We start from the raw sequence: 55918 nt of genomic DNA, 5'->3' as shown, positions 1-55918 counted from the left end.
TACTTGTAAATTATGCTTTTCCTCTTCATCTGGATATACAAATCTGAGTATTTCTTCCTTTATATAGTCAGGGAAACAGTGAAGTGTTGTGCCTCCCTAACCACACTCCTGCAAGATTACTGAAGGTCAAAGCTGGGATAACCAGCATTTACTTCATGCAGGTTTGCTATTATCTGAGCAGTTCAATTAAGATGAGGCTGAAAGAAAAGCAGCTGGGGCTTTAAAAGCTCTCTGCTCTCAACAAGCCCATCTTTGTGCCCCATATGTTTTATCTGCTTCCCCCCTGCTCTCAGAGAGTCCTGGGATTGCCCAAAAATGTATTCAATATATTGAGACTTTCAGTTACTGCACAGACACACACACACTCACAAACACACTGCCTTTCCTCACATGAATCTTTGCAATGTTCCAAATATTTAGCAGGCTGGAATAACCAGGAACAGCAAAAATTACAATAATTTCATTTGGTAATAAATAAGCATAATTTTTAGGATAGGATAGGGAAATCTATCCTTCTCTCCCTTTTTAACCTGGTCATCCAAGCCATTCTATGATACGATATGACATGACATGATGTGATATGATACAATTAATTCGTTACAAGGACATCCACTACTCTCGCATTCTCTGCTCTTTCATCTGCATTTGGCTACCCCCAAGACCTGATGCAAAGCAATCCTGCCACATTTCTGCAAGATTCCTGGCTGAATGCCCCTGACATGCACAGGCAGCGCTGGGCTCCGTGGGAATGGCAGTGGAACAGCCACACGCCAGCTGGTGAGGGCACTGCAGCATTGGTGACCAGCTTGGAATAAAAGCACAGGAGTTAAAGTACTTATTCAGTAAGTACTGAATAACTTCCAACTGAGGGAAGAGGGCTCATTAGAAATGTACCTAGAAAGAAATACGAGTTTGGGTAGTGGGCATGGAAAAATTACTCCCGCCTATGCTGAAGCCATCTCCAATGGCACAAAAAATGCAAAACTCACATGCCCTAAAAACAGAAAGAGAGAAACACCAGGAGGATGAGTGGAAGGGTGCTGGGTGAGTCAGAGGTCAATAAAGCAGGGAAACAGGAGCATGCCCTGCTGGTGTGGAGTGGGAGTGAGGGCTGAGGGACACAAGTATTCTGCAAGCATCCTTCATTACTAGCTGGAAGCACAGGTGAGAAACATGAGAGGTTTCCTATTATGTGCTTATTTCTATTGCTACCTCTTTGCATCCAGGACTGGCAGGGTTAAAAGCTACAAATCACATTCTGTCTCACTCTAACTGGGCTAAACTCTAAGGAGTCTAACTCTTCACTTAAAAAGACAAAACCAATTGCCAACAACCTTCTTCAAGAACAAAAAGACCAGCTTGGTAATGAGGATCTAAGAGGTGGCCATTCTATCGTAAGAGACATACCATCCCACTGTCCATTTAAATGTCTCCTTTAATAGCCATATTTTTGTCTATGAAGAACACAATATTTATTCTTACTGTCCAAAGTGTTGCCCCAAGGATTTTAATGGTTATACTAATTTTATTCCATGTAATGGAGATGTCCTTTAAATGGGAAATGAGGAATTATACAATCTGGATAATATGCTCTACTGTGGTCTTCCCATTTGGCTTGGAAGCAAATATAGAACCAATTCCAGAACTTAGGTTTTGGAAGAGAGGGAAACTTTTATCTATTTGCCACTCTAGTTAGGTTCCCTTTACTAATTTGGCTTCCTTGCCCAGAAACAGGACCAAAATTCATCCATGGGAGAAAATTCCTCAATGCAAACTAACAAAACAACCATAAAAAGGGGTCTTGTTTTATGACACGCTCCATTGGAATTGCAGCATTCTGCCTATGTGGGCATATTTTCTAACACATTATGCAGAAACAAGTCAGGGAAGATGCTGAGGATTGTAATTTTCTAATTTAATTCTGCCATTTCCAGTAATGGAAAGCCATACTATGGCTATTTATCTTCATAAGTGACAGATGCATTTCATTAAAACTTCCTTAAATAATTTCTCATGGCACTTGAAGGAGGAAAATAAGGAGTGAAAAGATATCTGTTTTGTAAGCACACACACATCGAGGTTTTGAGAGATGTTAAACACGCAAATGATCTATGACTGCATTAAAGAGGTCAAGTAAAAAGACATTTATCTGGTGCTTTTTTGCAGTGTTGATGCCTGTTGAACTCATCGTGAAGCAATCTGACATAGACTGTTGCTGGATGAAAATATGCTAATAATATCCCCGTACACGGATATAATGAGTGCCACTTGGGAGAATCCCAAAGCTCGGCGTAATGCTGTGACAGGCAGATGCTTCCCTTCCAAATACTGCTGAAATGCTGCCATGTAGGAGCAGGAGGATGCAGCAGCTGCAGAGCAAGTGACTCTGCAGAATAATTTGGCCAAGAAGTGAAGAACTTTCTATTCAGTTGAAACTGTGTTTAAATAAGCAGTGTTCCAGGGCAGGTGAATATTCACCTAATTTTCTTTCTGTGCCAGGCAACTGATAGTGGTGCAGTAAAATCTCTTTCCAAGAAATCTGCATCATGTACTGATGCATCTCTAAAGGATGTTCCATGTAAAGTTCTAGCCCGGGTCTCTGCATATAGGTTTTGGGTGGAAGTAATGAAGCCATTGCAGAGGGAGAGCTGTGGGTGAGATCATGTACCATTTTTCTGTTGTCCTCATACTCCAAATAGCTCAGGGAAGCCTGAAGGCTTGCAGTAGTTCCTAGAGGGTCATAAGGTCAAGGAAGATCACCAGTGCATCTGCATTTTCCTCATCCATTCAGTAAACCCATGCAGAAGGGAATGGGGATGGGGAGGTTTAGAGGTAGCACTGTCATTGTCTGCTCCTCAGTTTCCCACTTTGAGAAACTTTTTAACTTAGGGGGTTAGCAAAGGGGACAGAGTGGCAAAGAGAGCTTGCCCAAACTCCTGCTTCACAAACCTAGCATCCAGTCTAGCAACTGCTGCCCAACAGTGCTAGCAAAAAGGTCAGTGGCTAGGTGAGCTGTTAAGAAAGAATTCACCTCCAGATCAAGGAGGAGAGAATTTCCATACGCTGGTAGTATGGATGAATAAGTTTTCATGGTCTGTAACAATGCTGCTTTTACTCCAGGGTCCCCTTGTTGAGGCCCCAGAGCTGTCAAGCAAGCTGGAAGAGTGCCTGCAGCACCTGTTGCCATTCCCCTGGCACTCAATAGACCCCTGTGTATTTGGTTTCATCACCTTTCCCTCACTGTACATTTGCTCTCAGCAAAGAAACCCAAGGGAATCAGCTATTCAGGAAACACTGCCCTCTCTTTGGTCCGTGAATCTTGCAGTCCTTTCTCACTCTTAATCCAAACCACTGACTGAATGAACATACTCCATTTGCTATTCTTTCCCAGTGGAGTTCATTGACAAAGATGTCTTGATGAGTAGTAGAGCAGTGTAAAAAAGTATAGACTAGATAGGTGGTATTCTTTCTACACTGACTGAAGAAATGCTAAGTCTATGATGAAGAACAGTCACCTTCTTGCCAGGAACATTAGCCAGTGAGCCAAAAGTTGCTTCTGCCAGCATGCTTAGAAAATGTGGCTTCCATAAGTAGAGTGGTCTGGGTGCCATCCAAATGGCAGATCCACCTGGTGTACAGCAGTACCCAGGACTTGGTAGGAAAGCCACACTTTGGGCCACCGTCTGCCTCCTCCCTCCAGCCAAACTGCAGCCTGCTATGACTGTAAGGGCACCCACTGCCCAATATCCTGTGTACTTCATCAGGAATCCACCTCCTTTCAAAACATTCTAAAGGGATTTTATTTCATGGTCATTCTCAAGTTACCTGAACCAGTCTACCAGTCAGCATCAGGCCTCTCAGATAAAGGCCCTCAACCAGCGGTACGAGCTCAGCATGAAAACTGGGGCAAGCACACATAAAACCTTCCTTTCCTCTTCCTCCACTGCTCCTGAAGTCAGTCTTTATTTCCATATTATGGCAATGCTGTATGAGAAGGTGAGGCAGAGCTCCTGCATGCCCCTTTCCTCGCTCTGTTGAGTCACTGTGGCTCTGGCTGGCCCTGGCTGTAGGTGGGTGAGAATACCTATTTTGGCAGACAGGACCAGTGTAGAGGAAGTCACAGAGACACAGCTCAGGGGAGCTTGGCTCGCAGCAGGAGCTGATGTCAGCTCATCAATAATACCAAGCTTCAGAGGGGGCTGAGCTTTCTTACTCATGCTCTGGTGTTCAGAGCGTGACTCAACTCATTCCCAATGCACGGCACTGGAGGGCCACATGGAAAGTCTTTCATCTGCAGTGTTTTGGCTGGGCTGTCACCACCTCTTCCTTTCCCCTTATGTTTCCATCCAGGTGATTAGTCAGGACTGACACTCAGTGCTGCTGTGGAATGGCTCAATGGTTACCAAAAAAGCAGAAGTTCAAGGGGAAAAGTAAAAATTTCTCTTGCAGTTAATCACTGGCCCCACTGTGGAACTCATCAGACTTTGAGGAAGTAATTGGAGCTATTTGCACTTGTGGAAAATGAGAAAGACAAAAGTACAGGAAATTGCTTGTTGTTTTGCTCTCAGTGTCACAGCTATGATTACTCTCTTTTGGATGAGATTCCCTCAGAAGAAGTGGCTTCCAGCTAAAGGATAAAGAGACTAGTCAGAATTTGTTTCATTTGTTTGCCTTGAAAAATCCTTTTCATGCTTTCTCTGATCCTTAAAGACAATCTTGGTGCATGCAAGAAATACCCCCCTAGAAAATGAGGTGCTGTAAGTGTAAATCCTCTGCTCTGCCAGCTTCACCTTTCAGATATTCAAAAGTGAGGACAGTGAACTGGAGCTCTTAGTGGATCCAAGCCACACAAGAAAGAACATTTTTGGTCTGAAATTATTCTTACACATAAAAAGGAAACTTTGTAACAGAATTGACACTGTGCACTCTGGCTGAGTGTTTGGAACTGAGACTTCAGTGAGGTTGACCATCAGATGAGGCACATGCAGAAAACACAATAAATAGTCTGTCCTGAGCATCAGGTCTCTGACTCTGAGGGGACAGACTGGTCCATCCTCCCAGGTGATGGATCCCCAAGGTATGATCCCTCTGAACACATCCACAGCCCATATTTCCTGGAACTCTCCTTAGAAATCAGTGTAGCAACAGTCTCTTCCAAGACCAAATTCCCTAACTGGAAACCACAACAATGGAACTGTGAAGAGAACAGGGCTTTCTGTGAACAACTTCCATTTGACCAAGGCTTGCCAAGGGTTTAGCTTGACATCTCTACCTTGATTTCCATATAATTGCTGTGAATTGCCTCCTTCCTGAGATACAGGTTTATGCAGCAGCACTTAACACTGTGACCTGAGGAAACTGAGTACTTCAGGAAACTCCATGTCCATGAAAACACCTCCTGCCAGCCCTTCCAAGGCCTGGCAGGGTCTGGCAACCATGAAATGCCTGGTAATACACTAGACCAGATCTTCATCTGACATAAACCAGTGTGGTAGCATCGTTTTCAGGCCATTTGTAACTGGAAATTGACGTGACTAGGAGTGTCATCCACGAGGACAGTGTCAAAGCTGTATTTCTCTTTTTCTTACTTATTCCTTGGTTATGGTATTATCACTGTCATGGACCCATGGCATTCCTTTGTCTCATTGCAAGGATACAGAACTTGAGTCAATTTGGAGTACACAACACACAGACTTGTGACTGTGTATTATAATAGCTGTCATTGTATCAGGTTAATAATGTTGGATAGATTTTTTCTTTTCCAAAACTGAGTTTTTACATCTGCAGAAAAGCAAGGGAACAACCAACAAAGAAAATAAATGGTCCTTTTTTGGTTTTTTGGTTGCATAATTTTAACGAGATTTAAATTCTTAATTCCACTGGAGTTGGCCCTAAACAAGTGATGTACTCATCCAAATGCTATGGGGATAAGAGCTGTGTAGCAACTGAAATATTTAATCAGAAGCTGAAATAAACCTTATCAGCACGTCCAAGCCATTTTACATTAAAGTGAATGACAGCACCTCAAACTAGTAATAGAAGCACAAAAGTGATCACAAGGACTCACACAGAGTCATAGAATGGCCTGGGTTGCAGGGATAAGCAGGGATGCAAACCACTAGACCAGGTTGCTAAAAGCCCTATTCAACCTGGCCTTGAACACTTCTAGAGATGGGGCATCCACAGCTTCTCTGAGAAACCTGAACCAGTATCTCACTGTGCTCACAGTAAACAATTTCTTCCTAACATTTCATCTAAATCTCTCCTCTTTTAGTTTAAAACTGTTCCCCCTTGTCCTATCATTATCTACCCATATAAAAAGTTTCTCACTCACTTTTTAAAAAACCCTCTTTAAGCAGGGAAAGGCCACAGTGAGGCTTCCCTGGAGCCTGGTCTTTTCCACTAAACACCATCAACTCTCTTAGCACTTCTCATAGGAGAAGCGATCCAGCCCTCCAACCATCTTCCTGGCCCTTCTCTGGACCCATTCCTGCAGGTTCACATCTTGTGTGGAGGACCTCAGGCCTTGATGCAGCACTCCCGATGACATGAGCAGAATCACCTTCCAGGATGAGTCTGGCTTTCTGGATTGGAAGTACACACTGCTGACTCATGTACAGCTTTTCATCTACAAGAGCCCCCAAATCCTTCTCTGCAGGCTGCTCTCAAAGAGTTCTTCCTGTCTGTCCTCATGTCTGGGATTGCCCCTAACCATAAAGTGCAGCATCTTGCACTTGGACTTGTTGAATCTCATTAGTTTCTCATGGGCCCATGTGATTAGTCTGATTTTTTTGTTTTGTTTTGTTTTGTTTATGATACTATTTTTAATATGTGGGAAATAAATAAATCCATCCCTGTAATAATGTTGCACTGGGTTCTGACATTTTCTGATTATCAGGAGAATTAATATTCACATGGATTTGTCAGATGGCACATGAGAAAATGCAAAGTAAGGTGGCAAACATGACACAAATGTAGCAATTAAGTCTTGCTTTCATTTGTGCCATGCCAGACTCTTGGTAGAAACCACTACATTCACTAGGGTATATAAGATAAGAATATTATACTATGACTTGCCTTTTAAGGCCTACCATTACCAGTGATGTTTTAAGGGTATCCATGAGGATATACACATAATGTCTACAAAGATGATGATAATTATGTATGTGGAAACAGCTCCTCTGAAATCTTCATGCGCGTGATTTAAATGGCCAGCTCTGTTCCTGGGTTTTGTGTCTTCCTTCCTTCATCTATAATCTTTTCTTTTAAGACATTCATTGGATATAATTGATGGAGTTAATGCTTTTGTTTTCACCTTTGCAGGGCCCATTTTTAGAAGTCATCTTATCACTCTCTCATTCACTGTCCTTGCCCTCCCTCTTCCTTCTTTCTCTGTTAAATCAGACTCCATTCTTCCTCCAATTGCTCTGCACAACCTTGCATTCTGCACATTGACCTTTCATATGCTGCCATTTGGATCACCAGCTCTAGCCATTACATTAGCAACACACAATTACACCCTCAAGGTAGACTCAAGTGCAGATCCTACCTCTACATAAATACCTTAATGAATGGAAAGGTGCTGATGTATGTTTGAAGTATGTTTTCAGCTCACGTACGACAGAAGGATTCTGCAGAGATGTGAAACCATGGGTAGTGATGGGAGCATTTCCCAAATGTTTCTGTTCTGCCACAGTGCCCTCTGTATGGTGCTGCTCTCTGAAGTGCCCAAGCATTGTATTTTTTTTCTAGAAGTTATTGCCAAATCCACACACAGATGTCACAGCAGGGCTGTCACGAATAGTGAGCTCAGATGGGCAGCTCTTGCTTGGTCTGAACACCTTCAAAAAAATGTTCTTGGTGGCTTAATTGGTCATTTTTGCTTTTGATAAGAATATCCATCCTGATATGCTGTAGTTTTGTGATATCTGTTGCTGTTTGGGAATGTGATGCAGACATTAAAATACCCACACTTTTTCCCTATTCTTTTATTTTGCATTCAGAATTCAACATACATTTTTCTGCGAACATACAACATCAGAACTAAAGCAATTCTGGCCTCCCTTCCAACAAAAGAGCAATCTGACAATGAAAGATGCCAAATCTGGCAGATGAAAGAATCTGCCCCACGGCTATGTGGGTAATGAACATAGAGCTACATGGGTCATGATCTAATGTCTTTGTTATAGTCTTACAGTTGTGATAAATGGAGCAATATGTGAAGTGGTGGTTTTCAATCCATTCAAGGTATTGTTTGTACAGAATATCACAACTAAAATTTGCTCTCACTCCACAGACCACTAAGAATGAATTTTCTTCCTTCAAGGAAGAATTTTGCTGTGAGAAGAGATGGGAACTGGACAAAAGGAACAGTGTGAGGCTATCCCATACCATCTCTGTGGACAGAGTTATCAGTCTGCTCAGTATCTCTCAAAGGCCCTGCTGGGCATGTGATATTGGCTGTACATTTGGTCTAGAGGAGAATCTCAGCACAGATTCCAGTATCAATTCAAATATCCATAGTTCACCAAAATAACCATCAGGTATTTTTTTACATAAAAGCATTTAATATTGCTCTTATATTCTTCACTAATTTGACTTTGCAAGTGGGACCTCCTCCAGTTTACAGAAATCTTGTTTTAGCTTTGTTTACAAAAAATTTCCTTCTAAGGTATGTGTAAGTGTACAAAAAATCTGTGGCATGAGTGGTCAGTGTGTTTAATTAGCCAGTTCAAAAGGAGTGAAGAAAAGAGACCACTTCTGCAAGATCCCAGATGGAAACCAACTTGTTTCCAGTGCAGCTGCTTCCTTCCAGCATATTCTAGGCTATGCCTGAATTTGATATGATAAATTCAGTGAAATCCAAAGTGAAGTGATGGAATAAATAAGTGTGTGGTGAAAGAAAGGGAATTTAGCCTCCTTATGCACTCCTTATAGCAATGCTTATTCAAACTTTGTCCCTCACAGAAAAGTTTCATCACTGAGAGTATCCTGAGGAGGGGAGCTGCTGGTTTGATCAGTGGCTGCCTCGGTGGATCTTTGATCAGCTGGAAAGCACATGCAGCCTCTGGCTGAGGCAGCTTTCAGAGAGATGGACTTCAAGTATACAAAGCCTTTTTGCTGGGCTTGAAAGGATTAATGGCAGCAAAACCTAAGCATGCTGACAATATGGGCTCTGTTGGGATAAACACAACTGGAACTCTGCAAGGATTATGGAATTGGGAGAATATGGCATTTATTTGTATATATGTGCAGAAGGAGAGAGAGAGAGAGAGAGCCGTTGCACAAACATTTAGAAGTTTAGATCAATTTCATCATCCAAGAATTTAAGTCAAATTAATTCACCTCTTTTTTCCTAATTAATTAGACAAGTCTGCTTGCTGGACCAGCAGGACAATAAGACAGTCCATAGCTGAGGAAATGGTTTCCAAGCCATTTTATCCCACTGCTACCAGGGTTTGACCTTTTTCCCCTTTGCCTGCAGGGTCACAGTGTCACACAGGCAGGGACACCGCTGCTGGTACAGGATCTCCATGAATCCCCTCCCTCCAGCCAATGCTGCACTGCTCTAGCACCATCCTCAACAGCCAAGCCACAAACCTGGGATTAGCCACTGATTTACAGAAGAATGCAATGCCATGGCATAACCCAGGCCATCAGGGAAGTCTGAATGCATTTGGGACAACCATTTATGACTGGCAAAAAGCGGAAAAAAAGAGAAAAGAGTGAGGAGGAAATTGCTGGTTTTGATTTTGACATTTTCCAATATAAATCCTTTTATTTTTCATCCCAGTGGGATGTTTCAAGGCTAAATTCAGTCACACTTACTTTTCAAAAGCTAAAACAAACGAGTCTCCCTGCAAGACAGAACTGAATTCTGTTCAAAGCTAAAGCCTCTTGGTTAGGTTTCCCTCTGGGTCAACTCAGACAGACACAAATTTTCTTGCTTTGCCCATGCTGCTGCAGAACAGAGAATAAACTGTCTGCACAGTTCAGCCATTACAATATGTTTCCACATTTAGCCTGCTCAAGGAGCAGGTGCTGGTTGGAAGCACAGTGCTCACAACCAGCATATGTCCCCAGTGACACACTTTTAATGCAGAACATAAAAATATACAATAAAAATATTTATGCAAAAATTGAAGAATGGGCTGTGAGCTTTCAGCAGACAATTCTGTTTTCAGTGGGATAAGCAATTTTTCATATGCTTTGTCAAATTTTAGCCTAATTAAAAGAACAAGTAGGTAACTACTGATAGTATACATGGATAAATTAGAGCAATAATCTAGTCACCTATCCCAAATCTATCCAGAAATTTATGAGGACTTTGACGAGGTGCAGATGGGCCCCTTACAACAGAGACCATAATGAGGCCAGAAGACTCTGGATTATAATTTTTTACACATCCTATGAAATTTTTTAACTCAGGACCAGTGTTGTTCAATTGCAGTAAGAGGTATGCTGAGTGGTAGAAAAACCCATCACCTCGTGCATGTCGCTCTTACATACTCTTAATGACTTGTTTAATCCTCTGTGCTCTGCTGTCACATTTTTTTTCTTTTACCTTCTGCAAACTGACCTCTCTTTGTCTGGCTTCACTTGTCATACTTCAGTATTTCAGTCACAACAACCCTGTTCAGCATGACAGGCTGAACTTTTCCAGTGGTTGGGAAAGTGACTTGAAAACTGCCCAGCAGAAAAGGACCTGGAGGTGCTGGTTGACAGCACTGAACATGAGCCAGTGTGTGTGCCCAGCTGGCCAAGAAGGCCAATGGCATCCTGGCCTGTATGAGCAGGAGTGTGGCCAGCAGGAGCAGTGCAGTGACTGTCCCCCTGTACTCAGCACCGATGAAGCCACACCTCAAGTCATGTCGAGTTCTGGGCCCCTTGCTGCAAGAAGGACATTGAGGCTCTGGAGAGACTCCAGAGAAGGGCAGTGGAGCTGGGGAAGCATTTGGGGCACAAATCTACTGAGGAGCAGTTGAGGAAGATGGGGGTGTTTAGCCTGGAAAAAAAAGAGGCTCAGGGATGACATTATCACTCTCCATAACCACCTGAAAAGAGGTTGTAGCCAGGTGGGTGTCAGCCTCTTCTCCCAGGCAACCAGTGGAATTGGCCTCAAGTTGTACCAGGAGAGGTTCCCTTTGGATATCAGGAAGAATTCTTCTACTGAAAGGGGGGTTAGACATTGGAAATGCTGCCTATGGAGGTTGTGGAGTCAACCACCACACTGTCTTGTGAAACCTGCTTACATCACTTCCACAGATGTTCACTTTCTGACATCCTTGATGGTCAAGGCCTGGTTGGTTCCCTATGATTACATAAAAAAGGATGATGGAGAGCGGTTAAATTAAACAACAAAACTAACTGAAAAGGCCATCCTTTTCTAAGTACAATGTTGTACCTTTCTGACTCATATTCTGGCTTCCTCCCATTGCCGTCCCCTCAAGATGAAAAATCCATGCTGGATCCTAAGACCTGGGCATTGTCTGACATCTTTGCATCAGGAAACTCTAGCAGTGTTTGCTCCCTCATGCTCTAGCTCATCTGCTCCCTGATGTTTGATCCAGGCCTCCCACACTCATCAAGATATAGGAGGCTCAGTACCTTGGAGGCCAGAATGGTAAGAAACACAAATCCCTGCTGAGAACGCAGGAGATGTGAGTCAGCATGAGCAAGACCCAGATTACTGTGAACAACACCCCAGCTGAGCAATAGCAACTTAATCATAGTCAGAGAGTCAGTATTGTGCTCTTACCAAAACAGTCAACATCTCCATTTTCCAGGATCCATAGGAATACTGTGCTGTTTAATAGTTTGCACTCTGGCTGCCAAAAAATCACCATTCCTTTTGCTGTTTGTAGACTCAAAAATTGGCATATTTTCTCCAAAAAAAAAATTACAATATTTTAACTTGTGATTTCAGTCAGTAAATATGCTATCACCTGCTTAACATGTCACTTTCACTTTGGAATGTCATAGTTATCAATCACAGGCTGTCTCTTGCTGTATGAACAGGAGAATTGAAGCAGCACCAGTTCTTTTCACATCCTGAATTTTATTGAAACAGAGGAGGAGATCCACGTATAACCTCTGCTTCAACCATTGCTTGCTTGCCTGTGCACATTAGAGATGCAGAGGTCTTTCCACAGATCAAATTTAGATGTTTAGAATAGCTGTTCACTTCTCTAGCAAGAGTCATAGGTGCCTTTACATGTGACAGGAAGATGCAGAGTTCCTTGTTTATAATAAAAAAGTGGCCTTCACTCTTCCTGTAACTCCATTTGAGACATTATTAGACTTCATCTTATGTCAAAAAGAAAGTCTGAAATGAAATGAAATCACCATAGAGCCATACACCACACTGCTGAGGCACAGCAAAAGTAAGCTAAATTCACTATTGCAGCTGCCAGAGTGAATTTGTCTGTTTTTATTGGTATATGACTCAGCTTTAATAATTTTCTAAGACAGTTCTTGATTGTCTTATAGACAAATAAGAAACATTAATAACACAGAAGAGTTGGTCACTTCCTTCCAAGCACCCTAGTAAACATATTCTGGGTATAAAGGAAGACAAAAGAAACCAGAGAATCCAAATGTTCTTCTTTGGGATGGAATACTCCTAACCTTTTTGCCCTGGACAGATTTTCTCATTAATAAGAAAGCATTACTCAGGAAGAAGAGTACAAAAGGTAGAAGTACTGAGTTCCTGTACTAGGTTGGACTATTGCCTATGGGGATCTTCAGTAGCTCTTCCCACAGCATCAGTTTCTTTTTGGAGCACAAAATACAATTTTTTTTCCTACAGCACATGCACAGTAAGGCCTTATCAAACTTTCAGTGAAGTACGTGGTGATTCTGGGATGAGAATATAAATGATAGCTCCCACTCCCAAAACAGTTTGGCACCAGAGGAAGAAGTCTCCTGAAGCTCCTGGAATGGAATAGGAAAGAAAAAGAAGAAAGGAGAAGAATTGATCTGCCCTTAGATAACAGTTTCACAGATGTTCTCACATCTCCTAACTTTACATTTATGTAATGTTGCACATTGGCAATATGAGGTTTTTCTTGGTGAGCAGCACCTTTATTTATTGCTGCTGAATTAATTTTCCTTTAAGAAATAAAGTTCTTTAACTGCTGCTATTATTGGTCTGCTCTCTCCATTTTCTTACAGCTTTGAAGTAAATCTTGTCACCGCTTCTTTCTCCTGAAGTGATTCAGGGCATGTGCTTTGGATCACAGGGCTGCAAAGTGTCATTTGGTCTCTTTTAACTGTAACCACAGACAACAAAGGCGGCAGCTGTCTTTGCCACGACTGCTGGATTTTGTAGATGTCTGAAAACAAGCCATAAGTGAAATATCTGTGACATTCTGCATTTGTGATACCATTGCAGACGGGAGCCTTTCCATTTCTTTAGGCTAAACCCTACTCCCTCCTTCAAGAGTTTGACATCAGTCTCCGTTTGCTATCGCTCCCATCCTGAGGGGCTGTGTGCAAGCCAGGGATGTTTATTAGGCAGAGTTAATTCCTTTCAGGCTCCTTCTATGCGTGTCTGTGACTGACAGAGGTGGGTGCTGTTTGCAAGTGTCAGTGGAGCATGACCCCGAGTTAATACACTGAATGATGAGAGAAAAGAAGATTCATTCAGTATCTGAACTCTGTGCTGAGATTAGCCAGAAGTACAGAGCACACACAAATTGCTGTTTTGTCAGCACAGCGTTTGGTGGAGTTTTTAAATATTTCAGCTATTCTAAGCCTTCATCCTCGAGGCCAGGACAACTAAAAAAAGAGGACGATCAAAATAGCATTTCTGATCCAAATATCATTGTTTTAGATACGAAGTTTGGACCTGGATGCTTAAAGCGATGCACGGCAGCCACAGCCCCAGGTTCGATGTGAAAGGACTTGCAATAACACGCACAGAGCTGTTTACAAGACTCAGAGAAGAAACCACAGAATATGTAGCTTTTCAGTGGTAGATGCCTGTTCAACTCCAGCCTGGTGAGAAGAAATTGGAAGTTACAAGGATCTCCACATTTTGTCTGTCTGCTTGCGCTAATTGCTCTCATTTCAGTTGCCTGTGGCCATAAGTTGGTCTTCCAGATGCCATCTCTGCATCTGGTATTAGCAGAGCACTCAGGGGCCACATAGGCCATGGTAGGTGACCTTTCCTCTTATCCAAGCAGCTCTGTCCAGATCTGAGTCTGCATTAGTGTTCAGGGCATAGATCTTATCTGTGCTTTGCTAAAACGTTAGAAGGTTGGGGAAAGCCCCTGGAGAATAGCAGTTCTGGGGGGTTTTGTGTGATTTCTTCATAGCTATATAGTTGGTCCTTTCTCAGAATTAAAAAAACAACAGAGCTGTTAGTAGAGGTATTGGAAGAAATATGGTTTCCCTCCCTCCTCTGAAGGAGTTCTGAGTTCCAGCAGTAACTAATATCAGAGGCAGGATTGTAGAGAAGACATCAAATCTCTTTCTATCTGTGCTTCCTATTGTTGATTCTGACAACTACATCCATTTAGGGTCAGATTCTATCACACATTGCTGCTTTGAAGCCAGCAGACAATAAATGCAGAATTTAGAACATAATAACTCCTGTACTTTCAGAGCAAAGAATCCTCTGTTCACTTCTCCTAACTGACTGTCTCCCTCACGCATGGTTCTCCTGACTTTGTATCTGACCCTGTGCACAAAAACCTCTGCGTCATCTATTTCTCTTGCAGTCCCAACTGAAGTGGCTTCTTCTATTTCCATTGCCATCTATCAGGTTTTTGAGTAGCTTAAAACAGCAAGATCAAAACTGGTCCTGTGTTTTCTTAAAGGTGATCATATACTAAGAAAATGATTACTACCTTCTCCTCTTGCCCTTCTATCTCCCCTCTTACAGCTGCCACAGGGAAACAGACACACACAAAATCTTTTGTGAAGGCACCAATACCTATCCAGGGGCTGCTGCAGTCCATTAAACCTAACACACAGAAATTTTGGGGTTGCTTTCTGTTAACAAACTTTGGGGGTTTGTTACAAACCAGCACCAGTAGTTCTTAAGGAAAAGGTTTTGCTGAAGCCTATTGCTTTTTTAATAGAGCAATATACAAGCAGATACAGTTTAGATTACCAAATTATTGGCAGCACTTTGGTGCAAGGTCTGGCTTTTTCCCTCAGTAACCCGCACCATCTGCTGACCCAACCCAAAGCTGACTGCAGCTGAAATTGATAGAAAAAGTACCCCAGCTGATATTGGCCAGTTTGTCACTCTCAGTTTTCTTTTTCTTCCATTCATCTGCTCTGCCCTCTCGAATGGTTTTTCTCTGCTAATCACATGGCTCACTTGTGAAGAAGTAACAAGAAGAGGAAGGAGAGGCAGCTGTACTAACAGTTATGCAGAATTATGTATTATATATTTCTGTGTCACAATTTGGCAGGCCCTTGCTTGAACAATGTGCTTTTGTCACTACATGCTGCTTTTTCAATTTTCTTGAGAGGTGGGTCAGTGTCATTTGCTTGCGAGGATGTGCGCACAAGGAAGACTCATTCTTGCCTCTGAAAGGATGTGCTGGCCAAACTGCCGGTGAACAGCAGAGTTGAGTCAGCAGAGCAAAATTATAATTAAAAAAAAAAAAAAGAAAAGGAAGGGGGGAAAAAAAAAAGAAAAGGAAAAATAACAGCAGCCATCATTTCCTAGAGAGCTCTGCAAGTTTGCTGGAAGACTCTTTATAGCCTTGCAAATGCTGTGAGTGGTGCGCAGGCAGCTGCCACTAAACGGTGCAAATGGGAGAACTGCAGGAACTCACCATCTTTCCACAGCGTCAGGACTGGAAAACACCCAGAGCCTGCCGCTCGGACGTGGTAAATCAGACTCGCTCTGCCACCTCCTGGCCGTACCAGACACCGACTAGAATTTAATGTGCTAATCAGGCTACTTTACATCTTTTCTGGTCAGGGGCCTGACCTAAGGTTCGCTGAGGTGACCAGGCTGTAACCTCAGCCTGGAAAGCATATGCAGACTGAATGGATAAAGCCTTTGGGACCATAAATATGAAACAAAAGCTTTGCTGTGACCTTCACACACATATATTTTAAAACACAATGAAAACATTAGAATTCTTTCATGCCTGCTTCCCATACAAATGTGTTGTAGAGTCTCTCACCTTACAGTAGTGGGGAGATCACTGCCTCTCAGGGTATTCCTGATGTTGCAATTGTCACACCTTATTGTCCCAAACATTCAGGAATTTCTGCCTCTTTATTGCTCTTTGGAGAGGAAGTTCTGTATGTGTGCAAACAAGGACTGCATACTTGGGATGTTTTTAATATGGGACTATAATATGGAAAAAAGGTTCTAGTTAATATTCTTTTTATTTCTCCTAGCTTGCAATGTCTGGTAATATTTCCTATTAATGTTGGTAGAAGGATGGAGATAGATATTGACTTTCATCTCTGAATTCTAGAATTCTAGCTTTACTGCTCCATAAACTGCTCCAAGAGAATAATAATAACATGATGTCATGATTTATAAGCCAAATATAATCTTTTACATTTTTATACAGTTTCAAATAGCATTTGTTTTCAGTTTCATTTTATCTGAACTTCCATTCAATGCAAAGTTATAGAATATCTCAAGAAGCTGTAGCCTAAGGACATATAACCTTTGGCAATATAAGCCTGCTAGGAAAGAGGGAATGTGGGTTTCAAGCTCTTCTTGCTCCAAGTCTGCCCTTCAGTCATCACTTTGCAGCCCCCCATTATTCCACATTAATTAAGGACTCTGCCCACTGAATAAAATAGAAAACGTAAACCCAGACAAAAGCATGAGTGACTACATTTTGAAACCCACATCACCTTCACTCTGCAGCAGAGTAACATCAATTTCATCTGGTAGGAGCACACTCTTTCCTTGATTTACTTGTGTGTGAACAAGTGATGTATTTTTAATGAGATTTATTTTCATGACAGGAACCTCATTGACAATTTGCATTAAAGACAAGCTAAATGAGCTGTTCAAGAGTAGAACAAGCTTTCTCACATTTGTTTCCTTTAATTAACCCATATAGGATGTTAATTTTGGATTAAGTCCTGCCTTACACCATCTATGAGATCAAAGTTGTCCTTCCATAAAATCTTTCATCACCCTATTTTCTTCATGTTAACCCTTTGAGGACATAACTCACAGAGAAAAATTAGAAGGGCATTTGTTTTAATGCAGTAAAAAATACAGTAATTTTTTTTTTTTCTGTTTTGTCTCAAATAAAACATCAATTGTTAAAATTTCCAGCTGGACAGAAATTTGTATTTCCAGACAGGTTTACTTTAAGTACATAGTCATTTACTGGAATTACCAAGTTACTTCCCATGTTAATTGAAAAGAAATTATATTATATGAAACCCTGGTGACCTCCAAATGGAACTGAAACCTATTAGGTCTGAAGTACAGATCTCTACCACATGTGCTAATAAGTAATTGGTAGCAGTAGACATCCATTATCATCCATAGGGATCAGTTGCATGAGGTAGAAACTCAATCAACAAATTTGAGGGATGTAGGGAGGTGATGAAGGAGGGACATCCTCCATCATCACCAGATAACACAGCTACTTGCCAACAAATAAACATGGACATTCAAGAAAGCCTTGGACTGTTCCAGTGTTGGATGAGACAGAACAGACATAAGAAGCTGTATGGATGCTGGTTCTTCTTTGCTTACTCTCCTTCCTCACAGCTGCTTCCTCCCTATAATATTAAGTCCAAGTTCCCAACTTTCACTCCTGTTGCCCCTGCTCCCCACTCCACACCCTGCAGTGCTCCGTGGTCCAGAGGAGAAGGTGCCAGCCCCAGATTGCAGCATGGAGATGCACACAGGCAGATGAGTTGGCAGGGAGAAGCTGGAGGGTGCTCACTGCAGATGTCACAGCCAGGAATTCAGCTGCCAAGAGAACAAGCTTCTACTGAGGGTGTTCAAACTAAAATTAGTCAGAGTTTATCATTTAGCTAAGATATGTTTTCCTGGAGACAGTGAAAGGGGCTTACTTGATACCAAAAATGCTTTTCTATGATGCCTGGAAAAGTATTCCAAGCCACAGTATTGTAAGATTTTTCACCAGGAAAACATAATTGCCATAGTCTAATTTTTATGTGTGATTGAACAACTTCAGATAAAATTTTACAAAGTGTGGCTGACATAAGCTGCAGGAAAGGGTGCCTAGAAAGACAGCATTAGTAAACTTTTTAAATACCATTGGAGTGTCAGCCTTCTATCACAGTACCAAAAAGCCCAGTCACATCTCATGACAGTAATGGAAACATCCCTTACCATCATTCCCAGAGCAGGAAGCATGAGAGAGGCATCTTGAATCTCTTTCTTGACTCCAGGAGTTACACCAGAGAAAAATTAAGGAACAAAGCATAATATACACCTTACCCAAAGGATGCAAAGTTTAGGCCTGGACACAGATTTGGAACAGGGAATCTCTGTGCTGTGAAACTGCCAGCACAGCCCTGGCTCTGGTTAGCTGCCATTCTTCCAAACAATGCCTGTGCATGGTTTGGGGGCTGACAAAGGCTACAGATTATTCCCAATAGGCAGTTTGGATGTAGATACCTTGCTCTGGAGGCTGCATGAGTTTAGTTGTGTCTTGCCAGGAGTTTACCAGGTGTTCACTAACTTGTTTACTAGCTGTTTGTTTACTACCTTACCAGTTTGTTTACAAGCAGAGAGAGGTTCAAACAGGCTCATAACTCCAAAGAATGACTGTGGTCACCCAGGAAGATGGTGCACCTGTAGCTTACTCCCCCCCACTTAATTCCCCTTCCATTTATCATCAAAGAAATAGGCCAGTGGTGCTCAGATTATTAAACTTGTCAAGCCAGGCAGCCAAACTTCCTGTTGGGAACAACAGCATTTAAAATTACATCAAAATAATTAGGAGGAAGGTAATTTTTATACCCATAGCAGGAGACCAAAAAGACACCATATCAAACACATTTTGTCAGGAGACAGAGGCAAAGATCATTACTTGGAGGATTCAATGAATGTTGTTAGAAACTGCACTTTTCCCCACCTCATTCTTACCATTACATCTTGGCTAAGTGCTAAGAACTATTTCTGAGGAAGAGGTTATGGATGCTGGCAGACAGGAGACAGATATGATCACAAGTTTGAACCTGAAGAACATTATATGCCAGATAGAAAAAAGAAAAAAAAAAAAAAAGAAAAAAAAAGAAAGAACTTTTGGAGAAAGTGAGAAAAGTTCAGAAATAACTAGCATGGCAAAGTAACAACTGAAAAGGCAAAAATTACAGAAGATGTTTTTGAATTGCGTGCAAGAATCCAAGCATCACAAGGGGAACAACAGTTAGAAATGGAATCATTTTAAAATGACCCAGAGAAAAGCAAAGACATATTAAGGAACCTTTACAAATTGGTAGAGAATAATTTCTCTTAGGAGAGTAGTGAAAAAATTACTTAAATCAGTGCCATCCAGAAATGAATTAAAATCAGTGAGTTCCAGTCCAGAGGGAAACTTTAAAGCTAGATTTTGGAAAGCAAATACAGTTCAGTCTGTCATCATTCCCTTTGAATCCAGTGATATAACTGGTGCTGAAACTCTGTAAACCTGTAAGGAGGAACATAAACCCATCACTGATGATAATTTAAGGCATATGATTAAAGAAGGAAGGAAGGAAAAAGATTACCTCTCTGATGCCATCAGTCACAAATCAGCCAGGCCTAACTCAAGGCTGCAAAACTTGAGAACCTGACAAGCTTGCAAAAATGCACCAAAAGATTCTTCTGACAGATACTGCAGCCCCCTTTCATTAGGAAAGTTTTAAGGCCTATTGCAGAAGCAATGGAATTGGGAATAGGTAAAAAAAAAAAAAAAATGAAGTGGCCAAGAATGAACAATGCTGTTCTGAGAATAGAAACAAAAAGCAAAGTATATTCCTGTGTTTAGATCATTCAATTGAGAGCCGTGTGGACTAACCTAGTGGGAGTAACATAAGCCTGCAGCCAGCTCCAAGAGCTAATACAGTATTGAAATTTTGAAATGCAAATCTCGAGGAGCAATTATGCAAAAACTCTTACTAGGCAAGTTTTTGGGGAAACCTTAAAAATAAATTGTAAAAAATCACATGAAGCAGCACTGTGTAAGATAGCGATTGCTATGCCAGGGGAAAGAAATGAAAGGAATGTGCTAAGAATGTAATCTCTGACTGTTGTGAAACACTGAAGTTCCCCAGAGCATGAAGTGAGAGCTAACAGAGCACTGTAACCACCAGTACAGGCACCCATCCCTTCCTACAGAAGAGCTGGGCATTACAGGCACAAGCTGGGAGAACACCCTGACCTACAGGAGAGAGCAGGGTCAGCCCCAGAGTGTCTGGAGGTTCGAACTCTCACAGCTACACAACACACCACCAAAAACAAACAGGGCACACCACATACCTGATTTTGCTTAGGAATATCATTCAGTCCCTCTCTTCAGACATCTTCAGCAAGTTAAGTGAAATGAATTCCCAGTAAAGACCTGCAAGTAGTAACCAACCAGGATCCTGACATTTGTTTGCTCAGAAGAAGCATTCTGCTTTTTAAATTCCTGTAGCAATGTGGCTTCTTGTAATGAACAAGCACACTCAAGTTCTTCTCTGCACCTTGATCCACTCAGAGGAGAATTTATAATTTATCTTTACAGTTAAAATTAATATTTGTCTTTGTAACTGGAGTAGATTACTGTGCTCAACAGGCTGCTAAAATGTCTGCCATTTGGCCATTACCAAAAAAAAAAAAAACAAACCCAGGAATGGAGTCTAGTGAGCCCCTTCTTTATGCCTACACCCAATATTCTCTATGGGCTGCCTGTTCCAAGCTTGCAGAAGTGTAGCCTGTATTGCTCTCAGCAACAGTATGAAGAGCAGCCAGGACAATAACATCAGCCCAGGTGCCTTCTGGACAGGAGAATCACAGAAACAGAAGAGCAAGAACCTTGTCTTTGATCAATTGCTGCTGTGTGGTTTTGAAGATGGTCCCCTCAGACAAGGTGATTTGTCAATTCTGGCAGGCTGCCTGTGATCCCAACCTGTGCTCTGTCTGTATTAGAGAGGCATTATGCAAGCTTGTCTCCAGAATCTCAGCCACACAGCCCCCCTGCAGCGGGGCACAAGTAAGGAACAGTGGGAACACATACTGCACACAAAAGCAGGGAGCAGGAAACTTGGTTCCTTTGTACTGCACGTGCCATTGATCTCAGAGACAAAAGGACCTGCCATTTCTCCAGCACCTTGGGTTCATGTGTGGGAAGCAGGGGAAACAGTGCTCACCTTCCTTTGAAGAACACTTTGACTGTGATGGGAACCAAGAGGACAATGCTGTGGCTAAATAGATGCAAACCTCCTTCCCAACACTAGATTGATGCAGCATAAAACACACAGTTGTAAACTCCGTAACCTCCTGAACTAGCACAGTATAAGGTTAGAGGCACCACCTTAACTGAGCTCCCTCACAGTGTGTGTGTGCATCACAGCACATCTCTGATGACATGATTATCTATGGCTTCTAAAATAATACAATATTAGGCAGTTTTGTTCCACAGCCTTATTTATTACTTCTGAGTCTGTTGTCTCTACTTAATCTTTTCTTGCCTGGAAGAACATCTCTCCATCAGTGAATCAGCATCTCCAGAGAGGAAACGAAATGGAGACACGTTCATAATATACAGCAAATCGCTGTCTTAACACTCAGTTAATGTTCCACAGTGGATTAAGAATTATTGTCCTAGTATTTCAGCTTAGTCCAGATTTAGTGCCCCAGTGGAAGAATTAAGGACTAGATGAAACAGTGCATGTAAAGCTACTTTCTAGAGCAATACAGGAGCATGTTGCTATCACAGTCACCGAGGCAGGTATATGAAAATCAAGGAGCTGCTACAAAGTGGTTCCCTGTTCACAAAAATTCAAGTAAGGGGAGAAAAATCTATTTGGATACCAAATGAAATTACAGTGGTATTGGTGGAAAGCAAACAAAGATAAGCTGGTTGAACAAAATTATTTTACTGTGTGCAGTCATAGACAGAAATATGACTCGTGCCTTCATGGTCTGTGTGTTGTTACAGATCATCTGGTTTGGTACTGCCTGGAATGGTCACAAGAGAAACTTTACAGCAGTTGACGCACAAGTCCTAAACCTTTACTCACAAAAGACTCCCCTGAGGCTGAGGTCTTCAGTGAGGATCTAAATTTGAGAGTGATTTTCTCTAAAATTCCTACCTCTATCCAAGGAATATTCCTGCAGCTCCATATCTGCCCACTGTCTCCCTTTACTTTCTTTGATGTGCTCTTGCAGGTTTGTGGTGACTAAGAGTTGTTGAACTGTGTGTGTTTTGATGGGATCTGAACTGTAAAACCCAGGAAGAAAAGTCCCTGTGAAGGTTCCTATGATCCTCACTCTTCCTGCAATTTCAAATATCAGCTGTACCACCATGAGCTCACACATCTGACTCACTGCTTCTAATCTATTTTCCTCAACTCAGTTTTGCTTTGGCAATATTGCCACCCCCACGTCTCTTGGTGACTGAACACTGAGCAAATTAAATCTTGATCTTTCTCTTTGACTGCTTCCTCTTGTTCTCTCAGTTTTTGTAACTGAGATGCTGCCATATCCCTTTTCCTTTAGGTGAAGTAGCCAGACAACTTTGATTGCTCACAATACTCTTTTGTACATTAGGCTATACCTAAACACAAATGATTTTTCTTCTGCAGTGTTTCTAAGACCCAGGACAGATCATATCCTTGACTACTTTATCTTCAGCAGGATGTTATCTCCTCTGTTTTTGGCCTCCCTGAGACTGCAGCCAACCCAAACCACAGCTTCCAGATTGACCTCATGCCCTGCATAATGATGGTGGCAGCATCATTACTATTATTATTATTAATAATAATAATAATAATAATAATACTTCCCCTCCTCACCCTCCATTTCCCCCAACAGCATTATTTTCTGCAAATTTCTGCTTCCTGCAGTGCCTTTCTCAACCTGTTTGTCTGTTTCTGACATTTCTTTTGCTATTCTTCCCTCCATTCTGACAGCAATTCTTACTTTGAGCACCAAGTATGACTTGTTTGTCACTCTGTCCTCTTTCTTTCTCTCATGCTGCCATAATATGAGTGACTTTTTTTTTTTTTTTTTTTTTACCTGGCAGATCAATGACTCTCTGTGTGCCAGTAGAGCCATCCCAGTCCCAGGAGCCAAAGCACAATGTCACATATTACGCCATCTTTTTTCAAATCCCTCTTCAAAACCTATATCCCTTTAAGACAGAGTGACATCACGAGAACAGAATAACCAAAAACCACTGTGCCATTGGGCTTGATGAGAGAACTATAGCCAGGCATTTCTTCCTTGTGCTGCTCAATAAAATCCATTCCATAACACAAAGGGAGATGATAAATGGTATTACTGAGTATGGCATGAAATGCCAAGAGTGAGAAGGAAACCTCAAGGTTTTAAGATCATTCTAAACTCATTTCTTCACTGAATGATACAATGTCTACATTGAACTGTACTGTTGAATTCACCACTTCCAGCTTCATTCATCAGCCATTTTATGCACCCATTCCTAGGAAAAATACATGGGGCTGCTGGAATACATGACACATTTCCTACTGACCCTGTGCAAGTCAAGCATTGTCACCAGCTTACATGCTGCAGTGTCTCAATCTCCAACCTATTTCTAGAGATTAGCTCTTTACTAATGTAGTAATTCCATTTGTTGTCAGCTCCTCCATTTCTCTACATTTGTTACAGTAAACAGATATAAGATATTAACTTGAAACATTCAGGAGCTATCCCATTATTAGACTGTCTCCTTCTAGTTGGGCTAAGAGGAAAATTAAGGGAATGCAGTTTACTTACAACACTTAGGTGAGGTTTCTTTCCAGAGTTACAGGAATACTCAAGGCTCAAAATGTCTTCTGTGACCACATCAGAAGTTTTCTGGTGAGTTCATTCCTGATATTAGCAAGAGTGCCCTCCCTTCAAAGGTCCCTCATGTTGCTGCTCAGTGCAAGTCATGCTATTTGGTCATGGGGCTGCCCTTGACCAGAGCACAGGCTCATGAGTGCCTTTATTGAAGGTATACATGGCTGGGCCTGGGGATAAAAATAGGAATAGGATGTTTGTGCTACAATACGAGCAAAACTCAATCATCCATGCTTTCTGCTCTTCACTTTCCATATTTGCCCATGGCTCATGGCAGTCCAGGAAAATGGAGGGACATTCTTCCCTGTTGGGGAGGTAGATAATGCTGCCAGTGTGAAAGAATGAAGTGGACTCTTATGAGCTGTCTGGCCTGTGTTTTCCACTCTCAGTTCTGTGATTCATCTAATTAAGGTACACAGCCTGCAAAACAAGAGGAAATTTGGAACTTCTGCTCATTAGCTGGGCATGAATGGGATTTTTTTTCCCCCCTCTTGACTGTCTTCATTTTATCTGCCGCAGTTCTTCATGACTCAGACTCCAGAAGGGCTTATGATTGTGTGGGTTGCCTCTGGCAAAGGCAAGGAGCTTGAAAGCAAGTGTCTGTCTGTCTGACTTTTACTTGTCTCTGAAAACAAACACTGAAAAGCCTATTCCCTGAGCGACTGACCCAGCTGCTGTGTCTTCCCTGCTTGTTGGGGTACAAAATGATTAATCTCCTTCTACACAGTTCAGTACTTAAAGCATATGCGAAGGGGACACAAGGGCTTTCATATTAAGCAGGGATAAAAAAAGACTTATTTTACTCTTAATGAAGAAATAATTTCCTTAAGAACAAAAAGCTCCTCACAGCCAGTGCTTATAAATTGCTTAATTGGAAATACACATAACAGTCCTATGAGGATTATCAGAGTGCTTCTAGCTGGAATTAGAGTCAGGAAAGAAAAGTTATTTTAGAGATACTAATAAAACAGGAGGTTGTAAAGGCTTCTGGGATATATACAGATGTTTTATTTTAGGCTTTGCATATAAAGCTGAATTTTAACCAATTTGTTATTGGTTTGCAAGCTCTGCTGATTAGCCTTGAAGCAGAGGAGTGAAAATAACAGAAGAGACCCCCAGATCAGAGAATGATAGCCCCAAAAAGACAGATTTGAGTTTCTTTAGCTGAGACTTCAGGCTATTGGGCCAGCTACCACTGTCTAGGTATTTGATGTTCCATAAATGTCCCAGAAACAGAGCTAAAGACGTATTTGTCAGTACCTTTCCTGATAGGTATCAAGCTCCTCAGCAATTCTTTGCTTTTTGCCAGAGATGCTCAGTGCACAGACAGGCTCCTTGCCCGGCTGCAGTGGATGTGCTTCCAGCCCCAGCTACCCTTCTCCTAGGAAAGTGGGAAATGGTGGCTCTCACAGCTCCACCACCGCTTACTCCTCTGTCCAATGAGCTTTTCTGCGCAGGAGCAGTGATCCAATGGGGCTGCATCACATCCCTGGATTTTATGTACTTTGATAAGCACAGATATGGAGCCTCTCAGCTGCCCATGGCCAACTAAGTCACCACAGCTTCTCCTTTCCCTTGGAGGCAGCAGAGAGGATGAAAAATGTCTGCCTGTTCATCTCTGCCCAGAGAGCCCACATGCCCTATGTGAAAAAATTTGTTTCTCCTTGTAGATCTTTGTCTAGAGCCCAGCTCCAGGGTCAACTTCCATGGCACCTGAAGCCTTTGCTGAATAAACACCAAACCTTTCTTTGGTGGCTGACGATAAAGACACCTGCACCATCTTCCTGCAGTTGGGTTTGCATATTTGGGTTTGGTTTGGACACCACATCCAAAAGATCCGCTGTAGGATCACCAGACATGATCCTACAGGCAAGGGGAAGCCAACAGCACTGGGGTCATCTCACAATCCTGGGGTCCCCTCACAGGAGCAGGGTCATCTTACAGCCCTGGAGCCACCTGGTCATCCACAAAAACAGGATTTGTGGGCAACAAGCCTATAATTACACACTTGAGAGAGATGCCAATTATCTCAGTGTTGCACAAGCCTGGATGCTCAGTGGTATTCCACAAATCAAGCACACAAGATATCAAAACCTTTTGCTGTTTATATATTTTAGCAGATAAATGAATTTGTGTTCATTGGCTACAAGTTACATAGTTCTCATGTTAATCAGTATTCTAGCTTCTACTTTTAATGATTCTCTTGCTTCTGCTGCTAATTAGTCCCATACTCAGTCTTTCTCTTCTTTTGGGTCAGTGGGTTTCTTGGGTCCATGGCTGTGAGTTGGTTGCTACCATCTCCCTCTGCCAGAATTACATTTTACCCAATTGGAGCTGGTTCAGCACAGTTGCTGAGCTGTCTTTATTAGTTTCTTCCTTATCTTTGGGCTCCTGCCAAATATCATTGCCATCCATAAATTCTGCATTCTTTGTGTCCACTCTCAGCTGCACATCCTTCTCCCCAGGCTCTGTCAATCCCCCACCCCGAGGTCGGATCACTGAAACACCTGGAGCCCTAAACCTCAACAAGGCAGCTCCCCCAACACGTAACTTGTCTTTCCAACACCTGGACATCACTCAGGGATTGCTCGTTAGCTGCTGTCCCTAAAATCTCCTTTCCTGCTGATTAGGCTGGAAAGCACACGACGATCGAACACCAGAGAAGGTAATTTTTTAAGAACAATTTGGCATATTCCGGGTTTTGCAGCACCTCACGGCCCCGCGGCCCTTAGGGCCTCGGCGGGCCCTCACGGAGGCAGCCGAAGGGAGGTGGCGCCACCTGGCGGCCGCTGGCGGCGCGGCTGCCCAGGCCTGGCCGGGGCCCGCTCAGGAGCCGCCTGAAAGCAGCCGGAAAGTCAGAAAAGTCGTCAAAAAAACAACCCCAAAAAAAGACACTGATAGCCGGTGGCACCTGCACAGGTGTAAGGAGCTGTTTTTACTTCTCCGCAGCTCAGGCAGTCAACAAGGCAGGACACACCTGGGAGAAGGGAAGGTGGCTGGTAACTCCTTTTTATCCCTATCCCATCCTGCCCAGCTGAGTTTCCTTGTTTTATGAGTTACCATCTCTGTTTTCTCTTCTAATAAACGGTGGTGTTTGAGTTCAAAAGCCCCACACGGCTCATAGCCTGCTGATGCTGAGGGGAGGAGGAAGAAAAGGTGTCCCTTTGGAAGATGGATCCACTTCAAAGTTGTGGTGATTTGGGGGCTGTCACAACACAGGGAGCCATGCAGTGAAGCTGACAATAGCCGAGCAAAACTGGCTTTTCAGGCAACACTGAGGGAATGAAAGAAGAAGAAGAAAAAAAACATTTTAAGCATTTGAAATGTAAAACTTAAATACAGAGCTTTCATTTTAAAATACATTTATTCTAATTTTTTTTTCCTCTTCCTTTTAGCTGGTGAGAGCATATTCATTAGCAGCTCTGCTAGGTCGAACAGTTTCTAGATTTGATTGAGGTTGGTGTAAAGGTCCACACGGAGTAAAAGCAGTAGCTACTAAAAAATAAAGCTGAAGCTGCCTATTTAAAGCCTGACCTGATCCTAAAGGCAAAGAGTTGCCTGCCTGAGTCTTAGAGGAGTTGCACTGACAGGTAGCTGGGCAAAACCTGTCAGGCTGGCACCAGTAGGGAACTGGGATGTTAGTCATGGATTCCTGCCTGGCTGAGGCAGGGGCTTTTCACTCCAAAAATAAGTAAGACTCATAAAGGGCCTTTTTCACATCAGCTGTGGTGCTTGCATGTGTGTTCATGCTGTGTATCATGTGCAGTCATTTTACAGCTTGAAATTTGTGTGTTCATGTCCTCCAAGGCAGTAGGGGAAAAGACTCAGGCCATGATAGAGGGGACTCCCAGGTCTAAATATCTGCAAAAGGGAAATAAGAAAGGGCATGGACAGGTCTAGGTTTGGACTTCGTTATGTTAGTGATGTTTTTTAATTAAGGGGATGATGATCATGTGTGTCAGGGGAGAGCTGAGACATTCTGAAACCTGATTCATGCTTTCCAGAGAACACAAAGCACCAATCTGCTGCTAAAACTGTTAATTCTGCAAAAGAAGAGCTGGGTAATTTTGTGGGAAAGCTACTCGCAGCCTCTCTGATCCCAAATTTGTGTTACTTGCCATACCTTACGCTTTCCTGAAGCTCACCAGATCTGAGTGAGCCTAAGTAAGTGTGTTAATTTCTGAGTGTTTAGGGAACACACCTCTAAGCAGAAACCTAATTTAGGCAGAGCTCCTTCTTCCCATCATTTTGGCTTTCTTTTCGTGAAATCCCAAATTATACATGGAATGTAATTTTATCTCTGTCTGTCACCATGCTTGGCTCTGCAGTCTGGTAGGGAAGTAAGCCAAAGCCTGTAGCTATCAGTGAAACTCTGTGCTACCCATGGGAGGAGTCCCATAAAAAAACCCCATTTGATCAAGCAATCACCTCTATCGGTGAGAAGTTTAGTGTCTGCAAATATATGCATCACAGCTGAAAATAGTATCTCACTACAATCTGTAAACTCAGAAGAGTCTGCTTACAGTGTCACTCTCCAACACCTTCCAGGCAGAAGAACAGAGATTTTTGTCCTATAGTTGCTCATTTTCAGCTTCAGTCAAAGCCTCAAAATTAGAAGACACTTTTAAAGAAATTCCATCTGGAATTCCCCTGCAATCTCAAGGCAAGGTGTTACAGAATCACAGAACCAAAGAATATTCTGAGTTGGAAGGGAACCACAAGAATCATTGAGTCCAACTCCCGATTCTGCATAGGACAGTTCCAAGAATCACATCATGGGCCATTACTTCTGTAAGCAGATTTGCACAATCCATAAAAATCTTTAAGTCCTTCTAATGGATGAAGTTTTTAATTCTGCCATCCCCTGTCAGAACAGATTTTACTGCAAAGTTTACCTTCATAAAAATTGAATTGTTTGTAAATTACTTACCTCACTCAAAAGGACAGAGGATAGAGAGATCTGGTGAACATAATGTACTTGGATTCTCAAAAACCTGTGGGCAAGATTCCACACCAAAGATTATTAAAGAAATGAAGCTGCTGTGGGATCGCAGGAGTTGTTTCATACAGTGAAAGCTGGTTACAGAATGGCAAAGGGCGAGGAAGAGTCAGCAGTGGGGTGTCCTGGAGATCGGTGCAGGAACCAGTTTGTTTAGTATATAACCTGTGGCTGGAGAAAGGAGTGAGCAGTGATAGCTCTGTGGTCACAGTGCCACTGGAGTTTTCCAAGTATCCAAACACCACACAGAGGCATCTGAAGGACCCCACTAAACCGAGTAGGAAAGAAAAGTGGCAGGCGGGCTTGGGTGGAGATCAATGTAAACTGCTGCTGTAGGAAGTCATGGATGTGACTGTATCAAAAGGCTCAGAAAAGAACTGGACAAATTTGGGACACTAAGTCAAGAGATGAATACTCTGAAGGACTAAAGGTATAGCCTCCAACATCCCCAGTCCAACAGCTGTGGGAACTGAGGGAATTAAGCAGGAAATGTATTGCTGAAAGCCAGGCAAAGGTGCTTACCTGGCTTCTCCCATTGCCAGTGCTGGAGACATGGCATGATGCTGGGAGCACCCAGCACCATGGGCTTTATGTTCCTATTTTGACAAAAATTCTGGTACAAGAAAATCTGAACAAAGACTTTCAGCTATCAAAAGAAGTGGAGGGTTTTTTATAATAGTTTGATTATTTTTCAGTGTTTTAACACTGTTAAAAATAAAAAGCGAAGTATTACATTATAAAAAATTTACTATTCTTTAGGAATTATCATGATCGATCTAAATCAGTTTTCTTCCTTGTAAAACTGGTTTTGATATTTTGAATTTTCATTTTGAATTAGAACTGAAGTGTATTTTGCAATATTGTTGGTCTTGGTAGAATAGAAACATCAATTCCCAGTCAGCTCTAGTGATTATTTCCTTTTCTAATGCTTGTCAGTCTCTATCATCCTGCCATTCTCTGTGACCCTGAAGCCAAGCTCCATGGGAAAGTGGCAGGAGGTGGTTTCTGTGTTTCTCATAGCTTGTACTGTGGCTTGGAATTCTCCAGACTATTTTCCCTATTTCTGTTCAGCTGTGGGATCTGCTTCCCACGAGGCATCTTGCCATACTGCCTCTCCCAACCCTTTTCTTCCCTTCCTTCATCCTAGGTCTTCTTGTATGAGTCTGACAACTCAGTGATAATAATTCCTCCTCCTCACTGTTCTCCACAGGGATCTGCGTGGGTGGGCAGAGCTGGTGTACAGAGCACAGCTTTCTTATCTCTACGAACTCATCAAATTCTCCAAAAGCCTTCCCACCAGAGATAAACTTCTTCACAGGAGATCCATAGCAAAATACACATACATTTTACTAGATCTGGAGCTGGCACTGGAAAATTATGATTGATTTTCCAGATCAAGCACAGCTTAGGAGACACCCCCAGAGAAATCTGGCTTCTTGGCTTCAGAGCAGGTTCCAAAGTGCTGGAGACAAAGGCAGGCATCTTGGGAGCCGGAGCCTGGTGGCCAACCATGTCACCAGCTGCGAGTGGTGGTGCAGCAGAAGGCAGAGCATGCTCCCCCAAGGTGTTGCTGCTGTGCTGACCAGGCAGACACGGGACAGTGTGGGACATGCTAAACCTGTCAGCTGCTTTTGGGGTGACTCACTCAGGGAGGTGCACCCAAGTAACTGAGGCGTGGGCAGGATTTCGCTCAACGCATCATCTGCTTGTGACAGTGCTTCCCCCCACACAAGGGAATATACCCTTTAAATTTCTCTATTTAAATCCCTGTCTTGCTGCCTGCTGGTGTGTGGGCTCCAACTAACTACAGTTGTAAAAAAACCCAATACCTACATGAGACTGGCTCTGAGGGATGCGTCAGCCCGGGGCTCCCTAATGGTCAGCCCCAGGAGAGCTGCCAGGGTACAAGAGAAACCGAATCAGATTCCCTTTCTCAAACACAGGAAACATGGAAGCAAATAAGCCAGAAAACTACATCTTTGGGGACCACATTCTTGTGGAGAAGCAGTTAGAGATAAATCTCCTGCTATGAAGGCAAGGGCATAGTCTTGATCTTCTTTCAATGAGATCAGTAAAATTTCCCTCTCTGCATTCTTCCATGAAACCAGTAACTTACTATGCAAGCACAGGCTCAAAGGAGTTACCCTTTGGTTATAGCTTGCATGTACTAGTGTGTCTTGAAGAGATCTGTGGGTACAGTTGGTGCTGGGAGTCTACATCATCATTTCATAATCCTTATCATCCAAACCAGCTACCCATCACCTGAAACACTTTGGTTAGCTGTTTTTATCAGAGCAGAGGAGGATCTGGATGGTTCAGGTTTTGGCACAGAATCTGGTGGATCCTTACCCCATGGAGAACACAGAGGGTGAGAGGTGCACATCTGCCCGAAGGCCTTCAGCTGAGCCTACAGGAGAGGTTGGTGCTGGAAGCTTTGCCAGGGCATCTTCCTGTAGAGAGGAACGCCTGAGGAAGGAAAGGAGCTTGTTGATGGTGCACAAACCAGAGAAGTAAAGCAGGCTACCAGCACTCTTTTGTTCATGGAAAACAGCTGGAGAAGCTGAACTCAAACCTGAAAAATTTAAATCTCTGAAACCAATTACCATTCAAGCCCTGTTGTGCCCCTCCTTTCAGCATATCTGTGAAGTGTGGGCTCACCTCATCACTTGGGGTCATCCTCTGACACAACTTACAGTCAGCTGCTGTAAGCCTGTGAAGGGAAATATTATTATCCTCAGATCACATTTTTTGAGATAATGGCTCAGCAGTCAGAATGAAATCATCAAACAATAAGATGAACAAAAGCAACAAATACTCATGGGTCATTTTGACTAATCAGCTAATAAAAGACACATCAATTTTATATTGAAAGTTTATTATATTAATACAATCAGATTAAATTATTTTCACAGCTAGTGTACCTAATTATATCAGGCTATGTATATATAGTTTATTCCACCACGTTACAATCTTTTTATCTTTAATCATGCAGTGAGTAATGTGGAAACACAAAGATTTTCTCTACCCCTAAAAAAGGGAAACCAAAATTACAAAAGCATGGTTTTGTAAGAAAATTGTATCATACAATGCACATTCATTTGTACTTGGGCATGGCAACATTAAGTCTTAATAAGTGAACAGCAGCATCTGTCACTGCCATGCTGATTCCAAAAATGCCAAGAGAACTGGGAACAGGGAAATGCCACTGATGTTAGAGATTGAAAAAAAATATTTTTATTTATATATATTCAGAGTACAAAAAAATGTAAAAAAAAATTTTCAGGTATTAAGTGTGACATTTATTTGTATGTTGAAGTCAGAGTTATGGAGCCTTGAAGAACACAAGTGCACAAATGGTTTGTTTTCCTTTAGACCAACAAAGATCAGTAGTGATGGAACTGACTTAAAAAGTGTTACTTCAGGTGTAGAGAGGTGTAACTGAGGTCAGATTCTGGGCTGTCCTTCCTGCTAATGATGCTGCAGAAATAGACAGAAGCATAGGGTTAGGAAGCCATAGGTAGCTGAATTTTTCTGGCAGCCCAGAAAAAAAAAGAAAGACAAAGACATACGTTTAAGAGATTTTATTTCTTTCAAAAAATGTGTTCTAGAATAAAGTGTGGCCAGCATCACAAACCCTTTGCTGGATGATTGTAGTTGCCGGCAAGCAGAAGCCCTTGTGCTTGGTGTTTGGGGATAAAACACCCATTTAAAGAGCAAAACTGCTGCCTCTTTACAAGAGAAGAAATGTCCTTACCTGTCAGCAGCACAGGGCCTGGGACACACACACTGACCTCGTGAAAAGGCTGCTTCTGTAGGACATCGCTCGCTGTTCATACGAGGAGTGCAGCAGGTGGGAGCTGCCAGTCGGCTACGGGACTGCCAGGAGAGGGCAGGCGCTCATGTGTGTGACAAGAGAGCAGGCAGGCACTCACATGTGTGTGACAAGAGAGCAGGCAGGCACTCACATGTGTGTGTATGACAAGAGAGCAGGCAGGCACTCAGATGTGTGTGTGTGACAAGAGAGCAGGCAGGCACTCATGTGTGTGACAAGAGAGCAGGCAGGCACTCATGTGTGTGTGTGTGACAAGAGAGCAGGCAGGCACTCACATCTGTGTGACAAGAGAGCAGGCAGGCACTCAGATGTGTGTGTGTGACAAGAGGGCAGGCAGGCACTCACATGTGTGTGTGACAAGAGAGCAGGCAGGCACTCACATGTGTGTGTGACAAGAGAGCAGGCAGGCACTCACATGTGTGTGTGACAAGAGGGCAGGCAGGCACTCGTGTGTGTGACAAGAGAGCAGGCAGGCACTCATGTGTGTGACAAGAGAGCAAGCAGGCACTCACATGTGTGTGTGTGACAAGAGAGCAGGCAGGCACTCGTGTGTGTGTGACAAGAGAGCAGTCAAGCACTCACGTGTGTGTGTGTGACAAGAGAGCAGGCAGGCACTCACGTGTGTGTGTGTGACAAGAGAGCAGGCAGGCACTCACGTGTGTGTGTGTGACAAGAGAGCAGGCAGGCACTCATGTGTGTGTGTGTGACAAGAGAGCAGGCAGGCACTCGTGTGTGTGTGTGACAAGAGAGCAGGCAGGCACTCATGTGTGTGACAAGAGAGCAGGCAGGCACTCACGTGTGTGTGACAAGAGAGCAGGCAGGCACTCAGATGTGTGTGTGTGACAAGAGAGCAGTCAAGCACTCACGTGTGTGTGTGTGACAAGAGAGCAGGCAGGCACTCGTGTGTGTGTGACAAGAGAGCAGTCAAGCACTCACGTGTGTGTGTGTGACAAGAGAGCAGGCAGGCACTCACACACGTGCGCACACTCACCTGTGTGTTTTCACTCACTCACTCACTCACTCACTCACTCACTCACTCACTCACTCACTCCCCCCACTGTGCTCACTGAAGAGCTTCTCACCAAAACCAAAGGCTCACACATACAGACAATTCAGATCCTTACAATGCTACTCCTCAAAATTTAAATTAAAGAGATATAACCTGCAGAACCAACCTAAATCCAAAGATCAGAAGACTTTACCCTCTCCCCGTTTCTCTCTTGTGTTTATTCTTTTTCCCAAGTTCAGAAATACAGATCTGAGTGACACTTACTCAGTATGCAGATATGCAGAATGTAAACATCACCACACAGCACCCAGCACCCTTTTTGATTAACAAAGTCACCAACATATTTGCCATGCAAGCACAGGGATTTTTCAAGACTGTCAGGTTGCAGGAAGTCTGCAAAATAATTTGAATTCACTTTTGCTAATGACCTGGATTGGAAAGAATGGAAAGAAAAAAACAACACAGACAGGGCTGAGGTAGATTTGGCCATATCTGATGTAATGTCACTGTACAGCAGGAAGACAAATAGCATCTCACAGTAACAGGCAGATGACCACAACATAAGCAAACAGGGCCTAGGGAGAAGATTCCCCCATTCCAGCAGGAGTGCCCATCCTGCAATCACATTGCTACAGGCAATAGAAAGAGTTGTCACCACAGTGCTAATGACCCTAAACTGTGGCCCACTTGGACTGCACACAGAAGGCTTGATCTCTTGCTAAAATGGTCAGGAAAAGGAGAAATGGGTGGGCTGTGGAGTGATCTTTCCTGTGTGGGTATCTGCCTGTTACACTCTGGGCTGGACACACTGGAATTTTTACATGTTGGCCAACAGTGGACCAGCAGCTTTCTTCCAGGCTGGGACACAAGTAACAGGAACGTGCCAGAAAGAAACTATTCAAGACAATTCATTTTCTATCCTCTTTCTTGGCAGGTGGATTGAGGGGAGCCTCCCACATGGACAAATGCATGGACACAAGCATCCTGCTGTCTGCTAGAAATCAACCCATAAAGCCTGAAGTGCCTGATTCCTGACCTCTGCATTGATCCACAGCTATTGCAACCAACAAGAGACCCCTGCACCATTTTACACTCACAGTGGGCTGCTCTGGCTCTCTGCGTACGGCCTCCTGACTTAATAGAAAGCGCTTTCCATTAGTGCCAGCAGTCCCTACCTGCCTCCTTAGATTTGTAAGATGAATAATCCGCCTGTCCTCCTCCTGTCTTTTCTGAAACTTTTCACGGCACTGAAACACATGGTTTCCAGCCAGTGCAATAGCACTGGATGATTTCCATTTCCTCCTTTCCTGGGATCTCTGCTCCCGGGGCCTAATTACTATTCTAATAATATCCTTCACCAGCCTCCTCCGCCTCTCACCCACCAACATCCGGATGAGATACCGCAGTGCTGCTGGGGACAAACCCAATCCTGCTCTTCTGGACTCCCGGGGTGCCACAGGGGCCGTGCTCTGCACAGTCACTCTGGGCAGCCATGGGCAGCGAGAGCCTGCTCTGTCTTCTGCCTCCAGCTCCGGGTTTTCAGGTTTTCGGGGGAGTATGTGCCAGTGCTGGGGAGCCTGAGGGCTTGGCAGAAGCAGCTGAGCCGCTGCTTATAATGCAAATCTGCCTTGGGCTCTGCTTTGCTTCCCAAGCTGTGACAGCCTCTGTCTGCAGCACGGGCTGTCGAGCGAGCAGGCTTCCCTCAAAACCCTCACCCAACGCTGACCCTGCATTTCCCCATTCGCAGCCTTCCCCATCGAACGAGGAGGAATACACACTGATGGAGAAGGACTTTCAAGTCCCCAGGGGCAGGGGTGGAGAGACGCTGCAGCACCAGACATGTGGGATTTCAGGAGAAGGGTTAACCCCTTCATGGCCTGCTTGCCACTTTTGGGGCTGGGCTGACATTTTCTCCACCTCACAAGCAAGCCTGCTCATTCACCTGGCCTAGAGCAGGTGGCACGGGAACTAAGGTCCTCCCACGGCCTGTGGGAAGAGATGGCTGGGAGGAGCATCCCAGTGTCTCAGAAAGGATGTTCCAGGTGGCTGTGGACGGCAGGTTCTGCAACCTCACAGTAAACCTCCAGCTGGCCATGGCTGGCATTGCCAGTGTCCTGGCACACAGGAGGTAGCCCATGCAGAGGGAAAATAAATAGAAGTGCTCCCTGTGCTGATGGAAAGGTCCAGCATGGCCTCCTTGGCACAAGCAGGGAATTAGCCAGATGAGACACAAGTCATTTTTGCACAAAGCAATTGAGATTTCACTATACATCTTTCTTAGCTGCTGCCTGTGGAAAGCAGTTCATGCCCCACAGCTTTGGGCTCCAAATCCAGCTGGAGAGTGAGTTCTTCACTGCTGCCCAGTGCAGACAGGGGAAGTGAGTTACGCTACTTCAGCAGAACAGAGGGTAGCGCTTACAAGGAGGAGGGAACACTGGTGTCCAAAATAAGGGATGTCCCCCAAAGGGAGCTGGGATTCTGCCATCTCTGTTGTTGCTGAGAACAGCCAGGAGAGCAGGATCAGTGCCTTGAGCAGAGAGGGAAGAATGGTTCAGAGCTACTCAGAAGGCTGCCCAGCCCCAGCCCCGCTTCCTGCAAACTCACCCTGCCTGCAGTGGCCAGTCAGGGGGAACATTTTGTAATTTCCAGGATAAGGATTTCTTTCTGGACCTGGCTTGCAAAAATACTCCAATGGACAGCAAGTAACAACTTTTAACAGCAGAACATCATACCCCAGCTTAGGATAACTAACAAAAGGCTCTGAGACCCACAGGGAAATCAAGTTAGCGAGCTACATCTCCTGTAGAGATATGTTCTAAAACACAAGTCAAGGAGAAATAATATCACCTGTGAAAGACAGGGCACCCACTGTCCCTGCTCTAGTTGTCATTTGTTTACTGGACAGCAGGGTAAATTGTTCCTTCCCCATTGCACAAGTCTGTAGAGGCATCAGGGCTGGGATTGCCTTTAACCCCCTCGCTCCCAAGTGAACCTGGATGCTTTCCATTAGCTATTCTGTGGATCTTTATCTCTCATCCCACAGGAGTGTACAGGCACTGCCCCTCTCTGAACTCATGCCCTCCACACCATGACCTGCTGCAAAGTAACTCGATAGGATGAGTTAGCCTGCAGGAACTGCCTCTGCATCCCTACAGCATCAGTCATGCACTTTGTGGTTATTACTAATGGTGCTTGAACATTGTTAGAAAGGAAACCTGATGTTTGAACCTTGTTGGTAGGGGATGGTATTTCTCCCAGCTCTAGCAGTGACACCATTTAAAAATCCCACTGGGTACGTAGCTCCTTTTAAGCCAGGTGCATTACACGGGATACAGTTATCATATTGGGAATTCAGATACACTGATACCAGCTGACAACTAAGAAACCAAACATAACACAGTCTCAACTACAGTTAACCCTTCACATGCACAACAAAACAGAAAACAAGGAAGGCTTTTGCCTTTAAAAGTGCCGTGCCTGCAATCAGTTAGAAAAAACATTTAAAATCTTGTCACAAAATATTGGATTTTCCAGCATAGCCTAATAGGTTAAGTACTAAAATCACACTAAAATGCAGAGGGTGCTGGATGACCAGCTCCTCTAAGTTGCCTTGGAAAATCCAAGACCCATCGAATAAAGTCAAGGAAAAACATTTACCACATTTTTTGCTGGTAGCTTTTTGCCATAGGATGGTAAGGGCTTTAGTGCCTGAGGTATAGGTAGGTCCTGGATGCTTTTAGGGAAGTGGGAAGGGGGAAGAGTCTGGAGAATAGTTTGCATAGCTTGCAGATATAAAGAAGCAGGTGTGTTCCCCACCAGGCTGTTGAATTTGTCTTCTCCCAGCAAAGCTGTCCAGTGATCTGGATGCTCCTGCAGAACTTTCCGCATCTTGAACTGTGGGTTGGGCATGAAGAGCAAGAGGTAGTCGAGGCAGAGCTTCTTTGATGCGACATTGACTTTGGAGTCCCACATCTGCTCCAGGATGACGTCCAGCGGGGTAAGCCCTTTACTGTCCTCTATCCTGGGAGATGCTCCATTCCCGAGGAGGATGAGGACTGTCTCTGACCTCAGCAGTTCGCAGGCAAGGTGCAGGGGTGTTTTCCCATCTTCCAGATGAAAGCAGCCAGCCCTATTGATATAGGAGTTCAAGCTGGGGAGCTTGTGTGCAATTTTGATGATCAGTCCCAAGATATCTCTCCTGTCATATGTGACCGCCATGGCCAAGTGAGGAGCAGAGGATGGGCAATAGCAGAAGTGCTCCCCAGGCACCTTGAGAGCCTCCTCTGGAAAATGAGACAGCAGATACTGAGCATAAGGCAGGTGATTATGCACCACTGCATAGAGAAGGGCTTCTGAAGGTGAGTAGGTTCGTAGGCTGGCATTTTCCTCCCAGTAAAAATACTCCATAGTTCTCATGTCTTCCAGCATCCACACAGGCTTGTGATCTCTCACAGCCTGGTAGAACATATAGGATAAGAACTTGCAGTGCCTGCTCTGATCATCCTGCAGGCTGGCCTGGTTACTGGCCATGGCTCAGCAAATAAAGAACAGCTCCACGTAAAATCACTCCAGACTGTAAGATTGGTGCACTTGCAATGCTGATCCCGATGCTGCTGCAACCTTCAGGCTGTCATTGCTGCCTGGACTGCACTAGCTGGAACGCATGGGCTGATCATCTCCACCCATTCATTGTTTTTCCCCTCACTGCAGTGGTTTTGTTTAGGTAAGCACAATCCCACAGGATCAGTTAACCCGTGCCATGCAAGCAGATGGTTGGTGAGTACATCCTGCTCTGCGCGTGGCACAGGTTACTGAAACGCTGTCAGGCTGCCAGTGATTTTATACACACACAGCCACAGAGAACAGAGGGAGAGACTAAAATTAGCTTGAGAGGTGAGGCAGATTTCTGTCTGCATTTCATGTCTAACCAGATCAGCTCATACACTGCAGCAAGTGGAATAGCAATATTCCGCTATTTTTTTTTTTCATGTCACTCACACACACAGAGCTCATTATATAGTAAAAAATATGTAGCAGTGTAAAATACTCCAGAGCTGATAATAGGCACGATTCCATGCTCGGGAAATCAAGGGATTGGTAGTGGTAGCACTAGGAAAGGATCCCTATTTTATAAATAATGGTATGGCTGGCCACTTAGGAGACACTGATGTTAATGGATTGTCTATAAGGCATTAGTGATGTTGAAGACGCCAGCATTAATCTCTGCAGAGAAAAGAGTCAAACGGTGTGTGCAGTAATGGTGCCCAGAGTCATAAAGCAGATTGCTCAGTTTAAACGCCTGCCTTTGTTTAGCAAGGAAATACCTGGAGTGCCTCTGCTGCACAGCAAGGGCATAAACAAAAGGTTAGTGGCCAAACCCCACTGGCGTCTGGGGAGCTTTGATCTAAGCATTTCCCAGATGTCCTGCTTTGGGACTCTGGTCAGAGCCAGCAGCAATGGAGGGAAGTGGAATTAGGCAATCAGATTTGTGCAATGCCTGGGTAAAACATAGAGGACCAAGGCCTACAGGTTTGAGGGGAAAGTTCCTATTGGATGACGCAGAAGGATCTGGCCAAAATTAAATTCACAAAAAAGAAATGAACTAAGACTCTTTTATGGCAAGATGTGCTTAAGGAAGGAGGATTTCCATGCATCTTCTAAATCAACATATTGCAATAAAATGGTATCTCACCATTTTGGTAGGAAAATGGGATTTCCCTTTGAGGGAAAATACAGCAAATCAAGAAATCCTTATTTTCATTTCACAAGAAGACAAACATATAGTAAGTATATTCAAACTAGACAGAATTCAAGTATCAGATCTCCAAATGTTGTTTGGAGTCATCCAAAGAGAAAACCAAAGCCACTCACAAAACTGGGTCTAGATCTTGCCCATCTTCCAAAGCATTATGCTTTGGATGATGTAGATGTTAAGATAAGGCTCTCCAGGGAAGTGCTCACAGCACCCAACCTGTCAGAGTTCAAGGAGCATCTGGACCATGCTCTTAGTCATACAGATTAGTTTTGGGTTGTCCTTGATAGTGGACTTGGTGCAGACACATAGAAATCAAGAGAAAAATGTTCTGCAAGTATCTCCAACTGAGATGGAAGTCAAAACCCCAGATTTAGAAATGGCCAAAAAGCTTCTAGCAAATCACCTCTACAGCACAAGTCCAGGATATCCGGAATGTGAAAACATGTGTAATTACACGGTACCTTGTAATTACAGTTTACACTATAATTCTGCCTAGGAAACCCAGACCAAAACTAGGAGAGTCCCTCACATGGTTTGCTCACCTCTTTATGGTTCCAAATGGCACAGGTCTGTCTGCTCGGGTGGCTCTTGGTCTTGGCCTCTTCTTTTTTTCTCCAGGAGTTTAGAAAAGATGGTGCTAAGGCCACCTTTGATTTTGATGGCAATGCATTGCTACTGAATTTTATTGTAAGCATAATACATCCATAAAACATTATAGAAACATTAAAAGTGGAAGACATTGATGTGGAAAGCTTCACTTTCCTGAAGTGAACTAGAAGACTAGGAGTTTGGAAGTTTCAATTCATTTCTTTGAAATAAATCTGTAGCTAAAAATAATGTCTCCTAATTCATAAGGTGTTTGTTGTGGCTTTCCTCTTTGACAAAGTGCAGTCTATAAGAGGAATAGAATCAGTGTTGACTCATAGAGAGAGCATCAAGGAACAGGTTTGAAGGGAAAAACTGAAGAACAAAAGCTGATTTTACCCAAAACACCATTTACCTTTTCATCTGAAGCTGAGAAGCTCTTTAGATCTCTCCTGGGCTGATACATTTTTCACATTTGATGGTGACTTCAGCTTATAAAGAATTTGGTTATTTTGAACTTATGAGAAATACAGAATGTTTCTGAGCTATTCAGAAACCTTTTTACTGTGTAATGCTAGTAATATTGTTTCTGAGCAAAAGGGAAACATACCTTACATCTAAAGACAAGAATTGAATGTTAGTAGAACCAAAATCTTAGCATGCTAATAAAAAAGTCATTATTAGTCCAGGTCAAATGCAGAAAAATAAATAATACTCCTATCAGAAAAGAGTTTCAATAGCAATACTAATAATTAAAAAATAATTTGAAGCCTTATGCACGCTTCTTATCTGCTATCCATATTCCTAGTGTTATGTTCCCCCTGTCCTGCCCCCTCATCTAAATCCTAAGGTTGGTGTTTTCATTCTGATGGTGGTGTTACAGGAAGTCATCATCATCATCTGCAGTTGTTCTGTGGGAGGAATGTGGTGTTGATGGTGATGGTTTCTTCTTCCTCATTCCAGATTCTCCTGGGGGGTAAGTTTTATGATTTGTTACATACTTTTACACCTGCTTTTTTCTTCATTAGATTGCAACTCCATTTCACATCCATATTCACAATACTGATTATATACATGTAAGCTATTATTTATTTGTCATCTTTTCTACCCCTGAAACCATTCTCATCCAGCTCTGTATCTGCATTTCTTTAGCTGTCCATAGGTGAGTGGTTTGTAGCTGTGAGTGCTCCAGAGTCAGGCCTGTGCCTCATCTCTTACCATCCCACTGGGCCTGCAGCCCCCCACACTGCACCTCGTGCTTCCACTTCACAGCAACTCTGCTGTCACACCAAGCCCATGGTGACCTCTGTTAGCTCCAGCTTATGAAATTGGAGTTGTGAACACCTCATAGTGCACAGAAGAGCTGGTATAAAACTATGGTTCTACCATGCAGTGCTAGTGAAAGTAAACCAAATCAGCCATAGGCACCTGGTTAGAAAGAGGAAGGTGTCCCTACAGCTTGGTTTGCTGCGAGCAGAAGGTACTCTATGGTAGTCCAGGCAAAGCAAGTTTGGCAGATCTCAGTCCTGAGCCTTTGCAAGCTCAGTACAGAACCTGCATACTGTTGAGCTGATCTGAGCTCACATGGATCCCATGTCTACTAGAGCTTGGGGCAAGGCTGCTCTTCCCTTAAAGGAGAGAAATTTCTTGCTCCCACCAGGCAGTGAAATGACAAATACAAAAGTCCCACTTCTGATTTATTCCCAGTCCTAGTGATCAAAAGCTGCTGTTGGTTTTGTCTTTTTCCAGAAGGTGTCTTCACTCACTCTTGTCCCCACAGTTCTTCTCATTGCTCTCTGTAATTCTGTACAGAGGGACAAGAGGAAGAAATTACAGGGAAAGGCTTCTAAGCCTGAGCCCCACTCTCAGCATGCACAGATCTGAGTGTGCCTCCTCCTCTTCCTTTGTCCACTTTTAAACTCAGGGTATAGACAGAGCCCTTGATATAGGAAACATTTCCAGCATATCTGGGTTTTGACAGGGAGCAGACCTTTTAGAAGCAACATGACAGTGTGTTTGCCACCAAGAGCAGTCGGTGCAGCAGGAGCACGGTGACAGCAATGCCAGACAATGAGCTACCCTGCTTATGGCAAAGCAGAGCCTGCTGCAAATGTGAGAGCATCTCCACAGCTGTGAAAGCAGGGAAGTGTATGACTGAAGATGGATCCTCAAACAGAATCATCTGTGTCTCCAGTGTCACAGGATAATTTATAGAGACAGCTTAATTTATAGAATACCTGACAGGTGCCTATCTGTACTCCAGGTGAAAGCTGACTGATTTTTTTGGAGCCACACTCATCTCTTGGGCACACGTAACCCCAGTGTGTGTTGCTGCATGGCACTGGACAGCTGCAAAATCCTGCCACAGCTGTCTGGTTGTCACTATGTGACCTGAGTGTCAGAGACCTGTAGCATAATACTAGCTGTAGCCCCTGTCTCTGAGGTACAAGCTCCCTTACCTTCAGATGAGGGATGTGGGTTATTGAGTCTTTCCAAAAGCCATCTTCCTCCTAAGCCTCAGCAACCCCTCAGTTTGGGGTCTGAACAAGCAAGAGGGATGGGTGCTGAGGTCTCAAGTTGGACTGGGCTGAGGACAAAGAGTAAGCTGCGCCAGGAGATGGGTCAGGAGCACGACCCAGAGGAGGTGGCAGAATTGAGGAGCGAACTTCATCAGAACACTGGAGGAAACAGAACAATGCAGTGCAGCCAGTGCCGTCCTGTGTTCTGAAAAGGGCCCTCATAGATGTGAGATCAGTGCTAAATAAACTGTTTGGCTTATTGAGTTCTCCATTTTCAGGGAAACTCATGTGACAGTGGGATTGCCATAGCCTGAAGACTGTCAAGTGCTGCAGGCTGGTCAAGGCAGAATCCTGACCACCATGAATGAAATGCTTTTCCTCTCTCAGCTCCCAGGGAGTGATTGCCCATTTCCAAAGGCAGGCACTCAGTAAACACTGGGCTAGCTCCAAAGGAAGGATAATGATGTTTCCAAATATCACTGAACGTCATAGGCATCTTCGAATGTGGGTTCGATCAAGCAGTATGTTCATGTCTGGAGAATGAGACGTCAGCTCAGTTTAATCAGCTATAAAAACAAGGCTGTTTTTATTCCATTTTTTGAAAATGCTTTTGAGACCTGATTGCACAGAGCCTGCATGCCAAGAATCCCAGTGTCTCCCATTTCTGTAAACCCATTTGTTTCAGTTCCCAATTCCTATCCTAATCTGAGGCTACATCTCTCCAAGGCAGTACATAAATAGACAGATTACCATGCCTCTTCCAGAAAGTAACCTGTCAGCTGAGTTCTGTTTAAAGAACAAAAAAAGCCCCTGCAGACAGTCTGTGCCTACAGACACATTGAGCCAGATGCTGTTTTTCCAGGGAAAGGCAGAGACTGTGAAACAGTTTTATATCATTGGATGCTTTCCTTCCTCGTGATGATTACGGGTGTCGGTGCCCTGTTTCACCACACCCCTATGTAAATGTCAAGGCTGTCAACTGCTGAGAAAGCATTCAGGAAGGCATGAATACATTTAGTTTCCAATACTGACAAAAAGCAATGCTTTTTTACACGAACCATAATTAACCTCTGCAATTCAGTGCTATGTGATATCAGCGAGGCTTAATGTTTGACAGTCTCCAAAGCAAGCTTCTTTTTTTTTTTTTCTTTTTTTTTTTCTTTTTTTTTCTGTAAATTGAGGTCTTTGTGCATATGCAGGAGCTGACACTACACCAACACTGCAAATCCAAGGTCCTACCACCATGCTGATGGGCAAATAAATAAAAAACTCCAGCTGTGCCATTCGTAACAAAATGATGACAATTTGTCTGAACCTTCAAAGTCGCTTTTGTGCCACGTTGCTATTGCAAACAAGAGCTGGGCAGAAAGTTAACTTCTGGGTATTTTTGTGGGGGAAATGTCAGTGCCACGAGACTGAGCTGCTCTGCAGGATGTATCAGTTTCATTGCATCTGTCAACAAAACTCATGGTCCAAAAAGGCATCAACATATTTTTTAAATTACTTTTATTGAATCCACTGCAAAAGAAAAATCTGGGCAGTGAGCAGCTCTGTAAAACCCCACGGTCTGCAACTTATGAGCCCATAATTAACTACGGGAGGTCACTGAAAACAATCTTCAGCCCTAGTGTAATTACAAAATTATTTGTCAGGGAAGCCTTTGCAGTATTTTCTGAGGTCGCAGAGACTGAGAGAGATTTCAAAGTTCATTCAGTTATCAAGACTGCCAGTTCCTTTGGCCTGCATTTTATTGTCTCACAGACAAAATACTTCATCCAGAGCCAAAGACAACTACTCATCACTGTTCTCCACTCTTTCCAGTGGTTTTATCTGCAAAGGATTTTTGATCTGGGAGAAGTGCACAGTCTGATCAACAATAAGCTTTTCAGAACTGCCTGAAAATCTTATTTGTTCAAGTAAGTTACCTCTGGACTTTATTATCACTAATGCTTTGTTCAAAGAATTGTATTCGAAAAGTGGATTCCCTGAACAGGGCACTTGTGATGACTCAGACAGTGACAAATTGCTTCTACTATCACATATAATGAGTTCATATCCTTGCTAACCTGCAGCTGGTCACCATTTTCCTCCATCTTCATGGTTCAATGTATATGTGAATTCAGCCACTGAGAATTCACTCAAGAGCAGAAGAATTATTAGCAAAAGGAAAACAGGAAATTCTGTAAGGCTGCTTAAAGGAGGAGCATTTCAGTGCCCTACAAATGCTTTGAGCACTTTCAGATTCCCATTAAGTCCACTGAGGTGGTGTTTGCTTGCAGCGTGAGCTTCGGAGAGCTACCTCAGTGCTCCTTCATCAGCACCCAGGGGTAAAACATCCTGGACACATCTGAGCTTTGTGACCATACAAATACTATCAAAACCAGAAACCCTGAAACAGCTGCTAGTGCCAAACAGCCCTTAATGACATCCCAGCCAACAGTGGCTGAATTGAACACCAAAGGAGAATTTAAAGATCTTCACAAAGTCACTATTTTGCTCGCTGGAGCCTCTTGCTCATATATTTGGTTGATTCAGTACAGAAAAATAAATTCTATTTGTGACTAATTAAAGAGAATGAAATGTTCATCAGTAATGCTCCAAAGGATTTTGGACTGCCTCAGCATAATTCAAGATTTAAGTTAATGACTCCTATATTTTATTTAAAAAGAGTCTTTTGCCCATCATGAGCAAAACTGTCCCCTTTTGATAAAGTTGGTGACTGGTGATGAGAAAAGAACTTGTACTACAAACAAAAGTGAAAGGTAGAGAGAAATCAGCTGAACTTTCAGATCACTGAAATTTAGAAGGATGGCTTAAAGTTTTAATATATCTGTCAGTTGAATGCTGGGGTTTTTTCAGTGGTTTTGGGTTTGTTTTAGTGTTTTTGTTTTCTTTAATGGAAAATTTAAGAAGTGGAAGCTCTTTCCTTCTATACTGTGAGGTGTGCACAAACTCATGTTTACAGGCAGCTTTCTGGATGACTCATCAGACTGCCTTTGGAAACACTCATTCACTAGCTTGAATGCATTTGGAAACACTCATTCAAGATATCAATGGCAAGGTACTGAAATCAAACAAAAAAGTTCGTCTGGCCCTCTTCTTAATGGCATATGAGATAATTTGAAGAAGAAGAAGACTTACACCACTGGTAGTAAAATTCCTCTGGGTGCCACCCTAATAATAATGCAGGCCAATGAAGGGCCATGGCCTATATCCATCTTCTGGGACTGCCAGCTCCCCTCCCCTCAGCAGCACAGGCTGTCACAGTTGTCTTGTGTGTAGCACACTGAGCATGGTTTCTCCCCTCCTCCTCTTGCTCTAAGGCTTTGTCTTTCTGCACCAAGCTGTGGTCAGTGAATTAAAATCCAGGCTCTGGTGGCCAGGAGTTAGACTGGAGGGATGCTGCTTTCCCTGACAAGGATCATGGTGAAATTAATCAGATACAGGAGGTGCCTTCCTTGTTTTGCCTGGCAGCGATGTTGACAATGACAGACAATTCATGGGGGGCTGGTGCCCTGAAATGTAACATCTTGTGCCATTTGAGATGGGTAAGGACACAAGACACCTGCACAGAGCTGCTAAATGGAGCTAGTGAAGCTCCTTACCACTCCACAACAGTAGCTGGAGACCAGGGAAAAATAACCTGGAGCTCCTTAGTACCAATGTCAGACACCTCAAGTGATTTCACATGCTTCAGCAGCCACCTTGTGTGACAAGAGGGGGGACTCCTCCCCTATGCCAGAGCTGTTGCTTCAGGAGGGGAGGGTGGCACTGTGCTGTGCCCACACCTCATCTCCTGAAGGCTGGATCAGCAGCAGGCACTGCTTGTTCAGTGCCACTGGAGTCTTCAGTGGAAGAACTAGAACATTTTTATGGAAATGCTTCTCCTCTGAAAAAAATCCTTCTCCTCAGGTTTCCAGAAAAACCTGAGATGAGATCTGATCCTGTCAGGGCTAAAGAACTATCAGTGTTTCTATAACAACCTCTCTCTGGTCCTTTTACCTCCAGGGCTGCTGTGGAGCCCAGGGACCCCCTACCACAATCCTGCCGTGCCAAGTCACAGGGACAATCCATGGGCTCAGGCTTGTTCCCACCAGAGCATTTGGGAAGTGCTGACAAACGCCCTGAGAAAGGTTCCCAGCCAGCCTTTGCTCCTGACACCCCACAGCTCTGTCAGGCAGGTGACAACAGAGCCAGGACTCCTCGTTCTCCCAGCAGCCTGGATAAACTCTGGCAGCAGCTAGGGATCAGAAGGAGCCTTGATGCTGGCAAGATGAAATGTTGTTCAACCCTAAACGATATTTGAATTTGGAGATTTAAATCTTGATCTGGGATCTGAAAATAGCCTGAAAATAGAATAATCTTTATGAAACAGAAATTCATTCTCCCAGCCAGCCCCAGTTGTCAAGACTCACTCCTTCTCAAAATGAGACCATCTGTCATGGAAACAGGCATCTAACTTTAACCCAGATTTGAAACTGCTGGCTTGGAAGTTTGTAAATAAATCCCAGCAACACCCCAACTGTTCTTGGGCTCACACTGAGGGGCCACATCTGCTCAAAGTGAAAAAAAATCTGAATTTATATGAGTCACACATCAAACCCATTCTATGTAAAGACTCTGTAAAAGCAATGCCAAAAAAAAACCTGTCGCTGTGCCAGCAATATCATGTTTACATTAAAGCCTGTCAAATACAGCCCTAAAACACTACATAAATAGGTGGAAATATTGAATGTGTTGCTGCACGATAAAATCCAAGTGTTAAACTATTACAGGTATCTAATGGACATTATCTTCCTCATCCTCTTCATCAGGCAGAGGCATCGTCTTCCTGACAGTCACAGCTTTCTGGAGCAGAAGGTGGCTGTCATAAGTGAGCCTGCTCTGCAGCTGGAGCTGTCCTCTCCCAACACAGCCCTGCTGGTTTGCTGTCCTGTTTGACGGCTCAGTGTTACAGCAGAATCTGTAAGCTGTAAAAAGTTGGTGCCACTATACATCAGGCCCAGTCATTAAGCTGGTTCCCTCTCTGTATGTTGGCATTTCAGAGCCTTCATGATTTTTGACATGTAACTTCCTATGAGAGTGAAGAACTGCTTTTCACCATACTTTACAAATTGGAAACCGAGGTGGACACAGAGTTAGTGATTTCCTCCAGTAACAGAGGCAGACAGTGTTTTATCTCTTCCCATTGTATTATGTTTTTTGACATGTTGCAAATCTTTCTGGCTACCTCAGATTCACACAAGAGATGGGACCAATATTTAATTTGAGCATTTTAGTGTCTCTTTGGCCTTCCCTAGCACCTGATGAATGAACAGGGAGTTCTGGAGTCCAGGCTAAAAGACTGTGAAATATGCTACCCTTTCTCCATGACTTAAAATTTGTGTGCATACTGCTCACATGCTCGGGCTTGTTCTTCATCAGATATCAAGTCAGGAAAAGCTTTTCTTGTAATCAGCTGGGTAGAAACTGTTGGATGATTTCTTCACTTTTGAGGGGGTTTTCCCTTACATAATATAAATGATGCCACACTGTGCATTTTGGGAAAATCTTGATTCACATTTGCGACCATCCTGGATGCTGCATTAGGATCATTTTCCCTGCTAATAGCTGTGATTGTCTTTCTTGGATTCTCCCACTAGAGGGGCTCCCTCACTTCCTTTAATCCCTTTTGCAAACGTTCACTGCTGATCTCATCAGCCTGTAAATTCCCTTCTTACCATTGCTCATCAACAACTAGACATTGATAGAAGTCTCTGATTTATCCCAGAGGTCACTCTGTCATCAGTTTTCTGAATTTCCAAGCAAGAAATCTTCATCTTTTCTCCCACACAGGCAGTGTGTTCAGGGCAGAGACTCCCCATTGCTGTCTCTAAGACTGGCTCATTTTCCTCTTCCAGGTCCCTACTTTAAACTGTGTTTCACTGTCATGGCTGGAAAAAGCAGCCACAGAGTGCTGGCTGCTGATGTGCTGGCACTGCTGCCTCTCACATCACCCACCTGCTCTCACAGCACACGCTTTCCTCTCAGCACATCTAGGGCTATTGTCAGGCTGCAGGTGCTCTGGGGGCAGGACTGTCATTCACTCTGTGCTCATGCAACACCTAAAATGGGGTTATCCTGGTGGATACATCAGGTTATTTGGAACACAAAGCAAACTGCCCCTTGCTTTGACTGGCCTGGTGCCTTCCCACTCCTATCCTAATGCCTACTCTCAGAAACCTCTCTAATCCCCTGGAAAGCTTTCCTCATCCCTTTTCTTGGCACTCTCCTCACTTTATGGACCAAATTGCTTTGACCATGTTGTTCTGCCCATGGTGTCTCAGCACATCTCTGGCACAACCTTGCGTCCAGCCCTTGTAACTTTGCCTAGAAAAAAACTGTGTGGGCACATGGCTGGGGGGCAACACTGTAAAAGGAAAATTCTTTTCCCAAAATTGAAACCAAGTTTGAGAAGCAGGCTTGAAAAAATTTAATTGCTAGTTTAACCATTTGTATTTATTTATGTTTATATTGAGTTTCTCTCCATGGACAATAGAAGAGTATGAATGTGTCTGCTTACCTGTCTATATTCTGCTTAAGATTCTGTTCCATGTTCTTGAAGTCTTGTAGTTTAGGCTACAATATATCTGGTTTTTTAGGATGTCATCCTATTCACTCTGCAAAATCTTGTCTGGGTAGATTTCATGGAGCTTCTTGGATTTATACATGATAATCCCACTTGACTAAAAAACCTGGTACTCCATACATGCACACTCACACTGTCCCATAGCTGCTGTTTAGCATGGGTTCCTGCATACCCACGATAACATGAGTCCTAATGCTGTATAAAATACACAACATGCAGCCAGTGCTTTCTGGAAAGTCTCAGAGTCGTTGTACACATGCTGTTCTATTCACAAACATATGTCTGATGCTTCCCAGAAACTGCAGTTTAGGACATGTGCTGTCTGTCATTGCCAGGGAAATCCCTAAAGGCAAACTCAAGAGTACATATGGTAAATTCTCCCATTACACCTTACTTTCAGGAGTTTAGGGAATTGTGTGATGCATGGACAAGCAGATAAATGGATTCCACACCTTGGAAGAAGTGGCATCCTGGGTAGATGATCTTTAATGCGTATTTCAGTGTTTTTCCTCGGCACTTCCTCTATAATTGGAAAGTGTCAATTATTTTATCTGTTTACAGTTTTCCAATACAACCTCTAGCAAAGGCAAAATCAGTTAAGCTCTGAAAATCAGCCGCTAAACACTAAAATCTGTTTCTGTCAGCTGGCAGCAAACAAGCAGAAAAGCACTTCTTGATGAGTGCCCGGTCTTTGAGAGGCAGCGTGAGAAAGAATCACCCTTTGCATGCCTGGCTATTCAAATGTACCCCTGCAGGGTCCGCACATGGAATAAAGATGGAAAAGTCTCCTCATGTCCGAGCACCCACAAGGTGGTGCCATTCAATAATCTTAGGAGAAGAGCCACACCGAGGCATTGCGGAGAAAAAAACAAGATTACGAATTATGATTTATTGCACAAGAAACTCTGCTTTCTAAATCGTAGGCCAAATATCACCCGAACAGCAACTTGCACTCAGACAATCCAAATGATCATATCAAGGATTCTGGCTTCTGCCTTGTGTCTCCTTCAGCCTCTTTCCTGATGCAGGGTCGTGTCCGCCTCTGTGTGCAGCCCTAGGAACTTTCCTCTATATGGGGTGGCTCTGCTGCACAAAAAACCCCAGGTCCGGACTGCCTCCCTGTCAGCACACCTGTGTGTTAAACAGAGACCACCTTTAACCTCATGGCCCCAGAATAAGCAGCTCAGTTTGCTTTGGATGGTTAACAAGCATGGGGAAAGTCCCTGGCACGGGTTACTGTCAGCCCTCCTGATAATTCCTGTTCCCATACAGAGGCTGTTTGTTCTTCCTACACCGTCATCTCCTGCTCACAGGACACACACTGTCCTCCCTTGGTGATAGGATAACTGTGTCAACAGAGTGAAGAGTGGGAGCTCCTTGTTTTGGTATTAGCAAGACCTCACCAGCTACACTCCACATCAGTTTTCCCACTCCATGGAGATTGGCCAGCTTATTTTCCAGCAAGCCTTGGATGAACAGAACATTTTGACATTTTCAAGACTTGGAGGCTTCTTGCCTATGTCAGATTCAGAGGAGCAGCTTAGAAGTGCACCACTCCCTCAGCCCCTGCCTGAACCCCTTGTTCTAGAAAAGCTGTTCTGGAGACTGGGATTAGTTTCTGTAGGGTTCAGCTGGTTGTTCCTAACCTGCAGGCTCTCTCTTTCCCTTCAGGCCTTGTTCTTTGCTGAATGTCAAACTTCCTGCAAGATCAGTGACTTTGAAATCATGTAAACAGCATATGTTGAGCAGACATCAAAATAGTTGCTTGAGGTGCATACTGACTGTCCTCATAAACACAAGCACCAGATTAGAAGAGCAAGAAGCTAAAACAATCTTTCTGAAAGAATTACAGCTCTTTTTTGCAGGTCTTTAACAGATTAAGTTGTTCTTTTTTTCCCCAGTCAACTTCATCAGCAGCACTATTCAGAATCCTAATAAAATTCAGATGATAACACATCTGGGGGTCTTGAGAGCACCTCTGCCTGTGGCTGTTCTTGACTTTATGGCCTGGAGGAATGCAGAGGAAAATTGTATTAACCTGTCTTTCAAAGGTAAGGAATTAAATTTGTTAGCATTGTGGTCTAAATTGTGTCAGTAAGTCCTATGTTTACCATTAAGCAATTGTCAGAACAACACAGGTAAATGAGCAGGAAAATAGTTGTTTATGGCTTCAGTTACTCCTAGTTGCTGTTCACTGGTGGAGTGCAATAAAGACAAAGGAGGAGGAAACAATGGGAGACAATCTCCAAAGGTGATGCTCAAATGAAGTGTGAGGAGTCACACGATTCAGGAAATAAAGGGAGAGAAAAGCAGAATGTAGCATTTGTCTTCCTCATGAATTTTTGTCCTCTTTTGTTATCACTTGCATAGAGATCTATAAAATCAAGAAGGGCAGGGGCCTGATAAATGGTTCATTGTGCTTTCTTGTATGAGAACAAGAAATGAAACTAGCAATTAGCAAGCTCTCCACAAGCAGGAGGAAGTAGTCCTTCACACACTGTGCAAGAAAGCCGTAAAACTCCTTGCTGATTTTAAGATTTTAGATTCAAACCTTTACAGAGGTTCAAAAAGCAACTGGACAACTTCATGGGTAAAAAGAACCCATGAGTGCCTTTGACAGCAGCTCCTCCTTCAGAAAGCCTGTGTGTGCTCCTGGGGAGGAGGACAGCCAGCTCTGACAGAAGTTACTTATTTCAGACTGCCTGGTGGTGGGGAGGCTGTACCTGGGTTGTGATCCAGCCTTGGTTTCCCTTCCCAGGTCAAGGGGGATGTGGGGAAACTGGCAGGGCCCAGTGGGGCTGTCGTGTGTTCAGGGGGCTGCAGGATGCACCCCCTCAGAGAAGTGGAGGGAGCTGAGCTTCTTTTGGCTGGAGAGAGGTGTCTGAGAGGTGAGCTGGAGGTGGCCACAACCACCTAGCAAAGACTCACAAACAGCAAATACTTTTCAGGAGCAGTGGGCAATACAAGGAGTGGTATCCAAAGTTTGCTGTTTGAAAGAGCCAGGTTGGACTTTAGGGAAGACATTTGCACTAGGAGACCTGCAGAGGGGACTTTCAGCCAATATTTCCATGACTTGATGAGCACCAGTTTCAAAACTGAACACCTGCATTTTGCAGATCCCCCCAAAAAAGTGGTGGGAGCTTTCTGAGGCAAAATCTGGAGACAATATATCTGATACGGGAGCACCTCTTTCTTGTTATCCCCTGATTTGTACTGAAACCATTACAGGTTTCCAGTGAGAGAGTCTGTTATTCATTCACCTCACTGAAAGGCCCATTCTCAGTGTGGCTGGGATGACTCTGTTCTTTGTACTGTACCAGAAGTGATGCAGTCACATCATGTTCCAATAAAGAGGCCCTGACCTCCAACAGTAGCTCCACGTGAGAGAAATGAGCACCTGCTAGGAAGCTGAGCGCCTGTCATCCCAGCCTCCCTGGGGAGGCATTCACAGGCTATTTTGGACCTCAACTGCAAGTCCACTTTCAGTTCTGCATGACTGAACTTGTCAAGCTGTGGTCCTAAAACACAGTACTAACATTTTGTTCATAAAACACAGGGATGCCAATCAGAGTACCCAATTCTCTAAGCTGTGCCTGAGACACAGACCCAGAGCAAAATGGCCAAGATGCTCACAAATAGTTTTCATGGCAGAGGAAACACCTGAGCACAGCATGGCTGGGGGCTAAAAGCAAACATGAGAGCAGCACGTCAGCCTACACGCTGCCAGCTTTTGTTCAGGCATTTGGGCTTCCTGATCAGGATTTTAACAGAGAACAGCAAGTGAGATTTGGGGTTATGCTGAGGGAGTTCCTCCCAGCCATGGAGAGCATCATGAGACTCTCTTTGCTAAGGAAAGTATAAGGGAGTAAAGAGAAAAGCAATGATATGAAGAGCTTGGGAATGAATGTAAGATCAAGGATATACTGTGGAAAGAGAAGATCTTTGTTGCTTGATAAAAAAGAGACCATCAAAGGCGATACCTACTGAAGGAATAACACCAGTCTCTTGTAGACTTCTTCTTGGGGCAAATAAGCCCTGCTGAGTGTATAGGGAATTTCCCCATAACTTATGCAGAGCCCTTCTGTGTTTCATGCATTCTTCAGCCTCACTGCTAGGGCTAAAAAAAACCAACAAAACTTGTCTGTAATGGCTTGGTGGTGATTTTGTGGAATCCTGTCAATTATCCACTAGAAAATATCTTCTGTTCCCTTTGCTCTCTGTTAGGATGGGGCCTATTTCTGTCTGAAGTGTCTCAACCAACTTCAGATAAGGGTGTCCTGGAGATTAAATACTTCATAACCCTGGAATGCCCCAGAGCTTTCCTTCTGTACCTTCCTCAGCCTGAGATGTTAGAATATGGGAAAGGCAGGGAGCTTTTCAGAGGAAAATATTAATGGAAAATATAGGGAAATTGGGAAATCTGCCCCTACTTCTATCCACACTGGTACAAGATTACTTTTGTTATATTTAATAGAGAGTGTTTTAGCCAGGTTTTACATTACTTAGTATTTATATTGTTTGAAATTACTCTTCATTGCTCTGGGATCGTGCTGTGAGGAAGTTGCCTTGGTATTATTCTTTATTTGGATTAACCTCATGAGGAGAGATGAGCTCAAGTTAAACAGTCTGCACACAGAATTTTAAGATGTGATGACTTTGGACCTGAGGCTCCTCAGGCCAAGTAGCCCTGCTCTAGATCAAATGTTAAATTTCCTTAATGTCCCATGATGCTCAAATCTGAGGGCTTTGAACTTACTTCCACATTAACATGTCATTTCTCCTTATTACAGCTCTCCTGTGCTAGTGCAGAAACTCTAATGGAGGAGCCACAGGCTACCACTTGCAGCTGCAGTCCTGCTGTTTGAGCACCAATCCATCAGACAGCAGTGGAACATCACCTCTCATATTCTGGACAGGCAGGCTCTTCAAAATGTTTTCCAAGAAAATTATCTGCATAGAGCTCTGTAAAAATCTAATTCTACCCCATTAACCAATAGCTTATAACTGGCCCAGAAAAAAAACCCAGGTATAATAGCCCTGTGACAAATGGGATAGCACTTAGTCAATTCATTTATGTATCTACTGAATGGATGCTTTAAACACAAGAGCCTCACCTCTTAACCTTCCTGGTTAATGTTTCCAGATGACATGCCAAATGTATCCATTTTATAAAAGCACATTAAATTTAGAGAGGGGAAAAATCTGGTCATCTTGGTTAAACAGGATTGTTTCATAAAGAATAATACTGAAATTTTATTAACAAAGCTTCAAGACTGTTCTGACATTAAAAAGACTGATAATCATTCTCCATTTTGCTGTAACCAACTTGCTTATTAACAGTGTCTCAGCTCAGGACTCTGGTTTTGTACTGGGGTTCCCACTGTGCAAAACTAAAAGAGAAAGGTGGCCCATGTGCCAGCAACCCAACCCAATGTGAGATAAAACACAACAGAGATGCTCCTCACAGCTCAGCCATGCTCAAAGTCAAGGGTCAGAACAGAGGTCTGTGCTTGGCAGTGTATTTAATGCATGCCAACAGTCTCATTCTCACTGCATTTCCCACAGAGCTTGTGACAAATAATTTTAGGAAGGAATTTATAGGATCACCTTGAGGGTGATGTCATGGCATTTAAACAGAGGGACTCCCTCGCTGCATGGTGCAGTGTGGAAAAAACACCTTATCAATGAGAGAGTTGTGCTTTGCTAAATGGAGACACTTGAGCTGCACAAAAAGAGGACACAAAAGGCCTTCAAGGAGCAAAGGTAAGAAAGAAATTTGGGGCTGGTGCTGCTGACAGAAGAGTTAGGCAAAGCAGTGGCAGGAGGTGGTGATGGTGCTGGGGTGGTGTGGTTACCCCCTTTTTCCCTCCTCTGCTTTTGCAGTGTCTCACCCACTCTCTGTCAAATATGTCCAACAGACTGTTCTGCTGAGCAGCCTCTTCAATGGGCTCTGATCACCACATACAGGAGCACAAAGGAGCAAAGACATGTAGGGATGAAGAATAGGTCACACAGTTAACTTGCTGTGGCTATGCAAAACTCCAGCGGTGTTGCAAGGAGTCTGGAAGTGCAGCTCTCTCAAACTGTCCTGTATTGTAGCCTCTCTGCTCCGTGGCTTTTCATTAGCATGTCAGAAATATGTAAAGAGCTGGAATACGGAGTGATCTCCATCCTGAATATATTGGGAAAGTAGAATATTCAAAATGATTGATGCTGTAAGATTTACAACACAGAAAATCACTGGGACATAAGAAAGTAGCTCCTGAAAACTTGGACAGTTGTAACCAAAGTCAGAGGCTGGATACATTTCAGGGAAGATGCAGCTCAGAGAATGTGAATGGAATATCCATTGGAAAGAAAATATATCACAAATTTTATGTTTGACTAGGAAGACTATTGAATCTTTGCCATTTGATCTATTTAAAACATGCTTAGGATGATCCTGAAGTATTTGCTCCTGCCTTAGCCTAAGAGGTAGACACTGGTGATCTCTTGAGCTGGCTTCTGACTCTTTATTATCTGAGTCCCTGGTATCAAATACTGCTTTTCTGTGTCAACAACCTGTCACTGAGATAATGCACTGGACTATTTTTTTTCTCCTGGGAGTCTTATTACCTTGT

The 55918-nt window shown here is 43.4% G+C and overlaps 1 protein-coding gene and 3 long non-coding RNA genes across 4 annotated transcripts; 1 reads left to right on the top strand and 3 right to left on the bottom strand.

The window, feature by feature from the left end:
- Window positions 1–17180: 17180 nt before the first annotated feature.
- Window positions 17181–20128, bottom strand: LOC147655076 (uncharacterized). Its single transcript, XR_015281439.1, has 2 exons — window positions 19693–20128; window positions 17181–17923 (listed from the first exon to the last, which is right to left on the bottom strand). It is a non-coding gene; the product is annotated as an uncharacterized LOC147655076 (long non-coding RNA).
- A 5932-nt stretch (window positions 20129–26060) lies between these two features.
- Window positions 26061–31436, bottom strand: LOC147655075 (uncharacterized). Its single transcript, XR_015281441.1, has 3 exons — window positions 31320–31436; window positions 28902–28965; window positions 26061–27245 (listed from the first exon to the last, which is right to left on the bottom strand). It is a non-coding gene; the product is annotated as an uncharacterized LOC147655075 (long non-coding RNA).
- A 5929-nt stretch (window positions 31437–37365) lies between these two features.
- On the bottom strand, window positions 37366–38426 carry LOC111926121 (ankyrin repeat domain-containing protein 9-like). The gene has a single exon (XM_086871310.1). The coding sequence runs from the start codon at window positions 38339–38341 to the stop codon at window positions 37451–37453; it is 891 nt and encodes a 296-aa protein (XP_086727436.1). The 5' UTR covers window positions 38342–38426; the 3' UTR covers window positions 37366–37450.
- Window positions 38427–50969: 12543 nt separating this feature from the next.
- LOC147655074 (uncharacterized) lies at window positions 50970–54608 on the top strand. Its single transcript, XR_015281442.1, has 2 exons — window positions 50970–51349; window positions 54089–54608. It is a non-coding gene; the product is annotated as an uncharacterized LOC147655074 (long non-coding RNA).
- The last annotated feature ends 1310 nt before the right edge of the window (window positions 54609–55918 follow it).

This window comes from Cyanistes caeruleus, chromosome 2 (assembly GCF_971803275.1).
Source record: "Cyanistes caeruleus chromosome 2, bCyaCae1.hap1.1, whole genome shotgun sequence".
Taxonomy (NCBI): Eukaryota; Metazoa; Chordata; class Aves; order Passeriformes; family Paridae; genus Cyanistes; species Cyanistes caeruleus.
This window is presented reverse-complemented; position numbering and strand designations above follow the sequence as displayed.

Excerpts from the sequence above, each read along its gene's own strand:
- LOC111926121 (XM_086871310.1), bottom strand. The coding sequence starts at position 38,341 with ATGGCCAGTAACCAGGCCAGCCTGCAGGATGATCAGAGCAGGCACTGC.